We start from the raw sequence: 54,485 nt of genomic DNA on the forward strand, positions 1-54,485 counted from the left end.
GACTGTCAAATCACAGGATAGTGTTTCACAACATGGTAGGGATTGCTATTTGCCCTAACCCATCTTCCTTTTCTTCTTTAGAATGAAGAACTTCCAATAACTAGGCACACAGATACCCAGCAAAATGCCTCTTCCTTTGCATCTAGATGTGGCCATGTGTCTAAATTTTGTCCAAAGACATATAAATGGAAGTATTTTGTGCAACCTCCAGGAAGTCTCCTTATAGGGAACAGTATCCTTTCTATCATCCTGGATTACTGATGTGATGACTGGAATGTCAGCAGCCACATTAAACCTTGAGGATGAGGGCCATACCCTAGGGATGTTGGAACGTTGCAATTGTAGGAGCCCAGGTCCCTTAAAGACTTTGTGGCTCACTTTAACAGCCCTCCACTGCCCACCTTTAGACTTCTTTCACTTGAGATAAAAATTAACTTTCATTCTTGTTTGAACTGTCTTTGCCACACATGTGGACTGGGAACAAAATCAAAGAGTATGAGTCAGAACTCAGTGAGAGACACCAAAATAGCTAAGTAAACACTAGCTTTCCTTTCATCCCTAATACATTATTCCTTCTAAGCACTAAAACCAAACATTAAGTGTTTAGTCCATGGAGGGTGATGTAAGCCCCACACAGTATAATCCCACAATCTGGGGATGTCTATCATCCCATTGTGATGCTTCACTTGATGCACTCACTTGTTTCATTATCGCCACAGCTGAATACACGGTGGGGGCAGGTCATGTGCCCAGCTCACTCACTGCAGAAGCAGAGCCTAGCACGGAACCTGGCCTAGGAGATGTGTTACTGAAGACTTACTAGAACAAGGAAAAATGAATGAATGGGAAAAAATAAACCCAGCATTCTTTGTGAAAGTGTTGCTGCAAGGAGATCCCCAACTCAAGGCTCCTTGATGAAGTTCTAGAACATAGGTGAGGTTTGGTGGGGTGAGGTCCGGAGCCGATGACCAAGAAAGAATTCTTGAGACATCTTTGGTACCAAATGGTGGTTTATTAAAGCACGGGGACAGGACCCGTGGGCAGGAAGAGCTGCTGCCCCGGGGAAGTGAGGAGTGGTCTATTATATACTTGTAAATTGGGGAGGGGATTAGGGATGATGTAAGTCTCTAAGGAATTTTGGAAGCAAGGTTTCTAGGATCTTGAGAGGCTAGCTATTGTCTGGGGAAAAGTTTATTCATTACCAGTAATAAAACCTCGTGAGACCCTTTAGATGTACTTCAGTGGGCCATACGCTTGGGAATGATTGAGGTTTAGAGATAAAGTTTCCAAAGGAATTGTTAAAGTAGACTTACAGGATCCTGGTTGAAGGTAGGGGGTCGGTCAGGCTAGGATTGTCCTTTGCCCTTAGCAAAGCCTTAAGGTGGGGGTAGGTGAGTCCCTAGAGGAGAGTCACTCTGCCTGTTTTAAGGGCTTGTGAGTAGGTAAGGAAATTTAATAATTTTTCTTCTGCCTCTGTTTCCCACATCACTCCTCATGTACCTCTGCTCACATTGGCTTGGGCGGGTCTCAAAATTTTTTTTTTTTTAAGATTTTATTTATTTATTTGACAGACAGAGATTACAAGTAGACAGAGAGGCAGGCAGAGAGAGAGGGAAGCAGGCTCCCTGCTGAGCAGAGAGCCCGATGCGGGACTCAATCCCAGGACCCTGAGATCATGACCCGAGCCGAAGGCAGCGGCTTAACCCACTGAGCCACCCAGGCGCCCAGGTCTCAGATCTGATAGGTAGAAAAGAAGTAGGGAAACAAAGGTTAGGAATTGTTTAATCTGAACTGCTGGAGGGACTTTCTTGGAACGGTGGGAACAAGTAATCCTGTTTCCCAAAGTAAGCTTCACCCAACAGTGGTGCTACAGGGATGATTTCAGTTGGATGGTAGGCAAGCTTTTGTTTTGATGATTGCGTATTTGTAAATTATCTAAAAATTGCAAATGTGGCCGCTGTTGACACTAGCAATGTATATCCCTTCCACATCATGCCAAAACACAGTTTAACAGGCCTACACAGTGATCTCATTCTCTAGGACAAAAGTCAGCAAACTATGGCCAAGGGCCACACCCAGCCTGTGGCCAGTTTTCTTAAGGCCCTTGAGCTAACAACGGTTTTTCCATCTTTACTTTTTATTACTATTTTTTAAAGATTTTATTTATTTATTTGACAAGGAGGGAGAACTCACAAGCACAGAGGCAGGCAGAGAAAGAGGGGGAAGCAGGCTCCCCGCCGAGCAGAGAGCCCGATGCGGGGCTCGATCCCAGGACCCCGAGATCATGACCTGAGCTGAAGGCAGAGGCTTAACCCACTGAGCCACCCATTTTTAAAGGCTTATAGAAAATAAAAATAAAAACAACAAAAGAATATGTGAGAAAGGTGTTACATATCCTACAAAGTCTAACATGTTTATCTTGGCCTTTTACTGAAAAAGCTTGCCACCTCTGCCCTAGGAGATGTTCGTATTTTTTGAACTTGGTCTTTGCTAATTAAGAGCTCACACTGTGAAGTGACCTATAGCATGTAGGTTTATGCGGATGATTTCTAGCTGATAAAAAACAAAATGTTCATGGTTACCTGTCTCTTGCTCTAGAAGACTTTAACCAGCTTTGTGTCTAACCTAGCAATCTTACTCTCACATTCCGGTACTAAAATGCCACGGCCAGTTCCTCAAAGTGATTTTTGAATGTGCCTCATCCTACTGGTTCCTGTTGGGTCCCCAATGTTGGGTCCCCCAATAATGGGTCCGTGATTAAAGGAGCGAGACTGATACAAAGCGAAGGTCAAGCAAAGCTTTATTTCGCACCAAGCATCAAGAATCAAACTGACCGTCAAACAGACTGGTCGGGGCCGCCCTTTACAGAGAGGGCGACCTCCCTCTGTTTCACAGACTAACTTTCATAGAGCAAAGGCCATGTGGTTGGGCCTGGCCACACACAGGTGGCCAGTGAAACTGTAACACACAGAGAAAGCTGCACAGTCATGCTAGGTGACCAATTGAATTACAATTTACCCTAGTAGACATTTGAACCAGCCTATCACCTTGGTCAGAATTGGCACCCAAAGGGCGGGGCCCATACTCCTTGGTAGCTAGGGAGACAGTATGCGCCCCCCCCACTCATCGGATGTCTCCACCTGGCCTGACCCACCCTTGTATTTGGGCTTTGTTACCTGGGACTGGTTTCTGGGACTTGTTTTTAAGTAAGTCCCCTGGGGGGGGGAGGCAGAGTCAATTTAAGTTTTACAACAAAATGGCAGTTCAACTGGGGTGGGGCTGCTCTGGCTGAATAGGCCCTTATAGTTCCCTCATTAATTAATAAGTAAAAGTTTGACCTATCTTATATTTGTTCATGAGTCATGTTTTTAACTTGTGAAAATCAGACTTTTGATGTAGTTTTTGGAGTGTGTGGTTGGGGTCCAGAGCTGATGGCTAAGAAAGAATTCTTAAGAGGTCTTTGGTGCAAAAAGGTAATTTTATTAAAGCACAGGGACAGGACCCTTGGGCAGAAAGAGCTGCCGCCCCAGGATAGTGAAGGGCAACTGATTATATACTTTGGGGTTGGGAAAAGTAAAGCTAAGGAAAATTCCGGAAGGATTTCGTATGCTGAAGAAGACTCACAGCATCCGGGAAGTCTTGCATTGTCAAGCCAAGGTAGCGCTTCCCTAGAGTAAAGCATTGACATTAAGACAGTTGGGAGTTTGCTGGAGGAACATTATACTCCGCCTGCCTCAAGTATTTGTCAGGCAGCATGTTAGAAGGTATTTAATTTTATCTACATTTCCTTCTGCCTTTGTGTCCTACATCACTTTCACATGCCTTTAGTATAGCTTAGAGTAAATATTAAGCAGATAGGAGTGGTACTCCTGCTTACATAAGGGGCACAAGTTATAGGGAAATAACCCAGGCTCAAGCCTTCAGGAACTGAACCTCCGGCAGGAAGCCTGGAAAATTAAAAAAAAAAAAAAAAAAAAAGACAATGTGAGTACCCTCTAGGGAGCTTTCTTCTGAGCCTGAAGTCAGCAGGGGCCCTTCTTGGCCTTCCATGACCACAATACCTGATCACTGTCATTGCACCCGGCACCTGTATTCTGTTACAGTCACCTCTTTTTTTTTCTTTCAAGATTTTATTTATTTATTTGACAGAGAGAGAAGGTGAGCGAGCACAGGCAGGGGAAGCAGCAGAGGGAAAGGGAGAAGCAGGCTCCCCAGTGAGCAGGGAGCGCAACTCGGGGCTCAATCCCAGAACTCCAAGATCATGACCTGAGCTGAAGGCAGATGGTTAACTATAATCATCTCCTTGGAGAGTCTGACTGGGCTCACCCGATTCTGTGTTTCTGGAGGTGTTAAGTGTGGCTGATTCATTCTTGCATCGCCAGTACCTAGCACTCAGTAACCTCCCAAGAAATGTTTACAGTGGATGAAGGTTAAGTGTGAAGGGAGTTTGTGATCTTTCCCTCCAGCTGGCCGGCTTGGGCCAAGCATCTCCCTTTCACACTCTCAGAATACCCTCTTCCTTTTAGGTTCCTACGTGTACTGCCGCTCCCTGCGCTACCCCCCACCCACCGGGGGTGTGTGTGTACCCTGACGGCTGTCCCAGGTTCAGCTGACCACCCCATCCCAGCTACAGTGAGCCACCCTCAGCCTGGGGGCTATTGCAGGATGGGAGAACAGGGGCAGGTTCAAAGCTTTGCTAGCTTCATGTGTCCTGACACTGTTGTTGCTGGTTAGGGTCAAAGCTAAAATACAGAATCATTTTCTTGGCAGTGAACCCCATCTCATCCTGAAGTAAGAAGGGGAATGTTTCTGCCCACTGGTCATCAAATCCTAGACTCCTCATTGTGGCACACTGATTTCAGGTATGGACAACTGTGGAAGGAGTATATTTATTTGTGTGTGTGTGTGTGTGTGTGTGTGTGTATGAATATATACATAATCTAAGTGATTAAGGTTACTTGTATTTTCTTATTTTAAATGTAGTCACATTGTTTTGCTTTCCCCTTTTTTATGATGCCTTCTATTTATGGCAGTTGAATGCAGTTTTTTATGTATGGCAATAAGGTCCTTAATTTTTTATCTAAATAAGAGTCGATTTAAAGAAAAAAGTGATACAGGTATATGCATATGACAAAAATTACAAAGCACTATTCAAATAAGTCAGATTAGTCTTTAGTGGAATAGGGATTGTTGACCAAGATGTGGCTTGGCCTGAGTGAAGCCAGGAGTCAGGCAGCATGCTCCACAATGCCTGGACACTGTCTGCAAAATGATATAGAAGGCAGGTTTTCTTTAGGAGAGATCAGACTTTTCCTCAAATTGTTAATCTGTGACCCACACATGATCACAACCTTGACAAACTACTATAGCTATACCGCTTTTTGCCAGTCCGTTACTCACTAAGGAATCTTCAGATTCCTCGTTTACTAATACAGGTTGTTTACTAATTACAGGTCCCTTAACTAAACTAGGGCAGTGTTCTGGACAGGAGAGTCACAAGGTCTGGTTACAGGAATACAGGCCTCACTTAAGATGAATAAACAGACATCTGGCTTCCAAATTAATCTCATGAACTTCATCAGCATGAACCTATCCCATTTTACTCTGACCCAAGTTTTTCAACTTAAAACAAGGACAACAGACATTGGATGTGAAATGTGTCTTTCCTGGTTGACCGCCCCCTCTCTGAGGGCAGGGCCTGGGAGTCCTGTTTTGGTGATTTCCCTAGGGCCCTAGCACAGGGCCGGCCACTGGTAGACAGGATGGAGAGAGGAAACAAAAGCTATTTCCCCACAGGAGGGGAGGCGCAGTTGCCATATATACGGTGTGACACACACACAGAGGGGACAACATCCCCGTGTGGTGGTATTTCAGTGGGTTACTGAGATGCACAAAGACTTAACCAAAAAGTGAACAGCAGCAATGTTTTTAATGAATTTTAGTCCAGAATACAGAGGAAGGTACTAGCTGTTGCCCAACTTGTTAGTACAAATATAAACAATGGCTTTTTGTTCCCCATTAATGCAAGTTACAGAGAAGTCTATCAGATGGACAGGATAAGACACTTGAATCTAGTTTTGAAAAACCAGCCTGAAAACTAGCAGTACTGCTGGCAGGTAAAAAGCTTTCCCGTACTCTTTGCCCCACACCCACTCCCATCTAGCAATTCAAGTTCTGAGACTTTCTTGATCAAGAGATTTTGTGAGAAAATTTCTCTTTCGAGACTTTTGCTGTGCCAGGGTCATTTTTCTTGATTTTGCTGCTGACGTCCTTGACCTCCACTGCTGGATGACGGAGTCGGCACAGTTCTTCAGGAGTTCTTCTGAGGCACTTTGACTGTGACCTGTAAGAAGAGTACAGAGCAGCTGCTCAGTCTTCATGCTTCCCTGCGATCTGTGGGCACTCTCAGCTGGCGTGCTGCCTGAGGACGAGCACAACGGCTTCCTTTACTTCTGACAGCTTGACGGGACAGTCGCCAGGACCAATCCCAGGGACATCACCAGGACCCTGTTCTCCGTGAGAACACTCTCTACCTCCCCTTAACCCAGTCATTTTTTTATTGTCAGGGGGTACAAGAGGGGGGGATCACTATGGCATCTAGTAGGTAGAAGTCAGGAATGCTGCTCATGGAATGTCCCACAGTGCACAGCACAAACCCCACAACAAAGAATTATACAACTCCAAATGTCGATAGTGCTGAGCTTGAGTGACCCTGACCTATATCTGTACTTTCCTCCAAAACAATCAAAGGAAAGAAAATATCATACTGACAGTTCACGGATGTCTCAGTGTGTTAAGTGGGAAGAAGATTCCAGACTTAGGTGCAATTGGGGTAAAATCCCAGTTTTACCCTCCATGGGGCAAGGGCTTCACCTCTGTGTGCCTCGCTTCCTCATCTGTAGGACAAAATCTCCTTCCTGAGCCTGTTGTGAGCACTGACCGAGATAACCTGCATAAGGAAGTCTAGCAGATTCTGGACAAATTAAGCTCTCTGTAAGGATGACTTCAAAAGAAGACATCTTCTCATTAGTTCCCCCTTGCAAACTGGATTTCTCTTCTGAAAAGGTTTTAATCCCATTTTTTTAAAAAGATTTTATTTATTTATTTGACAGAGAACATGGCGAGAGAGGGAACACAAGCAGGGGAGTGAGTGAGGGAGAAGCAGGCTTCCCGCCAAGCAGGGAGCCTGAGGCAGGGCTCAATCCCATAACCTGAGCCGGAGGCAGACACGTAACGACTGAGCCACCCAGGCACCACTTTAATCGTATTTTTGTCAGGATTATCACTCAAGTTCCCCAAACTCAAAATACAGGAATCTTTAGCATCACGCGCACAAAGCACAGTGCCTGGCACAGAGCTGAAGCAGCTGTGCCTCCTTCGCCTGCAGCCTCCACCCTCCAGCCATCAAGTCCTGCCACTTCTTTTCTTCAAAAAGCTTCTTCCCATTCTCCAACATCCCAGTGCCCGAACCCTCCAGCATCAGCAACTTACACTTGGATTCCTGCACAAACCACCTCAACTCAAGCCTCCTCTTTTCGGGCTCTCCCTCCCACTGCTCTCCAAGCAATCCTGCTGCTGTGACTCCTGGGGCTCAGACCTAGCACCGCCCCCCTACACCGGGCCTAAATAATCTTATCACTATTTTGATGAACAGTTACAGGCCAGTGAGTGTCATGGTCAAATCTGGGTCTTGCCTCTTGGATGGGACAATTTTATTTATTTTTTTAAAAGGATTTTATTTATTTGAGAGGGTGAGAGCGCGAGCACATGAGCAGGGGCAGAGGGAGAGAGAGAAACAGACTCGCCTGCTGAGCAGGGAGCCGGACACAGGGCTTGATCGATCCTGGGACCATGACCCAAGCTGAAGGCAGAGGCTTAAACAACTAAGCCACCCAGGCACCCCTGGACAGTTTTAAATAAACAAGCAAACAGGTTTATGTTAATCCAACGAGCTTCTTGAGAACACAGGTTGTGGCTTCTCAGATTACTGAGTGAAGTGCCCGTCTGCCCTTCTCACCCTGCTCTTCCTGGCTGGTTTGCATGCCCTGAGCCTTCTCTTTCCCAATCCTGGGAAAGTCCAACTCCGCCATTACTCTTTTCTTTAAATATCACTTGTGAGTCTGTTGCTTGGTTAAACTGTAATTAGTGTCCCTTGTAGAAAAAACCATTTTCACTTTGGTGCCTTTCTTTGCTATCTTTTCCATAATTTTATTTATTTTTTTTAAGATTTTATTTATTTATTTGACAGAGAGAGATCACAAGTAGGCAGAAAGGCAGGCAGAGAGAGAGAGGAGGAAGCAGGCTCCCTGCCAAGCAGAGAGCCCGATCTGGGGCTCGATCCCAGGACCCTGGGATCTTGACCTGAGCCGAAGGCAGAGGCTCTAACGCACTGAGCCACCCAGGCGCCCCTTTTCCATAGTTTTAAATAAAGGTACCTAAGTATATATTTATGTATATATAGCCTTTAAATTGGGCTTACACTGCCTGTATGGTTTTGTATCCTATCTTTTCACAGCCAGCCCACATGGGGGACGGGAGGGTAGAGGGAGAGAGAGAGAACCCTCAAGCCGACTCTGCACTGAGCACGCAGCCCAACATGGGGCTCGATCTCACGGCCCTGAGATCATGACCTGAGCTGAAACCAAGACTCAGATGGCCCAACCAACTGTGCTACCCCAGTTACCCCCTACAGAAAGGTTTTTAATGGCTACTTGGTAAACCATGATTTGGGTGTTCCATAATTTATTGGGCATTTATGTTACATTTGACTTTTCCATCTTTGAGAGACCATGCTGTGATGAAGAGTTATGGAATATCACTTTCTTTGTACTTCTGATTCATCCTTCAGGCTATATTCCTATCACTGACATTATGAAATCAAAGGATATTGGTATATTTATGGCCCTTGGTCTCTAATGCCTCTTGATTCCTTTTAATTATTATTATTTATTTATTTATTTGACAGAGATCACAAATAGGCAGAGAGGCAGGCAGAGAGAGAGGAGGAAGCAGGCTCCCTGCTGAGCAGAGAGCCCAATGTGGGGCTTGATCCTAGGACCCTGGGATCATGACCCAAGCCAAAGGCAGAGGCTTTAACCCACTGAGCCACCGAGGCGCCCCTCACAGCCTGATTCTTACTAGAAGCTTTTCCCTTACTGCTTTGGCCCACTGGGATCTGTCCTTCCTCTCAAGTCTTACAGAACTTGGTGTGTAACAGCCTAGCAAAGGAGTGTGTAAGCGTAGTGATGGCCAGGTGCCAAGTATTTCTCATGAGACAGAGCAGAGACTGGGTCCTCACCCTTTTCTGTGGCTTAAAATAAGAAATTAGTAATAAGTGCTGATGGGAGTCTAGCACCAGAGAGAGCTGAGAAGGCGCCCATACTCACCGTTTTCACTTCGGTGTATGCCTGCAGCCCGTACTCGCCCAGCTCCCGGCCGCTCCCAGACATCTTGTAGCCACCGAATGGGGACTGGGCCCCAAACACATCATAGCAGTTGACCCTGTAATTTGAAACAAGATTTCAGAAGTAACTTATAGGAGATAGGGTGTCATACCCCTCCAACCTCCTGAATGGCTCTAAAATATTACTGAGGAAAAATGGATGGGTTGGCCTATAGTTATAACCAGCCACGTAGGAGCCAAAAGCAAACCACATGAAAAAAAGCTGTTAAGTCATCACCCCTCATGATGTGGTCACAGATGAATGTTAGTAACAAGGTGTATCACATCAGAGCTTCCCGTTTGAATGAATCGTTTGTGCTAACGAGGTACTTTTTTTTGTGCCATTTTTAAAAATTACTAAATTAAAAAAGAAATTTATTTAAGAGCACTAGAGCACTAGAGAGCCTGATGCGGGACTTGATCATAGGTCCCTGAGATCATGACCTGAGCTGAAGGCAGACACTTCACCCACTGAGCCACCCAGGTGCCCTTAAAAATTATTAAACTCTGAGGCACCTGGGTGGCTCAGTGGGTTAAAGCCTCTGCCTTTGGCTCAGGTCATGATCCCAGAGTCCTGGGATCGAGCCCCGCGTCGGGCTCTCTGCTCAGCAGGGAGCCTGCTTCTCTCCTGGCCTCTCTGCCTGCTTGTGATCTCTGTCTGTCAAATAAATAAATAAATAAAATCTTAAAAAAAATTATTAAACTTTAATTGAATTTGAAATTCACCACTTTCAGGTGCACAGTTGAGTGGATATAGCAGACTCAGTGTGGTGCAATCATCACTTCCATCTAATTCCAGAACATTTCTATCACCCCACAACGAACTCTACCCAATAAGCAGTTTATTCCCCACTCCCCTCCTCTCCTAGCCCCTGGAAGCCTCTAATCTACTTTCTGTCTGTATGGATTTGTCTATTCTGGACATTTCATATAAATGGAATCACACAGCATGTAGCCTTTTGTGTCTGGCCTCTTTGACTTAGTATCATGCTTTCAAGGTTCATCTGTGTTTATAGAATGTATCAGCACTTTATTCCTTTTTATGGCTGAATGATATTCCAGTGACGGACCACGTTTTGTTTATCCATTCATCAACTGATGGACATTTAGGTCATCTCCACCTTTTGGATATTATCAATAACCTGGTATGAACATTCGGGTATATTTTTTTGTGTAGATGTAGGTTTTTATTTCTCTTGGGTATATATGCCTAGGAGAATTGCTGGGTCCTGTGGTAATTCTACATTTAACTTGCTGAGGAGCTGCCAGACTGTTACCCATGATGGCTCCAACATTTTACATTCCCACCAGCAACATGTAAGGGTTCAAATTTCTCCACATCCCTCATCAACACTTGGTATTTTGTTTTGTTTTGTTTTTAAATTACAGCCATCCTAGGGTGTGTGAAGTAGGTGCTAAGCTCATAAGACCAGTATTACACATAGCTGTAGACCCTTAGCTCTGGTCTCCTGCCCTTGTTCACTTGGTAAGGAGCCCCCATCCATAAAGCTCTCCTAGCTTTAGGCTTAGAACCACACAGGCAATGAATGAGACAACTGAGCGACCAGAGAGGCTTAGGAATAAGCAAGGCTCAGAAGAGGCACTCCGAGGGGCCAGTAACATAAGAAAAGGGTTGACCAATCTCGTTAGCCCTCAAAGAAATGCATATCAAACCCATCTGCTTTTCCAAGAACAAAGCTGCATGGGCATATGTACTAGAGGGAAGTTTAATCTCCTACAGGAGAGGGGATGGGAAATCTCTGTCTGCTATACCATACCCTGACCCAGGAGGAACTGAGACCACACAAATTTTGGGGTGTGAGCACCAGATTCCAGAAGACCCTGGCTTGGGGATCCCTGCCTAGGCTGTGAGGGGTTGCCAGGAGGCTCTTACCACACAGTGCCTGCCTGGAGGGCTTGGGACAGATAATTGGCCTTGTCCAAGTCCTTGGTGAAGACAGCTGCAGCCAACCCATACTTGGAATTGTTGGCTCTCCCAATGACTTCCTCTATGGTCTTAAACTTCAGGATCTGCATCACTGGCCCAAAGATCTGCAGTAAGAGAGTGCACAGTTGGGAGGGTGTAGCAGACAAGGAAACCACCTGCCATCTAGCTTTCACAGTGCTGAGCAGATCATTCCAGACATAGCCTAAGAGTTCCACAGGAAGACAACAGCTCCTGAGCTCAATGAAACACAAAGGGAAGGAAGCTAATGGAGATCGGTTACATTCTATATGCCACGTATTTACATAGCTGGTCTTATTTCTGAACAATCCTGCAAGGTAGGGGCTTCTGGCATGTTGTTACACATAGATTTAGTTTCAGAGAATTCATACCAGTTTTTCAGCAAGGCACAAACTGAAAGCTGAAGAAGTAACTGTGAAAGAAACAGGGTCTCTGCTCTCAAGACATCCAAGCTTATTTTGTATTCTTCCTGCCCCATTCTTGGCATGAGCTATTTCTTCAAGGAATCCTGTTCTTTTTAGTGGAGAATGAGATTCAAAAGCAAAGTCACAGGAGCCAGATGTGTGGGCTGCTGTGGGGGTGTGGGAATGCAGTGTGGGTGGTTCTAAGGTAGTCAGGGCCTTAGGAACCGTTACAAGCAGTATAATGAGTGCTGAGAGTTCCTGGATGGGCCAAGTGGAGAGCAAGGGTGAGGCTTTGAAGAACTGACAACCAGCCGGTGACACTGGCCAAACCAGAGTCCAGGTGGGGAACAGTGAGGAGGGAAACAGAGTTCCAAGCATAAACACACCCAGTGCCCATCCTCAGGAAATCCCACTTTTCACTAAAAGGAGGTAGGACTTCTTGAAGAAATGGCTGATTACAGAACTGCCTGGGGAGTGTTGAGGCAGAGGTGGGAGAAGAGTGCCAGGAGCTCATCATGGTTGGAGCAGGACTGTGGGATGGGGCATCATGTGCTTCAGGCACTGGCAGAGGCACCCCCCATCCTTCTGGAGAAGTGGTATTTGAGATTTCAGAAAAAGCATCAAATCGTCATGATGGGGAAAGAGGCAGAACTCTGTTGGACTTTCTTCCCCTGATTTTGCATTTTCATATTATTTTATTTTGAATTATACATGAAGAGGAAATGCTGTCCCCGTATACATGAAGGGGAGCACGTGTGGACCCCAGAAGGGCAGGGAAGATGTCTTGGATACCTCTGGATCTCCAGTGTCTGTTGAGAGCCTGGCACATAGCAGGCACTGAGTATTTGTGAAACGAATGAATGAGTGAGCCAGAGCTGCTCTCCCTCTGGATCTCCAGTGTCTGTTGAGAGCCTGGCACATAGCAGGCACTGAGTATTTGTGAAATGAATGAATGAGTGAGCCAGAGCTGCTCTCCTGTGTTCATAATGAGTGCTGAGAGGAAGAACATCAGGAACCTTGCCATGTGGAAAAATCACAGCCCTTTGGTCAAGTCCAATGTCCTGCTTATATAAAGAGCATAAAAGGGCTGAGCAAAACCACACCTCGACCCATGGCTTGCTGGGACCACAACACAAAGGGCCTGGAAACTGTGCAAGGGAATTTGGAAGTTTCCCCCAACAGTGGGTAGCCATAAAGGGTAGAAGAGGGGGACAAGATCAGAGAGAATTGTAAATCTGTCTTAGAGAGCCAGGATTTAGCCCAAAGCCAGCGGATGGGTCATGGTACAAAGACACCAAACTTAACTGTCCACTTCTCCTAAGAACATTCCCCGGAGTGCTGGCCCCATGCTAACCTCCTCCCTGGCGATGGTCATGCTGTCTTGCACGTCTCCGAACACGGTGGGCTGAATGAAGTAGCCACGGTCAGCAGCCGCCCCTCCACCACACAGGAGCTTCGCCCCCTCCTCCTTCCCAGATTTGATATAACCAAGGACCTTCTTAAACTGAGTTTCGTCCACCTGTGGGAAAAGGAGTCCAAAGTTTCAGAGATGGCTAGAGCCAGACCTCTCCTAGCTTTAGGCTTAGAACCACATAGGCAATGAATGAGACAAATGAGTGACCAGAGAGGCTTAGGAATAAGCAAGGCTCAGAAGAGGCACTCCGAGGGGCCAGTAAACTAAGAAAAGGGTCAACCTATCTCGTTAGCCCTCAAAGAAATGCATATCAAACCCATTGTTTTTATTTTCCAACTATGAAATAATTAAGAATTTAAAATGGTGAAAAAAATAAAAATAAAAAATAAATAAAATAGTGAAAAAATAAATGTGCTTGCTTCGGCAGCACTAAAATTGCAAGCATACAGAGATTGGCATGGCCCCTGCCCAAGGATAACAGATTCATGAAGCATTCCAGATCAAAAAGAAGAAGAAAAAGAAGAAGAAAATACATTGATGGCAAGGGTATGTTACATAATTCTAATATTCATATGCTCTCAGAAGGACTAATACAATGTTGTATGTCAGTTGTATCTCAGCTTAAAAAAAGGCCTATAAAGTGGTACAGCCCTTTTGGCAGGTACTTTATTAATATTGGTCAAAAAATGAAATTCTCAGGGCGCCTGGGTGGCTCAATGGGTTAAAGCCTCTGCCTTTGACTCAGATCATGATCCCAGGGTGCTGGGATCAAGCCCCACATTGGGCTCTCTGCTCAGCAGGGAGCCTGCTTCCTCCTCTCTCTCTGCCTGCCTCTCTGCCTACCTGTGATCTCTGTCTGTCAAATAAATAAATAAAATTTTTTTAAAAAGAAAAAAAAAAAGAAATACTCATTCCCTTTGACCCAGCTATTTAACTTAGGAATTTATTCTACATTGTCACAAAGGGACCTAAACAAGGATATTCACTGAGGAGCACTTTATAAAAGTAAGAAACAGAAACAGTTCTAAGTATATGTCAGTAGAGGGACTGGCTAAAATAATTACTGTATGTGTATGTAATATATATTGTGTCCTTGGTAATAATAGATCTGTGTGAGGTGCCTGGCTGGCTCAATTGGTAGAGCATGGGGGACCCTTGATCTCAGGGTCATGAGTTCAAGCCTCCCACTGGGCATAGAGCCCAGTTAAAAAAAAAAAAAAAAAAACAACACTGATCTGTGGACTGACACAGAAAGATTCCCTAAGGTATTCTGTAAAGGTGAGGGAAGCTTGTAGAATGTTATATAACCCTGTTTTTGTTCAAACAAATATACAAAAACGGAATTCTGCGTGTTTGTGCACCTGCGCGCATGTGTGGTTATCTATGGGGAATAGACATGGAAGGGAGCCAAGGGAGTTTTATTTTTTCCTTTAAGCACTTTTTATCAAAAATTTTATACAACTTTGTATTGCCTTACTAATTAAATAGCCATAAACTACAAAGAAAAACAGGAGAGGAAAAAAAAAGGTGTTAGGATTCATAGTAGCACTATTCACAATAGTCAAAACATGGGAAAAACCCAAGTATCTGTCAGCAGGTAAGTAGGTAAGGAAATGTGGTATGTCCATGCGATGGCATATTCCTCAGCCATAAAAAGGAATCAGCTATCAAGTCACCAAAAAATATGAAGGAAATGTAAATGCACATTGTTAACTGAAAGCCCAATCTGTAAAGGCTACATAGTGTATGATCCCAGCTATAGGACATTCTGGAAAAGGCAAAACTATGCAGATAGTAAACAGATCAGTGGTTGCCTAGCGTTGGGCTGGGGGCGGGGGGTTGAATGGGTGGGGCACAGGGGAATTTCAAGGCAGAGAAACTATTCTGTATGCTACTGCAGTGGTGGATTCGTGTCTTCATACGTTTGTCCACACCCAGAGAAAGCAACACCAAGAGTGAGCCCTGAAGTAAACTATGGACTTCAGTTAATAATAATGCAACACATTGGCTCATCAGTTATAACAAATGTACCATACTAATGCAAGATGTCAGCAGTCGGGGAGGGGTGGGGAGTGAAGGGAACTTCATACTTTCTGCTCATTTTTTTATAAACCTAAACTGCTCTAAAAAGTAAGTCTATTAATTAGAGATGCCTGGGTGGCTCCCTCAGTTGAGTGTCTGCCTTCAGCTCGGGTCATGATCCTGGGGTCCTAGGATCGAGTCCTACATCGGGCTCCTTGCTCAGAGGGGAGCCTGCGTCTGCCTCTGCCTGCCTCTCTCCCCCACGCTCTCTGACAAAAAAAAAGGGGGGGGGCACCTGGGTGGCTCAGTGGGTTGAGCCTCTGCCTTTGACTCAGATCATGATCCCAGGGTGCTGGGATCGAGCCCCATAGTGGGCTCTCTGCTCAGCAGGGGGCCTGCATTTCCCCACTCCGCCGCCTGACTCTCTGCCTACTTGTGATCTTTCTGCCAAATAAATAAATAAAATATTTAAAAAAAAAAAAAAAAAAAGACTGGTCTTGACCAGGCCTGGAGCCTGGGGAGAGGATGGACACTAGCAGAAGACACCCTCAGGAGGATGGAGCCTGTAGACAGGCACCCGTGAGCCCCAGAAGTGGGTGTAGGGACCAGTGGGAGCTGGGAACACCCCTGACCCTATGAATTCCTTGCTACTTGAGGGGGTAACTGGGGAAGGCCAGCACAGAGAGCCCAGGACAGGCAGGGTCTAAGAGCAATGCTGGAGTAAGGCTCAGGATATGAGGAAATGGTGGGCAGAGACGTTGTATTTCTTCCTGTTATAATTACTACTGACTGTAGTTTTGATTGAAATGAGTATGTCCTCATGGTAAAAAAAAAATATATATATATATGATATATGTAAAAATATAAACATATATATATAGACATATATATAATTTTTTTTTAAATTCAAACATTTCAGAATAGTATAAAGTCAAGTCCCTCTGCTACCCAGGTCATGGCTCTCTGGCCCACTTCCCAAAGATAAGCACAGTTAACAGATACCCGTGTGTCATTCTGGAAGATGCATTTTTTTTTCCTAAAGATTTTATTTATTTATTTGACAGGGAGACACAAAGCGAGAGAAGGAACACAAGCAGGGGGAGTGGGAGAAGGAGAGGCAGGCTTCCTGCTGAGCAGGGAGCCTGATGTGGGACTCGATCCCAAGACCCTGGGAGGCAGACGCTTAGCAACTGAGCCACCCAGGCGCTCCATGGAAGATGCATTTTTATGGATGGCCAAGGTCCAGGAAGCATGCATTCATTTTTACACAGATACTCCTGATATTTATTATGTATATGAAATTTATAAGCTGGTTTCCATTATTGATTTCCACTTTAGAGCCAGCCTGTGAGTTACAGAAAGGTGATTATTACAGATGAGAGAACGATGGCTCAGAGAGGGCATGTGGCTTCCCAGGGACACACAGCTGGCACATGGCATAGCTGGGACTTGAAGCCAAGCCTCCCTGCCTTTGAGTCTGAGACCCCTTCTGCTCTTTCACGCTGGCTCTGGACACCCAGACCCATCTGTAGCAGCCGGGCTTACCTGCGGCCCCTGCTCAGTCTGGCTGTCAAAGGGGTTCCCAACTACCCGAGACTTGGCCCGGGCAACGCTCCGCTCCACAAACTCGGCGTACACGTCTTCTTGCACAAAGGTCCGGGAGCCTGCACAGCAGCACTGGCCCTGGTTGAAGAACAGGGCGAAGTGGGCTTGCTCTACGGCCCAGTTCACTGGGGAGGCAGAAAAGCAACCATGAGAAGAAACCAAGGATGAGCCTGGCCCCAGGGTCTGCTTACCCTCTTAACCCGTTCATGCCACCAACAGCGCCAACCAGGACAGACCTGATCTCTCCTTTCTTGGGGTATGGACACCCAGCGAACAGACACACAGAGAGAGGAGGTCACAGCCCTCTGTGGTAACAGACATGAGGCTGGTGGCAGGACCCACCTAGCCAGCCCGCAGCAGTCAGGGAAGGGCAAATCAGAGGGCACCCTGGCAGGACTGGGAAATGGGCTAAGGAGGAGGTGGCACAGTCTGCTCTGAGGGAAAGTATGCGGTATGGCTGGGCGACTGAGCACTGCAGCCCAGCAGCATAGTGGGGAGCAAAGAGGAGAGAAGCCGGGGAGGGACCAGGTCATGCAGGCTGGAGGGCCATGCTGTGGACTCCGACTTTCGTCCTCAGGTCTAGGGGGCAGACACTGAGTCCAAGGGTTGCTGAAGCTCTGTAAAGTGAGTGGAGCCACAGTATGGACAGCTCGTGGCTGCCTTTGTCCCACACCTCCTCTCCGAAAAAACCTTACTGTCTGCATCTGACATGATGATGTTGGGGCTCTTTCCCCCCAGCTCCAGGGTCACTCTCTTGAGGTTACTGCTCCCTGCAGCAACCTGGACTAGGCGGCCAACCTGCGGGGAAGCAGAAATATAGCAAAGCTCTCAGGAGGAGGAAAGAAGAACCAAATGCTCTTCTAGATGCAACATGAGGGAGCGGCTGGATTACAAGAGACCCGGAGAATTTCACCCAGTCTAGCTATTCATGTACCACGCTGCTCCACCCCTCTGAGCTCCCAGGACGCAAGAGTGACCGGAAACCGTGGGAGCAACGTGACTTCTCTATACCGAGCACACCTACATACCAGACACCGTGCCAAGCACTTCATGTTCATTTAGTTCAATCCCTGCAATGACCTCAAAGGTACGCACAACTCTTTGCCTTGCTTCAGAAATGTAGGAGCTGTGGCTCAGAGTGGTCAAGTCACTTGCCCAAAGTGACAAAGCTGGTGGTAAATGTGGAATCGGAATTCACACTTGGGCAGTGTGAGTCCATCACCAGGTCAATCCGCTATCCTGCCCCCTTCCCACAGTGTAGTGAGTGTGGTCCCCCAGCCCATGGCACGCTCTGTCAGGGCAACGATGAGGTGCTCCTCACCTCCTTGTTCGCAGAGCCTGGCACAAAGCCGCCCTGAACCTATCTGAATGAACCAATCTGTCTCTGTCAGGAAACCATCCCCTCTGTGAGATTCTCATCAGCACCTCAAGGCATTCATCTGGGCAGCAGCAAAGCAAGGGAGAAGCCTGGACCATGCTCTCTTGGGCTCTGTCCCTGCCCTCCCGGAGCCGCCATCACTGCACTGCATGGACGGAATGCTTGGCCATATCTATCTCTGGGGAACAGTCTGGGAGCACATTCCTTACAGTATTCAGTATGCCTTCTCTAGAGCCATGTGATGAAGCCTCCCAGAAATTCAAGGACAGGAAAGGCTACTCTTCAGAAGGAATTCCGTCCTTGCTTCAAAGGCGATGATCACCAGACCTCTTACCTGTCCCTGTTTCTCCCAGGCCTGGCACAGAACATCACGACACTCCTCACTCATTCATTCCCTCCCTGAGCACTTACTCTGAGCTAGACCTTTGCTGATCGCGTCATAAGCTTCATCGCCCTCACTCCAATCCTGTGAGCTGGGTGCACTTATCATCCCCGTTTTACAGATGAGACAGGCTTCGGGAGCCTGAGTGACCTGCCCAAGATGGCAGAGCTAGTAAGTGCCACTGAAACAGTAAGACTCCGGAGCCCCTGATCTTCCCCACTACACCACACACATTGTCTCCACTGCCTCCATATTGCCATTCTCATATTAAAGACAACAAATGAAGCCCCGAAGGCATTCAGTGAATCACCCCATGTCATAATGGCGAGGCTGGGATTTAAACTCACGTCTTCCCGAAGTCCACGCTCTGTAATTGTCAGGGCAGTGATGGTCCAGGAGCCTGACACAAGCCAAAGGGCTTTGACCCCGGGCAGGAGGTCAGCTCTGGCCTTCATGAGGTGTAGAAGGCCTCGGCCTCTTTATTCCACGCGGGGTGCTGGCCCCTCAACTCAGCCAGAGTGTCAAGCAACCCACAGAGGGCTCCACCCCGCTACTGGCCACTACTGGCCATGTGGGGCCCTCACTCAGGCTCCTCAGAGGCCGTCTTGGGGGATCTTCCACGCAGTACCCAGAGGCGAATTTTCAACGCATCATCCTTGGAGGACAGTGGGAACTTGGGCCAAATATGCCACAAGCTTGAAGTCCTGGTGATGCCTTACCTCGGTGGAGCCCGTGAAGGCCACTTTGTCCACATCCTCATGGGAGGCGATGGCAGCCCCAGCTGTGGGGCCAAATCCAGGAATAATATTGACTACGCCAGGGGGAAAGCCGGCCTGTGGGCAAACAGACAGGGACACTGGGCATCATTCTCCTGCTCCAAAGGGCTTGGACAGAAGAGCACACACCCCTCCCAAAGAGGCTAAACCAGCCTGCCCAGTACCCAGACAAGCAGATACCAGTCTGTGGGGCACTGCTCAGGAATTCCAAATGGCACAGCAGAGAACCTACTTTTCAGGGTTCCTTGGGGCTACCGCCCCTCCCCAGTGGCATTCACCTAGAACAATTTTCATTCTTCAAAGGGGTCTGGCAGTGAAACTCAGTATAGAAAACAGGTAAGGGAGGGCCATTTCGGCTGGCCTGTATCAGGTACAGAGGGTAGGGGGGAGGCTCAGTCCCTGGGCTATGAACACCTGCCCCACTTTGGGGCCCCCAAAGCCCCTCCTAATAACCCCCAAAGAGCAAGCCTGTATAACGGCGTTCAGAGGTCAAGACTAACACAAACCACACACCTCCTTAATCAGGTTGGCCACATAGAGGGCGGTGAGCGGAGTCTGCTCAGCTACCTTCATCACGACCACGTTCCCAGTTGCCAGAGCTGGACCCAGTTTCCAGGCTTGCATCAGGAGTGGGAAGTTCCACTGCAATAAAGAGTAACTCCTCTTGGAACTGAAGCTGAGAGCTGCGCCGGCCAGGGCAGGGGGCAGCCCAGGGAGGAGACGCTGCACCGACTTCTCTGGGCCCCTTGCGGTACCCCCACAACTCGGCTATGAGTCGAAGACAGATGGACAAGGCAGGAGGATGGGAGCAAGAGCGACTCAAGCTCATTAGAGCTTTTTCCGTACTAGGCTCCGTGCTGTGCTGTTGCATTTTATCCCCCTTCCTGCCCTGAGACAGTGCTGTGTTTCCTTCCACTTTTCAGATAAGAAAACCGAGTCTTAGGAAGATCAGTGATTTGCCCAAAGTCAGAGTCCACGCACGGTAGCACCAGTTGGCTTTGTTAAAGCCTGTGTTCTCACCCACCACCCAGGCCACCTTCCGACAGCATCCACAGACCCCACCACCTGTACAATCAGCCTGTCCGAGATCGCTGCATCTCAAGGCACTCCTGATAAGCCTTCCTGTGTTTATTAGGAGCCTAACACTCACCGGAATGATCTGCCCACACACCCCGACGGGTTCATGGCGGGTATAGCTGAAGAAGTCCCCATCGATGGGAATGGTTTTCCCGTGGTACTTATCAGCCCAGCCAGCGTAATAACTTAAAAAAAAAAAAAATCCAAGCTTAATCAATGACTGGCAGGGACCCCTGTACACCCTGGCAGGAAGAGAAGACTCGAACAGGCCCAGTTAAGTCCTTCTGATCATTGCCCTTGTTCTTGGCTTAATCCAAGAAAGACTTCCTGGGTAACTGCTAGGGTCACAGTAATCCACTCCAGACAACTAACATCTAAGCCTCAGAATCACCTGGGATGCTTGTAAAAAACACCACGTTTCAGGTGCCCACTTCCAACCTACTTAACCTGGAGCTCGGAGGCTGATCCCCAGGAATCAGTATTTTTCATAAACGTTCAGATTTATGAAAAACTGTGACTGCTGAACCAGCCCAGCACCACAGATTAGCATTTGAGAACCATGGGTCGGATCTGGTAAGGAGGTGAAAACCTCTCTAACAGCCAGCACCTCCTGTATGCAGACAAGGAAAGACTGAGGGAACGGCCACCAGAAACAAATCTTCAGTTGGCCTCACCCCTCGTAAACCCTTCTGTCTAGACACATGGACGGAGGGGACAGTAAAGCCTGGCACCCTGGAGAGAGGGAGAAAAGAGCAGCGTGGGTTTCCAGCACGTAAAGGTGATGTCTTCAGGGAAGTGGGAAAAACGAGAGAAGGGGAAAGATGAAACGTGGGGTAAAAGGAAGCATTCTGAAATGAGCGGGATGGCCACGGGAGTCTGAGCCCCACACTGACCAGGCTTCGAACTCAGGTCTGTGAACCTGGGGAGAAAAACAGCCAGGGAGTTGCCAATCTCTACAAGGGAAAGCAGTACCGCTCCCTTCCTCCCAGTCTGTACGATGTGTGTCTTGTGAGCCCCAGAATGGTTACCTAATCAGCACAAAGGCATATTCCTAAAACTCAAGAGGGCACAGAACTTAGCCCGAGCTTCCCCAGGCTGCTCTCTCTGGGGCGTCCTCCTGTGATCCTGTTAAATTTATCTATTTCTGGCCCCTGCAAAACCTGCTCCCCTGGGGCACAGCCAAAATAAAGAGCAGGAAGCCTGAACCCATACCGGATGCATTTGAGGACCATGTCCAGATCCACCAGGTAGGAGATGACATAGGGCTTGCCGTTATCCAGGGTCTCCAAGGCCTGAGAAAAGAAAATGGTCAGCACGGACGTGCAGGCATAGGACTGAATCGTAGCTGTCAGTGGCGACCAGTGCTGAACCTCAGCACTGACCAAGAAGGGCTGTGTGTGTGAGGGCCACAGTCCAGCATGAGCTGGGAGATGGAGTCAGATGAGACAGGGCCTCGTAGACCATGTCGAGGGAACAGGACTTTATCCTAAGGATATACAGGATACGGTGGAAGGCTTCAGAGTGGAGCACCATGGTATAATTTGCCTTCTAGAAGATTCACTCTGGCTGCTATTTGGAGATTGGACTGGGGAGAGGAGAGGGTATTGCCTCTTGGTTTCCTCAGCCTCTAGCAGCCAGAGAGAAAGCCCCCCCCCCCCCCACAGAGGGGCTCCAAGGGAGGTGTCCGTCCCTGGGGGTCTCAGTGACGGCTCTCCACTGTGGCTCCCCTCCCCATCCCCAGTCTCCTCCTTTTTTAGCCATCGTAGGAGACAATGAGAAGTTCCTCTGGTTGGTACAGGAGCATACCCCCAAAACGCCCAGCCTATGCTATTCTGACCAGTGACATGTTAGCAAAGCAGCCCCCTCCTGGCTGGCTGTGGGATGCTCTGAGCCTACTCACCAGGTGGCATGAGAGGGGAGAGGGGTGAGAACTCACTGCTAGGTAGGTCCGGTCCCGCTCAATCAGATCGGCCAGGCGGTTCAGCAGGCGGCCCCTGTCGGACGCATTCATGCGGCGCCAGGGTGAGCCCAGCTGGAAGGCAGCCCGGGCAGCCTTTACTGCCCTGTCCACGTCTTCCTGGAAAACACCCACAGGCCTTCTCAGCACTGTCTCCAATTACCACCCACCCCGCTGCAAAACACACCTATGGGACTTCAGTCAATGCCTTTGTGGAAACCTGACCCAAACAGCCCTTCCCCACCAGGAAGGGCTCTCCTGTGGAGTTTCAGACTCTCCTTTCCAGGACTCACCGAGGGAGTGAGGATCCTGACTGTTAACGTTTTTGTATTCTCATCTCAGAATCCCCCAAAGAGTTCTGGAGGGAAACATTCAGGGCTCTGTGTTTAGAGTGTGACCATTTTCCCCCCTTCCTAAGAAAGCAAGCCCAGAGCACTTAGGCATTCCTTCTCCGATGACTGGTAGTCTCCACCAAATACAGGTTTAACCAGATTCTCTCTCCTTGGAGAAGCAGTAAAATCGACACAGCTAGCATTTTTCATATAGGGAGATGTGTATCAGGAGGTTGAAAGCATGGTTTCCATTAATATTAAACATATTTACCGTCAGACTACCGTAAAAGTAGACTACCAGGAAAGTACTATATTCACATTTGCTTTTAGCAGAGGGAGCAGGGCTTTATACATGAATATAGAAAATTGTCTTAAAGCAGAGGGCAAGAGGCCTTCTTAAAATATTTTCAATGCCTTTTCTTTTTTAAGATATCTTTATTTTTGAGAGCAAGCGAGCATGAGTGGGGGAGGGGTAGAGAGAGAAAGAGAAAATCCCCCACTGAGCATAGACCCCGCTGTGGCACTCACTCTCACAACCCTGAGGGGCATCTGGGTGGCTCAGTCGTTACACGTCTGCCTTCAGCTCAGGTCATGATCCCAGGGTCCTGGGATCCAGCCCCACATTGGGCTTCCTGCTTGGCGGAAAGCCTGCTTCTCCCTCTCCCACTCCCTCTGCTTTTGTTCCCTCTCTCTCTGCCTCTCTCTGTCAAATAAAAAAATAAAATCTTAAAAAACAAAACAAAAGCAAAAAACCTCACAACCCTGAGATCATGACCTGAGCCAAAACCAAGAGTCAGATGCTCAACTGACTGAGCCACCCAGGCACCTCTCAATGTTTTTTTGAAAGAAAGTAAGAAAGGAAGATAGATTTTTACTGGAAGTCTAATTTTTTTTTAAAAGATTTATTTATTTATTTATTTGACAGAAAGAGAGATCACAAGTAGGCAGATAGGCAGACAAAGAGAGAGAGAGAGGGAAGCAGGCTCCCTGCTGAGCAGAGAGCCTGATGCGGGACTCGATCCCAGGACCCTGAGATCATGACCTGGGCCGAAGACAGCGGCTTAACCCACTGAGGCACCCAGGCGCCCTGGAAGTCTAATTTTTAAGTTGTAAAGTTATTACTACTATTTTTTATTGCAAGTATATATAATTTCAACAAAATACACTACCAACACTAGACTAGATCTCAGGAGACCCAAATTCTAGTCCATAAGATGCCTCTATCTAGATGTGTACCTCCCTTCTCTGACCTTCAACTTTCAGGTCTAGAAAAGAGAGACTGGATTAGATGTTCCCAAATTCAGTTCCAAGTCTACAATTCTACTGCTGTGTGAATTATTGAACCCGGGTATAATCTAGCACCTTTGTCTGAAGGAAGAGTTTCTGTTGATTCATTTACTCAAAAGATACTCATTGGGATTTTTGAGTTATGAAAATAATACACTCCTGGTAAAGTTTCAACCCCATAAAAACATATAAAGTAAACAATGAAACCATCCTTGCCTGCTTCCGGCCCAAGGTAGGTCACTCACCTTGTCTCCTTCAGCTACCTGACATATGACTTCTCCGGTGGATGGATTGACGGTGGGGAATGTCTTCTTGCTTACAGCATCATGCCACTCATTGTTTATGAAGATCTACGAGAAGGAAGAAAGTTCTCAGGACTGGCTCTCAACCCAACACCGACAACCAGCAATGTGGTAGGAAAAAAAAACCAGAACACATATGAATTAGCCTTAGAGTGATGTGGCAGGAGGAGACAACCAAGTCGGAATGCCCCCTCTGCCAAGCAACCTTGGGTAAGTCATGTGTCTACTGTATCAGTTGTCCAGACTGTTGTGCAACATGTCAAAACTCAGTAGCTTAAATGATCCATCCTTCTCTCACAATCGTGTCCACTGATTGAGCTCAGCTGCACAGGGTTTCCCTGGGCTGGTTCATGGGGTTGTAGACAAGAGTGCGTGGGGCTGGATGTGCGCGAGGAGTTCTGCACCACAAACATGTCTGCTTAGGCCTCCTCACTGTATGGCAGACTCAGGCGCGTTAGCCTTCTCCCGTGACAGCTGGCTTCCCCAGAGAGTGTTCTGAGAGACCCACGCAGAAGCTGAAAGGCTTCCTAAGATCCAGCTTCTGAAGACACACAGCCTCATTTCTGCCACCAAACTCCACAGGTTGTTGTGAGTCACAGGTCCAGTCCAGATCTCAGGGAGGGGAGAGACCCTCCACTTACTCCTTAGAAGGAGCGGCGAAGAATTTGGAGCCATCTCTCCTCTAGCACACTACACCCCAGGGTTGTCATGAGAATGGGGTCAGAATATTCTTTAATGATTCAGTAAACATGTAGTGAACACCTGCAATGGGCCGGGCACTGTTCTAAGGCTGAGGACACAGTGGAAACCAAACCCAATAAGGACCCTTCTCTCTCATGGAGCTGGTGCTCTGATGTGTACAGACAGTAGAGAAGCAAGTAGAGAAGAAATACACAAGACAACCTCAGATTGCAGGGGTAGATACAGAGGAGGAAAACAGGATCCACAAAGAATACTAAAGTGGGGGAAGACAGACAGCTTTACATGGGATGGTTGGTGGGGTCTCTGTGACAAGCAGATACTTCACTCAAGCCCTGACTGGTAAAAAGGAGCCAGCCACAGGAAGAGTAGGAGGATAAGCAGTCCAGGCAGCGGGAATAGCCAAGTGCAAAGGCCCTGAAGTGGGAATAAGTCTGAGGCATTTGGGAAAAAAGGAAAGTGGCCAGAGTTAACCGGCTAACCAGGAAGGAAGTGCTAGGAGATGGGATCAGAGAGGAGGGTGGGCCCTGTGAAGCCCTCAGTTCAGCACCTGTCAGCAGTCATTGCTGTTGCTGTTGTGAGGTTTAACAGCAATCGAGTCTGGAAAGGGACTGTATGCTGGTTTAATGAGGTGGTGGTGGTGACGGGGACGGGAATGGACAGAAGCCTCTTCATTCAGAGAAAAGGTCCTTATCCAAAGCTGCTTAGTCAAGTGCCAAAATTCACTCTCTGCTTCTAAGAGCCAGGCAATGGCCTCAAGGGAGAACAGGGAAGAACTCTCCCAGCAAGCTGTTCCCCTTCAGGATGGGGAAGCTGGTCTGGGGGTCAGGGACACTTGGTCATTTCAGCAGGGCTGCGCAAACGTCAAAGTCAGGGTGAACATCAGTTCAAGGCTACCCCCCTTCCTTCCTCAAGGGTACTCCTTGGCCCCATCATCCCAACATGGCCTGGCTCTGGCTTAGGACCCTGGGGAGTCATCCCCAGTTACTCTGGGCCAGAGTTTAGGACCACAAACAAGACCAAGCCACAAAGCCAAGTCTGGAGCTTGGCCAGGGCCAAAGATTTCGGGGCCAGCAGGGCCCAAGGGAGGGCTCCATGGTCAAGAGCAGCGTCAGGAAGAACACCTGGATAAACCCGGGCTCCTCTGATCCTAGTTGTTTCACACGGGGCAAGGAACTTCACCTCACTCTGTAGTAAGAATCATCACAGTACCCCTCTTGACGTGGCATGTGAGGGCCCCAGGTGTATGCGCAAAGTTCGGGAGGAGCAAGGCTGTGTCGGGGCCCATGGGACCAGGTGGCGCACAAAGGAGCTCATTAGGAAAGGGTCTACCAGGGGTCACTTTCCCAGGCTCAAATTTGGTATTTTGGCACCATCCCCACCCACCATCAGGGCAGAATCCGCAGCTACGCACCTACAGTGAAAGGCTCTCGGCATCTAGCCGGAGCACATAGATAAACATCATCTGGAGTCTTTGGAAGTGTGCGGTGTGGATTCACATTAGCTGGCTGATCATGAATCTTGAGGGACACAGACACCTTTGTTGCTGAGAAGCAGGCAGTCAGTAGTTTCCAGTGGGGGTATGGGGCGTGGCAGAAAGAGGTCTGGCTCGGGGCCCAGTGGCCCTGAGTTCCTCCAGTGGGCCCAGCCCTGTGCACGTGCTCCCCTGAGAATCGGCTTCCCCCTCCTGGTGAGCTCTTTACCTGGTCCTCCTCCAGCTCCAGCCTGCAGTCAGAGCCCAGGTGTGCCTTCAAGGAGGTCAGAACTCTTGTTTCCTAATCTCCATCTCCATGGTTTATGTACTGCCCAAGTGCAGGTCTGATTTTGGGGTTTTATTCTGGGAGGTGTAAAAAGCACCAACCTCTAAGCCACACAGACCTGGGATGGAAGCTCACCTCTACCCCTCACCAGCTGTGGCCAATCCCTGCACTTCCAGATGCTTCACCAGTCCCTGGGGAGAATCTGTCTAGGGCTGATGTAAGGATTAAATGTAACAAGGGGTATAAAGCTCCCGAGCCAGGACTCTGCACACAGTGGCTCTTACCACAGCAGTCACTACAGGTACAACAAAACTCTGGACCCTGTGGCTCTCTCAGGCCAAAGATTTTTCAGAGCAAAAGCCAGGTAGATCCGTATACCCCTGCCTGTGTTATTCCCTGTACCACAGCATACGGAAATAGTTTGTCCTGAAAAAGTTTTGATTGTTATTTTGCAAAGATCAGAAGTATGAAGCAGGCAAGTAGGCCAGTCAGCCGAACCCCCAGGCCTCACCCCTTCCTCCCTGGGCCGGGCCCACACCATTGCCCTGATCTTACACTAGGACTGTGGGAAGACGGGTTCCCTGGCACCTATTTGCCTTTCAAAGCCTTGAACTTGCTGGGTCATCTCCATTGTTGAATTTTCAACAATCCACCCTTCTTTCTTGCTGATAAAATAAGCCTGAATGTGCCTGGTAGGAACCTAGAATCTTCCTTGTTTTGAGTTCCCATTTCCCTGCTCCTAGAGCCAGCGTTCAGTGGTCTCCCCGACCCGCCCTCAGTCAGGGATGGGGAGCAGTGTAGGAACTGTTCTCACTCTGAACCTCGGCCAAAGTTCTCCTTCAAGCGAGGAGAGTTTCACTGCATTCACTTAAGTAAACACAACTGCTGGTATCAAGTCAAATGCTTCGTAACCTCTTGGCCCGAAACCCAAAGCTTCACTTCCTAAACAGGCTTAAGTCAGTCACTGTGGGCGGTAGTTTCCCAGCTCCCACTTCCAAACTCAAGTTTCTAGAGGTAGAGCAACATGCAGAGGGCTATCCTAGAGACATCCTAGCAACATCAGGAGCTAACGCTCAGAACCTGGACTGCGGGCAAAACTCCTAGAGCTTTTCCATCGATATGCTGTATTTTCTCCATGTTTTAATAAACATGTCTCCCTTCATTTTGGACAAGTTGGACTCACTCATCCACGCAGTCCATCGGTTTTAACAGAGTGCCATGTCCATGCTGGGCACTGAGTGAAAAAGCAAAGTCCTGGCTCCCTGAGCTCAAGTCCTGAGAAGGAGAGAGGCAGTCAGTAAGCAGACCGACAAAGTGAGAGGCACAAAGAGGCAACAGTGAGGAACAGGCCAGGGAATCAGATGACACCCGACAGGGGACCTGAAGGAAGAGCTTGGGGACAGGAGGAACCCAAAGGGCCCCATGGCTGCAGAGTAAGGGTGAGGGACAGGATCCCACACCTGCTGGGTGCGGGGAGCTGTGCTGGTGCTGGGGTACGCAGGGAACGGGACAGAGGCAGGAGCGTCTGTTCTGAGTAGGGATCATCGACTTTCTAATTTCTTCACTTGCTTTTCTCAGTGACTGTTTTTCTTGGACATTATTCCACAAGCAGATCACCTCATTATTTTAAGCAACACAGAAGTCCTCAGTATGAACAGACCACAGTTTATGTTAGCATTTCCCACACGTGTGCTTTCAGGATAAATTTCACTATTCCTGACGGTGCTGCTGCAGCAAACAGCCTTGGACGTGCGTCTTTGCAAACCTGGGACCGATGACCCTATAAAAATTAGAACTGCTGAGTTAGAGGGAAACGAGATCCTTGGGCTGCCTCCAGAAACCTGGGTGGTGTGGTTGGTGCCCAGAAGCTGGGGACCCCTGGGAGGAGGCCTAACCAAGGTGAGGACAGAGTGACATTCCAGTGCCACCCCCAACCCCAAGACACTGGACAGTCGTCATCTGTGCAAGGTCTCCAAGAACAGGTTTGGTGGTGTTCAGCAGCTCCAATGTAAGGGACAGGATGCATTTTGGAAGGTTTTAATTTGGGCTTTGATGCATGAAAGAATTGGGGGTCTGTTACCTAGGAAATATATGTCCCTACAGTATGTTCCTTTCCCCAAGGGTGAGGGAGGAAATGGGGCAGACTTTGCTGGCATTTGCTTTTTCAACAGCAGTTAGATAACTTGTGTCCAATAGAAAAATAGATGTTATCTTTCATATTACTGATTCTGAGGAGCTAAGTTCAAGAAAAACACTGAATGTCACATCGTTCACATTTCTGAAACCTCGGGGTTAGTTTGGTGACAAGGCCAAGGGCAGCCACCTCCCCCAGGCTTGTTGGCAACATTCTGGCACCTGACCCAAGCCCCTGCCTCCTCTCCTCAGCTCCCAGGGCATTTTGTCCTGCATTCCTGGATTTTTTTCACCACATTCACCATGGGACGGTGGTGGGACGGTGGGTTCTACTGCAGACTGTCTGCCAAGCAGTCACGCCTTCAGTCTGTTGATGTTCTCTGGGCTCATGACATGGCAACCTCTATCTTGCTGCAATCACTTCCCTTGGATAATTTTAGCCCTCCCTGCTTGTTTTCACATTCTTACTCACATTCCCCTTCTGAGTGGAAATACTGTGTTCCTATTCCTTGCTACTAGAACAGAAAACTATAAACATAGTTTCCATTTATCACCTTCAATAAATATTTACTGAGCAGCAATCATATTTCTGATCTCGGTGCCTAGGGGCTACGAATACACATGTGAACACAAACACGGCTCCTTCCTTCTGATTGCAAATGTGTAAGTTCAGTAATCCAAATATTCAGTAATCTTGGGGCGCCTGGGTAGCTCAGTTGGTCAAGCGACTGCCTTCGGCTCAGGTCATGATCCCGGACTTCCAGAATCGAGTCCCTCATCGGGCTCCCAGCTCCTTGGGGAGTCTGCTTCTCCCTCTGACCTTCTCCTCTCTCATGCTCTCTCTCACTCATTCTCTCATAAATAAATAAATAAATAAATAATCTCAAATATTCAGTAATCTAAATATTTACATCCTTCGGGTGCCTGGGTTGAGCTCTGACTCTTGACCTCAGTTCAGGTCATGATCTCGGGGTTATTAAGTTGGACTCTGCGCTCAGTGGGGAGTCTGTTAACTCTCTGCCCTTCCCCCACCTCTCTCTCAAGTAAACACATCTTTTTTTTTTTAAAGATTTTTATTTATTTATTTGTCAGAGAGCACATGCACAAGCAGGCAGAGGGAGAAGCAGGCTCCTCTCTTCTGATGTGGGACTCCATCCCAGACCCCGGGATCATAACCTGAGCCGAAGGCAGATGCTTAACTAACTGAGCCACCCAACTGTCCCAATAAATACATCTTTAAAACAAAAAACACTGACATCCTTTTTTGACCATAGGCCCTGGTCATGAGGTACCACAGAATGTGGCTAAGGACATGCACATCAGAGTTGAACCCTGGTTTCAAACTTACTACTTAATGTTAATGTGCCCTCCCTGAGCCTCAGTTCCCCATATCTGTAACAGCTGCAATACCTGCTTCATACAGTTGCTGGAAGGATAAACGGTGAAAATGTAGTTATACATCCTCAGCACGGGGACTGACAGACCTTAAGTGATCAGTAATTACAATTTATTCGATCAGGGGATCTGTACACATGTCCACAGCACACACAACTGTCCTTGCCACCTGACCTCAACACCACAAACCTTAGAGCCCCGTCGCTTGTAACTCTGTGTGTTTCCACAGATGCACAGATTCTGGACAGGCAGGAGGTAATGAAAGGCATTTGTGTTCATTTATAATATAATTATTGTTAGAAGCAGAGGTACCGGGGCGCCTGGGTGGCTCAGTGGGTTAAGCCTCTGCCTTCGGCTCAGGTCAAGATCTCAGGGTCCTGGGATCGAGCCCCCACGTCAGGCTCTCTGTTCAGCAGGGAGCCTGCTTCCCCCTCTTTTTCTGCCTGCCTCTCTGCCTCCTTGTGATCTCTCTCTCTGTGTCAAATAAAAAAATAAAATCTTAAATTAAAAAAAAGAGGAAGAAGAAGAAGCAGAGGTACCAAGGAAGGCCTGGTGAACTCCTCTGATTTTCTGGGTTACCTGAATCTATTCTTTCACAAGCCATAAAACCAGTATGGTCAGTGTGGAGGGAGATATTTCACTTGACTCATTCAACCCAAACACTTCAAACCACTGCTTAACCCAACATAAGTTGTGGCTCATTATGTAAGAATCTCCCAAGGAAAGCAAGAAAAATCAGATTTCTCTTCTGTATCTACTAACTGTTAGCAGTGATTATCTGCAGGTGTGGCATATCAGAGGCCTGTCACTTTCTTTTTTCTTTTTATATCTGCTTACAGGTTACTTACCTTTAATGAGGTAAAACATTTTAACTAAAGCCAAAGTTCCCTTTAACCACTACCTGCAAACAGATTCTCCATGCAGCACCCCTCCCCCAACCCTCACACCAATGTGAATATCCCTGACAAGTCTACTCACAGGCAGTGTAAAAGTCTGTTTGGATAGTCCAGTTAAGTTTTATATCTGCAGAATCCCAGACCCTTTCCTGCCTTGACACATTGTTTTTTGAGACCCACGACTCATACAGCTCCAGCTAATTCCTGTAACTACTGCTCGCACTGAATTATTCCTTCCTATAACCACAGCACCCGTTCTATTTCCCTATGGACGGCAAGCTGGTTTCCTGGGGTTTTGCTAATGTAAACTACTCGGCAATGAACATCTGTGCATGCCTACATATATTTCCAGTGAGTTTCCACCTCACAGACTTCCATAATACTTGTCTTTTCGTACTGAGGACCTATTAATATTGTAACCACAAAATTCTATACAGGGAGATCCTTTCCTAATTTCCTCTTTGTCAGTTCTATCTTTAGTTCCTGAGTGCTGTGGTCAAAAAACTAAGAACAGACACACAAATTTAACTCACCCCAAATTCAATTTCACCAGAACCTAGCTCACCCCCTTCAGGAAACAAATTACAACTGTACTATCTGTGGAATGAATGAACCTGCCCAAGTCAACTCCAATGAGTGGCAGGCAGTCTGAGTCCAGAGGGCAACATAGTATCTAACAATATTCCAGTCTTCATAATTATTATCAACCAACATGGGGAGTCTGGAAGATGGCAGAGTGGGAGGATCCTGAGCTCACCCTGTCCCACAGACATTCCAAGATAACAGCTACATCTATGCAACTGCCTCTGAAAACACCTGAGGACTGGTAGAACAGACCTTCCACAGTTCATCTTAAACAGGAGGCCACACTGGAAGGGTAGGAGGGATAGAGACATAGTTGGAAACCAAACCCCTGGCAACACAAAGGCGAGGGACACCATAAACACAGAGAAGCATACCAGAGATCAGACCCTACACGAGGCACACCAGGCACTGGCAATCACATCGGGAAGACAGTCCCCATAATACCTGGCTTTGAAAACCCAGTGGGGCTTAACTTCAGGAGCTTCTAAAATCAGCAGGGCTTAACTTGGGGTACTTATTATCAACCAACATGAATTGGTGATGTCAAAGATGAAAGTAACTGTCATACTCCATCCAGGGAGGTTATTTGCCGAAGCCACCGTCCCTTGGGTTTTCCTTTTAGTTGTCTTTCCAGATCTTGATTACTCTCCAAATCAGGAAAGAGAAACAGAATGAAAAATGAAAATCAGTTTGTTGACAGAGGTGTGTCTCTGAAATCGCCAAGGATAAGAAATGTTGATCTTCAAGAAGCTTGGCCCTCCCGCTACAGGTCCATGTTTGTGAGTGGGGGAAGGAGAATGTGTTCTGAAATCTTCCTAAGCCAACCAGTAAGTTTACCCTACCCTGCAGCCTCACCCAAGACAAGTAGAGGCAAGAGGACCCCAGGAAGGTGGACCAAACCACCCCCCTCAACCTCTTTTGGATTGAGAGGAGGTAGGAAGGAGAACTGTTGCCTGCACCCCTCCCACCCATCCAGGTGAGAGACCCAACAAGCCTGAAGTGAGACCTTCCCTCCAAAGCCCACACACCCCTGCAAAGGCCCTTGGCAAGAAAACCTAGCCTGCAGAAGCAACTTCAAAGCCCTTTTTGGGAAGCTTAACTCCAGACCAGTTCACTGAAATTCAAAGACTCAGTAACACCCTGGGAAATGTGCAGGAATATGATCTGATTTGTACTGGAGCCCCTGGCTCTTAGGGACTCAAAATACTCAGATTAGACTTTGTCATGCTTGCCAGCAGGGTTAGCAACAATGCAACACTGAAAACAGCCCAAGGAACTTTAAGAGCCAGTTCCAACATGGTGGGATGCACTGCATCCTTGGGAAGAATAAAAAAGATATGAATGTGCTGAGGAGGATAACTCAGATACATTGTTCAATGAGACAGGGCTTTGGAACAGTAAGTGCTAGTATCTCATTTATGCAAAAAAAAAAAAAAATCTGGTGCATGCCTGCTCACATGCACACAAAGAAAATGCAAGATCACAGACCTCCCTGTTAACAGTGCTCTTTGGAGGTGTGCAGTGAGGGATGGGGAAATGTTATTGTACTCTGTAATTTTACAGTGAACAACTGTTACTTTTATGATCTCAAATGTGATAAAGGAAAGAAGCTGCAGGGAGATTGCACTCCTTTCCAACTTACATCCCCAGACTAAGTCTGGAGAGCATGACTCACACTATCTACAAGACCCATGTGCATGTGCATTTGGATGACATTTCCTCACCTCCATGTGACCACAAAGGAGGAAGATATTAATTAGATCTTGTGTCCACAAAGGCCTGGGGTGCCGGCACCTTTCCCTTAAGGATATTTCTGTGTGATCTTTCTGATGTTCAATCTTCCCACCATGAACTCCTCATTAAGCAGCCTACCAAAAGAACAAGAGCTGCTGCCTTTGGGGCTTGTGTTAAGCAAAGGGCATTTTATCTTGTTTTTATTCCCTCGCAAGTGACCATTTGTAAAACTCCTTACAATCACAGAGATGTGCCTTTCCCCACCACCTGTGTGCAGATTTGCAGCCCAGCTCTGGGCCAGAGAAGCAGGTCCACTGCTGAAAGTAGTCGGCCAGGGATCAGCTCTATGGCGTCCTAAATCAGCAGTGACCCCTCTGTTCCAACCCCGAGTTGCATCAATAGTAGCACGGAACGTTCTAGTTAGAGGCTTTCCCTTGGGAGTCTAGATGTGAACCCCAACTTTGCCTGTGGCTTCAATCTTCTGGCAACTCACGAAATCTCTCTGTAACTCAGGCTGTTCATCTATAAAATGGAGATGAGCACAGTGCCCACCTCACTGGGCTGTTGTAAGGATGAAACTGACAAAACAGAATGGTGGCAGGTGCACAGAGGATAGCTGTTACTGCTCTCAGAGTTCACCAAGAGTAAGAGGCCCCGTGCTCACCCTCTCACACACTTCCCTCTTTACAGAAGGAGAAATCTGAAGCTCACGGAACGGCGGTTTGTTGCACATACAAAACGAACCCTTTTCACAACGACTTCCTGCTCTGGGAATTCCAACACTTTACCCAAACTCAAAGATCTAAAGAGAGAGTATTCCGAGCAAGAAATTGGCCTCTGAGAATCGGTATTATCCTGGAAAGCCCCTTCTTGGTTTGCTGGAAGAAAACCAGCTCCTTGGACACCATTTGGATGACACCCGGAGGCGAAGGTCCCGTAACCCTTTCCCCATTCCCCGGAGTGGATGTGAGCGCTTCGGGCCGGGGGACCTTGCCTTTTCCTTAGCGAATGGGTGAACTTCAGAGAAGGCCCCCTCCTTTTCTCGTTTTTCCTTCTGGACTTGCTTGGACGTGGGCAAGAATGAAGGGATAAGAAATGGCCAAGAGGGGCGCCTGGGTGGCTCAGTGGGTTAAGCCACTGCCTTTGGCTCGGGTCGTGATCTCAGGGTCCTGGGATCGAGTCCCGCATCGGGCTCTCTGCTCAGCAGGGAGCCTGCCCCCCCCTCTCTCTCTGCCTGCCCCTCTGTCTACTGTGATCTCTCTCTGTCAAATAAATAAATAAAATCTTTAAAAAAAAAAAAAAAAAAGAAATGGCCAAGAAAAAGACAGGAAAGCTTCCGCTAAGACGGACTTTGATGGAAACGTCTGGGTGGGCGATGAGGAAAGCCCTGTGCAGACACTGCAGCGACTAAGAGGCCGAGGGGCGGAGATTGGAACCCCGAGAGTTGGCGCTAGAAAACGGACAGCGGGGGGACGAGAACAAATAAGCGGCCAAAGTCACAGCCGGAGAATGGAACAGGGGCGGTCAGCGTTGGTGAAGGGGCCAAAATGCTCGCTGGAAGGAAGGCTAAGGTGTGGGTAAAGCCCAAACGCAGCAACCTCTCAAGCCCCAGCTGGGTAAAATGGGGCCCAAAAAACCCCAGGGCCTTCCACTCGGCGGGCTCCTTCTCCCCGAGAGAACAAAGCCCCGGGGCCGGCGGCCTCACCTGGTTGTAGAAGACTTCAGGCTGCTGATTGGGGGCCGGCACAGCCTCGGTGGCGGCGGCCGACAGGAGACGGCAGCCCAGGCGGGGCCGGAGGCCCGCGGCGGCGAGCGCAGCGGCGCGCAACATGCTGCAGAGGGAGCGGGCGCGCAGGACTGTGTGTGCCCTGCGCGGGGCAGGCGCAGCTGGGGCAGGAGTACCGGGCGGGGGTCACAGCGCCCGCGACCTCTCCCCGCCCCTGGCGCGGCCGCCAATGGGGGAGCGCGGGTCGGGGCACGGGGGCGTGCCTGCCACCTCCCCCGCCCCGCCCCGGGTCCGCGGCTAGGCTGCCCCGCGGCGCCCCCTCGGGCCTCCGGCCCTGGGCTGATTCCCCTCCGCTTCCTTTTGTGCCTCGCTATCGCCCCCCCGCGCGGCGCACCGGTTATAAGCAATAACCCGACCTCGCGGATTCAGCGTGCATCGAACCCCTAATGTGTGCCTGAACCCTAACGTGGACAGGCCTGACCCGGAGCAACCCTGGCCTTGACTTACGCAGGCTTACACTCTCGTGAGAGAGGCTGACCTTAAACTAAACGCGAGGTAATTTCGGAAAGTGGTAAGGAATGTGACGATACCGAATAGAGTGAAGACAGGGTTGGAGCAGAGCACTGCTTTTTAAATTCTTTGGTCGGGAAGTGACAGGTGAGACCTGAATTGTCTGCAGAAGATGTTACAGTGGTGAGGAGTTCGCAGAAGGATGACGTGCTTGATTTGCATCTTAAACTCACTGGTTTCTCATTCTGTGCAGAATGCACTAAAGAGAGCAGGGGTGGGGGCAAGGATCTTGCAGATCATTTGATGCCAGGAACATCCTGGAGCCGGGCACTGGGGAGCCGGGGAGGAATCAGAGCAGCTTAGCTAGGAAGGGGGATGGATACAAGGTAAGCCGTGTACATTGCAAACAGAGGATCAGCAAAAGTCCGAGAGGAGGTGAAGAAAGCTGGCAGGAAGACCTGAGCTGTGTTTTGCCAGCAGAGAAGCAGAGGAAAGGGGCGGATGTAGGCAGCAAGGGTATGGGTTGCTACTGAGGCTCCAGCTACTGGAGCGAAGGCTGAAGAGGCTGACCAATGCCAGGTATTAAGTGCCAAGCAAAGGTGTTCTAGGGTCTGATGGAGATTCACACGGTCTGTGTGGTGTGTGCATGTGTGTTTTGTTTTGGGTTAAAGAGCTAATGTAATATCAAAAGGATAACACATTAATTAACAGAGCTTCTGTAACAGATATGCCAGGAAATTCCAGTGACCACCTAAAGTCCCTGCTCAAGCTGTGACGCACAGATGTTCCCCTCCAGGCAGGCGCCCAGGGACCCAGTCTCTTTTCTTTGTATGACTCTGAGGTTAATAGCTGATTGCCAAAGTTACCGTGGAGCTTGGCATCATTTCAGACAACCAGAGGCGAAAAGAGCATTAAAGATGGCACAGGGGAAGTTTTTATGACTGAGCCTGTTTCACTGGATCTTCAGTCACTTGGCCATTCCTCCGTATAAGGGAGTGTGGAAAATGAGCAGTGTGCCCAGGAGGATGGGGCAATAGGTTTGGAGATCAGCTTTATCAGCAGAGACAAACTGAAAAGTGAACCTCCCTCTTTTCAGCATGCGGCTCTCAGCCCTCACTTACCCTTCCCCAGACATTGCTTTGTTCACTTAATCATGTGTTAGGAGACGGTTCTGCACCAGCACACAGTAAATGTCCCCATTCTCTTTAACAGTTACGTAGAATCCCAATGGATTCATGTATCATTTTTATTTAATCAATTTCCTGCAGATGGGCTTTTAGATCGCTTCCAACCTTTTGTCATTATAAATAATGCCAAAATGTATATATCCTTGACTGACTTGGGAAATTCATGGAAGCAGAGCTACTAAATCAAAGGATATTTACAACTTTAATTTTGTGTTGGATCTTGAACAATATGGGTTTGAGCTGTCCAGGTCCACTTCCATGCAAATTTTTTCAGTACAGTAAATATGTTTTCTTTTCCTTATTTTCTTAACATTTTCATTTGTCTAGCCTACTTTATTGTACAAATGCAGTACATAATACATAGAACATACAAAATGTGTGCTAATTGCCTGTTTATGCAATCAGTAAGTCTTCTTGTTAACAATAGGCTATTAGTTAAGGTTTGGGGAGTCAAAAGTTGCATATGGATTTTCGACCGCATGGGGGGTGTGGGGGGTCAGTGCTCCTAACCCCTGCGTAGTTCAAAAGTTAACTGTAGGGTGCCTGGGTGGCTCAGTTGGTTGAGTGACTGCCTTTGGCTCAGGTCATGATCCTGCAGTCCCAGGATCCAGTCACGCATCGCATCGGGCTCCCTGCTCGGCAGGGAGTCTGCTTCTCCCTCTGACCCTCCCCTTTCTCATGCTCTCTCTCTCACTCTTTCTCAAATAAATAAATAAAAAAATCTTTAAAAAAAAAGTTAACTGTAGATATTGCTGAATTAGCCTCCATTGAGGTTTGATTAATATTACAACGCCTTCCTCCCTGCCACTGTCACAGGTGTGAGTTTCCTCACACCCTCACCAATACAATTTATCAAGTTTTTTTAAGCCTTGTTAATCAGATAGATGAAAAATAGCATTTCACTATCACATTAATCTACATTTCCCTTTTCAGGAGTGAGCTGGAACATCTTTGCCTACATGAAGTCATGTGTCCTTCCTCTGCTACAAACTGTACCTTGCTCATTTTTGCATTGAATTGTTGCTGGTTTCTTTAAAATTGATTTGTAGGTGCTTTACATATATCAATGCAATTAACAGTTGGTCATTTCATATATGGTACAAATATTTTCTGCCAGTCATCGCTGATCTTTTCACTTAGTTGATGCCTTTTCTGATTTTGTTTTTGTCTTAAGGGTTTGGGTTTTTTTGTTGTTGGTGATGGTGGTGTTGTTTTGGGAGGGAGGTGTCCAGTGTTTTCTTTTCTCTAATTTATTTATATATTTAAGTAATCTCCACACCCATCACGGGGCTGGAACCCGTGACACAAGTTCAAGAGTCATGTGGTCTTCTGACTGAGCCAGCTAGGCACCCCTGTCCAGTGTTACATGTCGCTGGCTTTTATGCTATGCCTAGAAAGCCTCTTCCACTCAGATTATTTTTTATTTTCTGCCATATATATATATATATATATATTTTTTTTTTAAAGATTTTATTTATTTATTTGACAGACAGAGATCACAAGTAGGCAGAGAGGCAGGCAGAGAGGAAGGGGAAGCAGGCTCCCTGCTGAGCAGAGAGCCTGATGCGGGCTCGGTCCCAGGACCCTGGGATCATGACCTGAGCCAAAGGCAGAGGCTTTAACCCACTGAGCCACCCAGGCACCCCCTGTGACACGTTTCATGCTAACTTACTACCCCACACATGCAGCCAGGTGCACAGAGCAGAACCCATTCGCTCTGTGCCAGCTGCCCTTGAAAGGCGATGAGGAGGTAGTCCCAAGATTACCAGCTTTGAAAGTAGAATCAATGGGAAAAATTCATATACTTTCTTTATGGCAGAACATGCTACCCTTGACTCAATGGGGCTTCCTTTTCTTCCTTCTCCTTTTCCAGGTGAGGCAGCCAGCACCTCTCAGGAAGCCCCACAGAGACCATAAAAATCCATGCCTCAGGGTGGAAAGAACTCTGCAGTCCCTGAATCTAGGTTCAAATTCATTGACCTTAAACAAGTCTCTTTGAACCTCAGTCTCCTCACCTCCAAAATGGGCAGAGAAAAAGTAGTGACCAAGTATTATAAGGGTTTAAATAATATATAGATGGTTCTTGCACCTAGTGTACAGTAAATACCCAGTAACTGTTATTCTAGCCACGTGGTGCAGCCTCACTCCCAGGGATCAGGTGAGGGGAGTCTAGCCACATGCCTCATCCTTGCTTTTCCAGATGGGGTCCCCAAACAAGCAGCCTTGTCAGATTTGCTGAATTACACTCTGCATTTTAACCAGATCCCCCAATACCTTTGGACATTATGGTCTGAGAAACGTTGCTGTCTTAGCTGGTCTCAGGTGGGGGTCGACCCTGAAGCCCCCGCAGGCCTAAATCTCAGCTGAAGCACAGCCTGCTCTTTAACCCCCTGGGGAGCCCCCTCGGACTCCAGCCACATACCAGCACACACGCTCACTGCATGCACTGCGGGCTTACAAACCATGCCTCATGTCATCTAATCCCCAAACAGTCCTAGAGGGGCAGTGCTGTTCCCCCTATTTCTCAGATGAGGAAACCAACTCTACCAGATGAAAAATGGCTTTCCAACATTGCCCTGCTTGTCTGTCACGGAGGCAGGTTCAAACCCAGGGCCGTTTGAATTCAGATCCGTAGCTGACAAAGATCCTCTCGGTAACCAAACTCCACTCTGCTTCTCGGGGCTTTCTTCTTGAGTAGCCCTCAAACTAGGCCTGTTAAAAAAAAACTGCAGACTCTCAGCACAAAAGATTTATGAATCTGCCCTCCACCCCCACATTACCACATCAAAAGATTTGAACGAATAGCAACAAAGTTTCTTGCAACTCAAAGCTGCTTCTCTATCCTGACCTCAGCCCCCAGGAAAGTGCTGCCTAAGACAGTTCAAGGCTGCCCAAAAAAAGGTATTCTGTTCCAGCCAACACTCCAAGAAAGGGCTCTTGTCTCCCAGTCTCGGATACGCTCCGAGCCCAGCTTCAATAAGCGAGTGCCAGTTAGCAAACCCAGGTGGGTTTCACATGGACCAGCCCCCCACTTCCCGGTTTCTGTAGATCAGCAGGAAATTCCCTGTACAACCTCTTTCCCCCCTCCTTCCCTTGAAAATGCTCATTCTAAAAAATGGAGGTTGGGAGTGCCTGGGTGGTTCAGTGAGTTAAGCCTCTGCCTTTGGCTCAGGTCTTGATCTCAGGGTCCTGGGATCCAGCCCCGCATCGGGCTCTCTGCTTAGCAGGGAGCCTGCTTCCCCCCCTCTCTCTGCCTGCCTCTCTGCCTACTTGTGATCTCTCTCTCTCTCTCTCTGTCAAATAAATAAAATCCTTTAAAAAAGTTAAAACTTAAAAAAAATGGAGGTTGAGGGCAGTTTTTGTGCTGCACCCTCTTCCCTATTGCAGTAATACATTATTGATTAATATCTCTCCTTCCCACTGTAATTAGCATCTGCCTTTCTCTTTGACAGCTCTTTGCCCTGTGTTACCTATCTACTGCTGGTATGATAACAGAATTCCCAGAAGCTGTTCCTCTACTCAGCCATCTTGGTTAGAACAAACGGCTCCCAGAGTCCTTGTCCAACAGATTGCTGATTTGGACCCCTGCTTGCTGGAGTCTGAGATGCCTCCATCCGTGTGCTCTGATGCTCACACACATTAGCAAGGTTGACGGAGGGTACAAGTCTGTAGCCGTGTGCTAACGCAGAGGACGGTATAAATACCAACTCTCATGTCTCAGAGATGTTCAAGCACTGTTTCAACCCTGGGCTGGCACAGTTTCACAATGACCCAGAGGGGCAAGCTGCAGCACAGCCTGGCCCGCCCACGTTATCCCTGGGGAGCTCTGCAGCCCTGGGTGCTGACAGACAATGGGCATCTTTGGGCATCTCCAGGCGGCCGGTGGAGACTTGGCAGGGGGTGGGGGGGATGTGGTGGAGCATACAGGGAGCCTGTTCTCCGAGATCATTTCCAGCTGCTGTCTTTGGGGGCCCCAGTCAGGCGAGGCGTCTGGGATTCAGTCTTTCTTCCAGCCTCTATAGGGTTATTATGGAATTATCTGATAGTATCTGAAATCAGGGCTTAGGGGAGCGTGGGCGGCTTGTGGGTGTCATGCCCACAATTTGCTGCAGAGAGAATGAGGAGCTGAGAGAACAGGAGGGGCTGAACGCCCCCCACCCCAGAGTCCTTACTCCTGATGGAACCCAGTGAACGTTTGACTGTCACAGCATCACTGGGGAGGGTTCAGCCCTACAGAAATCTGGCTCCTAACACTGGTCAGGAGAGGAATGGAGGAATGTGCATTGTTGCTTTGGGATAGAATATTGCTATGATAAGGGAAAAATCTTTAGCGTGTTGTGATCACATGTTCCCTTTCCCACGGCTAAGAAGAAGACAGGTCTAGCCACGTAAAGATGGTGGCAAGATGATTAGTGTTTCACAAATAGAACTGGTCAGGCACGATCATTACCACACCAAGTTTGTTCACATCCAAGTGTGCACCAACAACCACAACACACTTGCATTCTAGAGAAGCATAATGCTGACATCATCATCCCATTTTTACCACGTTTGGCTTATCAGAAATGGTAACTGTTGGAGGTGGGAAAGACACCAGGTTAGCACCAGGTTAGATTTCCTATGTCCTCTGGATCCTTTGCTCTGTATCTTCTTAAGGCCCTGCCCCCACTTCCTTTTTTTTTTTTTTTTCTCTCTCTCTCTCTTTTTTTTTTAACTTTCGCAAGTGGTTCTTTTAGAGCCCTGTGCAGTGTTAGGGACCTTTAAGCCAGCTGTAATCTTCCCTTATTCCTTCTTCATTCGGTAAAGTTTGGAGAACAGAAAGATCTTTTCTTTTCTTTTTTTTTTTTTAATATCTAGACTTTTTTTAAATTTTTTTTTAAAGATTTTATTTACTTATTTGACACAGAGATCACAAGTAGGCAGAGAGGCAGGCAGAGAGAGAAGGGGAAGTAGGCTCCCTGCTGAGCAGAGAGCCCCATGCGGGGCTCAATCCCAGGACCCTGAGATCATGACCCAAGCCGAAGGCAGAGGCTCAACCCACTGAGCCACCCAGGCGCCCCCAGAAAGATCTTTTCAAAACTCAAGTCATATCACACCACTTTCGAAATTCACCACTTTGTTATGTTTATTATTTTTTTAAGATTTTACTTATTTATTTGACAGAGAGCACACGTGCACACAAGCCGGAGGAGCAGCAGAGGGAGAGGGAGAAACAGGTTTCCCATGGAGCAGGGAGCCCAACGTGGGGCTCGATCCTGGGACCCTGGGATCATGACCTGAGCCGAAGGCAGATGCTTAACCGATGACGCCACCCAGGTGCCCCTGTTACCTTTAGAATCAGCACCAACTCCTGACCAAGGCCGCTGAGGCCCGGCATGACCTGGCATCTCTAGTCTCTGCTTCTCACCCCAGACCTACTGAGTTGCTCACCAGGGCCTTCTGGACCACCCTTGCCTGTTCTTGTCATGCACCAATGGCTCAAAGGCATCTTCTGGAAAGAGTCCCCTAAGCTCCCAAGCGCCCAACCCCCCACCTGCCCAGCAGTGCCTGCCACATACCCCACCACTGTCTGGGGATACTCTCCGCCATCCCCTGGTGAGATGTGCGTTCCCGTTTTGTTTACCTGAACATTCCCCAATGCCTAGACCGTGCCAGGCCCGCCTGACCTTGAGGAGTAGGATTTTTAACAGAACTGGAAACGCTGAGTGAGGGGCTGCTGGAGGTTGCATCCCAGAGACTTCTGTGACTCGTCGTTCTTTGCACAGCATGCGAGGGCCCAGAGCTTTTGCAGCCAAGGATCTGAGGGAGCGGTGAGGCCATCCCCCAGCACAGCTTCTATTTTTATCCCTGCAGCTGCCATACCTAACGAGCAAGGTTAGCCTCAGTGGCCATGAGAGCCAGCGTGATGTGGCAGGCCACCACCCCAGGCACTTCCTTATTTTAGAAAGCCTGCCTCTTCCTCTCTCCTGTGGCCAGAGGCAAGAACGGGGGGCTGTACTCAGACCCTGCCAGAGTTTGCAAAAGGCTGTTTGTTTGCCAGGGCGGCTGGTGTTGAAATAGCCATTCGTTTGGGGGTCCGAATCGAACTTGATCTTTCCAGAGCAGCCAGCAGTATAGTTGGGGAAGGCTTGCGTCCCCAGACTGCTGGGGTGCGAGTCTCTTGTGAGCCCTTTCCCAAGGCACCCAAGCCTCTCCCGTTCCCTGATGGCAGAGCCCTGGCTGTGGCTGGTGGCCACTCTCCTGGGTAAAGCTCTGCCCTTGAGGAGGGCGAGTCTGCAAAGCATAAGATTTGGGCAGTCCCTGCCCATCTGGGCTAACCCGGGAAGGGCAGGGGGCTTTTGGCTACATCCTCACAAATTATGAGATCAGCAGACTGGGTCCCGATAGCCGGTGGCTTCTCTTTGCATGCCACCCGGGCCCATGGGTCACCTATTTCTTAAAGAACTCAGACCTCAGGCAGTGAGCATTTCTGCCTTCCCCAGAGAGGGGAATGTTGCTCTTCACATTGTGATGCTGTATGGTCTACCATCTCTCCTCCCCAAAAATATGACTATGAAGCAGATAGAAGGGTGTGGAAGTCGTAGGGGCCCTCACACACAGCGAGCATGGTCCTTTGGTAACACTTACGTGAGTGTCAGTGAGGGGCTGATTCAGGACGTACCAGGGCTCACAGCATCCGCACCCCCCACACGTATAGGCCAGTGTACTTTGTAAGATCCTCTGTAAACCCAAGGATGGGGAAGGAGCAGACGCACTGAGACTGAGAGGCTCTAGTGCGAACCTTTATTCTCAATTCCTTTTGAGAACGTTTACTAAGTCTCTCTGATGTATTATCTTACTCCTTTGTGTCCCCAAACACCGTTTCCAAAATAATATCTTAATTAGCATTCTGGGCTGTGGACCTTCAAATGAAGAACATCAGAAACCAGTGGCTTCACGATTTGGGCTCATTTCATTTTCCCAGGAGCGCTCTGGCCCTGAGTCCTTGGGCTCTGGCCAGTCGTGCCTGTCCCTCTGCTGGCTGGGGAGGGCCCGAAGGAGTAGGAAGTCTGTGGGTTTGGGCGCAAGCACAGGGCTCCTAATATGGGGCCACATTGCCAGAGCCTTTACACCCCACAGCCAGGGAGGAAGGAGGCACAGCTTTGGAGATTGGAGATTGGAGACCAGCTTTCCAGGCTCTGTACACAACCCATTCAGCTCTCAGCGCACCCCCTTCCTCCTTGCCTGAAACAGCAAACTCACAGAAAAGCCTTCTGTGGGGACATAAGAAGGTTGAGTTGGCAATGACCATCCCAGGATAGAAATGCCAGGCAGGGTGCAAAAATGACACATCCCACCCCCTGCAGAGCACATCACTTACCACTTGGGGCACTGAAGGCCCAGTGGGGACATTCCGGCTGCCGCCATCCTCCAGCTCCCTCTCAGCCACTGCTGCCCGGCGCACCTGGTCAAGGCTGCTGGCAAAATGCAGGTAGGGGCCCAGGCAAAGAACAGAGCCGAGAGGTAGTTGCTGCTCAGCCCTGTTGCTCTGAAGGCCTGGAAGACACAAGGTGGAAAGGAAGGAAGCCCTGGGTGAGCCCCTAGCCCCGAGGGCCCCAGGAACAGGTGCCTGACACAGAGTGGCTCAGAACAGCTCTCTTCCTGGGGATGTCCCCTGACAGCTATGTGATAACGAAGGTTCTGGAAGACTTCATGTGGGACCATACCTGCTGTCCACTCTGCTAAGTGAGTTCTGCCACCAGGGGATCCCTAGGTTAAGATTTGGGAAGGAGGCATGACTGAATGGTTAGGAGGCCATGCGCTGGTGTAGTCAGGACCTAGAATTCCTAAAACTCCAAGATCAGATAGGCTGAGTGACCTTAAACAAGTCACTTCACTTTTCTGGGCCCCTGTTTCCTCATACTCAAAATGGGGTAGGATTGGGGACCCCTTATAGGGTTGATTCGAGGAGGAAACAGAAAATTACATCGTGGTAATCAGGCAACAATAGACAGCTGCTGGAGTTTACAGGCGGTCGGGCAGCCGAAGGCAAAGGAAATTCGAAGGAGCCAGCAATCCACAGTCTGTGCTCACCAAATTAACACCATTGGTCGCCTGGGAGGCCATGGACAGGGCCACAGTTTTCATCATGGCAGTATCTAAAGCTGCAGCCTGCAAGGACGAGGAGGAGACCTGGGTAGAAGGGCACACCCGAGAGCAGACTGCTTGGAAGAATCTTGAGTTTCACAAGGAGGAGTGGAAACAGCAGCTCAGAACAGACCCGAGGTCCGGCCAGACCATAGGCTCCGTGTAAGCAGCCCCTGTCTGGTGCGTGGGCTGTGCCTGGCAGCTAGTGAGATGGCGTGGAGGACTCGGTGGTGGTGACTACAAGGGTGACCCAGGACGTTGTGTGAGCAAGTACCGGGCCAAGGACAGACTCAGGAATGTGGGGACAAGGACATCTTCCCAGATGGCGGGGAACATCACCAGCACACACAGCACAGAACGGTACTCCACTCAGGGTCACAGCCAGCCCTGTCTCCAACGTAACAAGGGACCAAGGCCAGCCAGGACTCTGGGGAATCAAGCTGCAAGGATTTGCCCTGGGTCAGGCATTCGAGGGAGGCCCCTGCCAGCCTCCCCTGTATCTGGCATTCGAGTGCCAGTGAACCGGGACCTTGAGATTCTCAGCTGAGAGGTGGTGGCTGCCCTGTGAAGAGTTGGAGAAGACAGGGGTCACTGTAGGCATCGTGCCTGCCCACGAGGGGTACTCAGACAGAGCCGCTTAAGGAATCATATCACACTTGAAAATCAATCTCTTTTGGTTAGTTCTTTTGCTTCCTCTGTTTGCCTGATACCTGCACCCCACTGGACAGAGCTAAGGCCTGGCAACCGTGTGGCCCCCTGGTGCTGCTGCCTTAGAGACAGAAGTTCACCAGGCCAACAGACAGAAAGTTCAGAACGCTTTTATCGTCCCTTTTTCATTTTTGAAAAGCTGCCCAAATACATCCAAGCAGAAGTAAAGCAAAGTTAATTAATGTCGAGGAGCCAAGCTCTTTCTCCACGATTTGCTGCATGGGGAAGGAAGTGTCAGTGTCTGTAGATGCCCAGGCTGGATTTCCTCACTTCGACCTCAGAACCTGTCATCCTTGGGGGCCCTTTGGCCTCCCATCTCATTTCCTGCCACGTCCACAAAGCTGCACCAGCAGCCGGGACTGATCCATCTCCACAGCCACCGGGCGATGGATGTCTGCCAAGAGCTTCCCGGAGGCCCCACGGGACCTCACCTCTGGACGCAGGAGACACGGCCAGAGGGGTGATGCTGGTGCCCTGCAGAGGCGGTGGGTGGGAGCACACATGGGAGGAGACAGGACAGGGAAGGGAGAAAAGCAGGAACCTGTCAGCCCTGCAGCCACAGGCAATTTCCAGGGAGAAGAGCCAGACACAGAAGGCAGTAATGTGCTCTGCGGGAGCTAGTCACCATGGTGATTGAACAAATTACTTCCAGGAATCCCTTTCCTCCCACAATTCAGCCCGCTCTGGGCAGGGCTGGCTGCCCGACAGAGAGCTGAGCTGGCCACTGGCCCAGAGCTTCTGGAAATGAGGCAGTGACTGTGGGGTCCTCCCAGGCTGGTCCGGCTTTGCATCCTCTGGGCGCCAGGGAGCCAGGTTGGAGCAAGGTGCCGGAGCCCCCTTGTGGGCAATGGTTATTGCAGTGGGGATTCTAAGTCTTTGAAACTCACAAGCAATTAGAAAAGGTTATAAGGGATTCTTTTATTTTTTCCATTTTTTAAAAACTAAAATATACAAAGAATGTATCTCATGGCAGAAAAGGTACACATTTTCACATTTAAAAAAGGGAGAACTTAGGGGTGCCTGGCTGGTTCATTTGAAAGAGCCTGTGACTCTTGATCTTGGGGAGGTGAGTTTGAACCCCAAAGTGGGATAGAGATCACTTAAATGAATAAATAAATAAAAACTTTTTTTTTTTTTTTTTAAGGAAGATAGGGACTCCTGGGTGTCTCCATATGTTGAGTGTCCGACTCTTGGTTTCAGCTCAGGTCATGATCTCAGGGTTGTGACGTGGGAGTCAGCTAGAGATTCTCTCTTCTTCTGCCTCTGCTCCTACTCTCCCCCCTTCAAATAAATAAATAAATAAAATCTAAAAAACGAAAGAGTATATGGTGAACATCTATGTTAAGGAATAGATTTCTCAGGGCGCCTAGGTGGTTCAGTTATTAGGCGTCTCCCTTTGGCTCAGATCTAGCCCCACATCGGGCTCCCTGCTGGGTGGGAAGTACTTCTCCCTCTCCCACTCCCCGTGCCTGTATTCCTGCTCTCGATGTGTCTCTCTCTGTCAACTAAATAAAATCTTAAAAAAAAAAAAAAAGTAAATTAAAAAAAAAAAAAGAAATAGATTTCTCCAGCATCATTTTGGAATTTCACTGTAGCTCACACCTGGATATTTTATAGGTTATCCTTACAAGTTGTTCCCAGCATTTTGGTGTTACAATCAGTGTTCCAGTGAACCGCCTAGGATCAGACCTTTTGTCGGCTCCCATTTACTCCCGTCCTACCAAGTCCCATGAGTGGAACTTCCACGTCAGTGCTGTGTACCTTCTGAAGACTTTTGACCATGATGGTCAAACAGCTCCCCAGGAGGGCTGCTCCGAGCTTCAGCACAGGATGGGGCTAACCTACCATATCTGAACCCTTAGACAGGAGCACTTTCTTTTTGTTTTTTAACTTTATTAAGTTTTTAATTTTAGTTGCAGTGTATAGTTAGCATACAGTGTTCTATTAGTTTCAGGCGTACTATATAGTGACTCAACATTTCCATACATTACTCAGTGCTCATTGTGATGCGTGTACTTTTTTTTTTTTAAGTGGCCTCCATGTTTAACATGGGGCTTGAACTCATGACCTCCGAGGTTGAGAGTCTCGTGCTCTACTGGCTGAGCCAACCAGATACCCCTTGAAAGTGTACTCTTTATTTTTTTTAAGATTTTATTTTTGGGGGGTGCCTGGGTGGCTCATTCATTGGGTGTCTGCCTTTGGCTCCGGTCACGATCCCAGCATTCTGGTATTGAGCCCCACATCGGGCACCCTGCTTGGTGGGAAGCCTGCTTCTCCCTCTCCCGCTTCCCCCGCATGTATTCACTCTCTCACTGTCTTTCTCTCTGTCAAATAAATAAATAAAATCTTAAAAAGAAAAGATTTTATTTTTTTATTTATTTGACAGAGAGAGGGAGATCACAAGTAGGCAGAGAGGCAGGCAGAGAGAGAGGGGGAAGCAGGCTCCCCGCTGAGCAGAGAGCTTGATGTGGGGCTCGATCCCAGGACCCTGGGATCATGACCTGAGCTGAAGGCAGAGGATTAACCCACTGAGCCACTCAGGCGCCCCGAAAATGTACTCTTTAATCCCCATCACCTAGTTCACCCATCTGCCTAGTTACCCCTCTGGTAACCATCAGTGTGTTCTCTATGTTTTAGAGTCTGTTTCCTGGTTTGCTTCTCTCTTTTTTTCCCCCTCTTTGTTCATTTGTTTTGTTTCTCAAATTCTAAGTATGAGTAAAATCATACATTTGTCTTTCCCTAAATTATTTCACTCTAGCTCCATCCATGTCATTGCATACAGCAAGATTTCATTCTTTTTTTATGGCTGGATTATATTCCATTTTATGTATATATCACATCATCTTTTTCCATTCATCTATCGATGTACATTTGGGTTGCTTCCATATCTTGGCTATTGTAAATAGTGCTGCAGTAAACATAGGGGTGTGTGTGTCCCTTAGAATTAGTGTTTTGTATTCTTTGGGTATTTAGTAATGCGATTACTAGATCATAGGGTAGTTACATATCTTTCTTAAGATTTTATTTATTTATTTGACAGACAGAGATCACAAGTAGGCAGAGGCAGACGGGGGGGCGGGGAGGAGGCTCCCCACTGAGCGGAGACCCCGATGCGGGGCTCGATCCCAGGACCCTGGGATCATGACCTGAGTTGAAAACAGAGGCTTTAAACCACTGAGCCACCCAGGCGCCCCTAGTAGTTCTATTTTTAATTTTTTGAAGAACCTCCATGCTGTTTTCCAGAGTGGCTGCACTCTGCATTCCCACCAACAGTGTAAGGGGGTTCCCTTTTCTCCACAACCTCACCAGCACCTGCTGTTTCTTGTGTTGTTGACTTTATCCTTTCTGACAGGTGTGAGGTTGTATCTCATTGTGCTTTTGATTTGCATTTCCTTGGTGCTGAGTGATGTTGAGCATCTTCGTGTGTCCGTTGGCCATCTGGATGTCTTCTTTGGAGAATTCATCCAGTTCATGTCTTCTGCCCATTTTTAATTGGATTATTTGTGAGTTTTTTGGTGTTGAATTGTGAGGAGCACTTTCTTTTTAAAGGAATAAGAACTAGTCAGTCTCAGCTCAAACGGGTGTGAATCGTAGAAGCTTTGCTCAGTCATCCAAACACACAGGACCACCTTTGTTCTATCTGTACAGAGGTACATGTGAGACATTGTTTGGTCTCAAGGGTTGGCTTCATTTTTGTGAAATTGACGCCATTGATTTGAATTACCGTTCCCAGGGATAGCTCTCTTTTGCAGGGCTTCCAACCTTTGAGGGGATCAAGGAATAAAGTTTTCTGTAGACATGTTGGGATACTAGGGTAGGATAGGGCTAGACACAAGAACCCCAGGGACAAAAGCCACCAATGTGGGCTCTCTCTGGTATCTGATGTTTAAAAATGAACTAGTAGCAGAAGTGATCCTCAGCAGCCCCATGACCTTTTGGACCTTGGAACTTTGCCCCCTCCTGACGTAGAGGCTGGCCTTTTCCTTCTGATCACCTTGACAGAGGGAGACTCATTGTGTTCTGAATTTCACCAAAGTAACAGATGCAAAGCAAAGACAGGGACACAGCTTCTTGGCAAGAACATCATCTTGCTTCACCTGCTAAGTGCTCTCCGAAAACGATTAGGATTTGAGGTCCCAAAGCAAAACAGACAGATGGCTGTTTTGGGTCAGATCTGGCACAAGGAGAAGCACTCAGTGGGCATTCCCGAGCACTGGGACCCTCTGTGACGACCCAGTCCGCTGCATGCCTTGGTGGATCCTGCTGGGCTCCAGTCTGCCCTGGGTGATCTCGCAGCCTTGGTCAGGGGCCCAGACCATGTTCTCCTTGAGCATGCCCACCTGTTCAAACGGGACTTCACCAGGGCCTCTGAAACACCCAGAAGATTTCCACCGAGCAGCCTGTCTGCCTGTTTCCCTTGGATGTGTTTATCCCTTGCAACAGTTCAGGTCACTGGCTGGCAATATTCCTGCCCCTTCCTCAGCCTTCTAACTGGGGCATGGTTGATGGGGAAGGGAGGGCAGGAGGGAGCCTATTGAAAACGGAAAATAAATCACTGATTTGCAGTGTTAAATGAATGACTCTACCTTGAACTGAAACTCCTTGGTGGGATGCGACTCTAACAGTATAGTGATCCTTTGGAAACACTGAAAATAAAAATGCAAATGCTGTCAGCAGAGAGAAAGAGCCCCTGTGGGAGGGGCTCCAAGCCTGGAGGTCAGCTGTCTGCTGGGATCTAGAAGAGACATTTTACAGTGCGTGTCCCACCTACTGCTTCTGTCTTGTGTGCCCTCCTCATATCACAGATTCTTGGCTTATCTTCTACATTCAGAAGAGGAAAAAAAAAAGTATAAAAATACCCGTCTGAAATTTGCCTTGGGGCCTTCCAAATGTCATCATATTCTTGGAGGTTTTGTGTCCTGAGCTTGAGCAAGGGCTTCCCAGAGCCACACACAGAGGTGAGCTGCTCCTGGGATCCTAACCTGGACCTTCCTCCAGCCCACATGCTGTCACAGCCTGGGTGGTTTCCGTCCCCGAGTATCCATGGGGACGTGACTGCTGCCGGGGGCTCGGGGCCTGTGGGTCTGTTTTTCCCCTAAACACACCAAGGTGGCAGCGAGGATCCAGGATGGAGAGGGAAGGAGAGAGGCAGACCCTGTCATCTGCCGCCGGAGCCATCAGCCGCAGCCGGCAAGCAGAGCGAGCTCAGGAAGACCTCACATCATCAGACTAGAAATGAGAGCCATCGGTTTTTGTCCCAGTGAGGAATGAATCCAACATCACAAGAGCATTTTTTAAAAATAATCAGTACATAGAGTTGAAGATATAATTTAGAGACAAGAGGCTGACAACTGCTACGTTGTCACTAGCAGCAGGTTCTGCTGTTCCCACAGGTGCTGTCAACGTCATGGGCACAGGCTTCAGAATCAGGCCAACCCTGCCCTCTCGGTTCCCTATATGCGGGGCAGGGGGCTAGTACCATAGGCAAGTGACTCAAGTCGCTTCTTGGTCCTAGTTTTCTCCTCTGTCCAATGGGGGTGATAATTCGTACCTTCTGCGGAAGTGAGGTCCACACAGCCCTTAGAGTGAAGGTGTGATAAAGGGCGGGATGATCACGGGCCCCTGTGATGTTGCACACCTTGATCTGTCAGGAGGGAGAAGCCACTGACAGGTGACCCTCTGCCTTTCCAGTGGAGATGCCCAAGACACACCGAAGACGGTGGGGGAGTGAAGGAGAGATTCCCGGCGCCTCACATGTGTGATGCCTCTGTTGACCCGTGTGATCTGGTGACCATGTCAGCAAAGAGCTGGCCATGGCCCCTCACTCCAGGCTCCCTGCCCAGCAGAGCTCAGAGGGGCCCCGCAAGGGTCTGGCCTGATGAGAAGGAGCCCCGGTGGGTGGTGTCCCAAGCGAGGTGCCTGAGGCTGGGTCCTAGCAGAAGGGGAGCCGGTCTCTCCTCCTGGGAACAGAATCAGCCAATGGGCCTTTTGCTCCACGTTCCCTGAATCTGGAACGGAACAATTAAAGAACTAAAAAGGCGAGAAGGCATTACAGTGGCTCCCATGTCCATATTCAAAATTTCAAATCCCCTGGAAGTGTGAGCCAGCGCTCCTTCCAAGTCATATTCTCTGACACCTTCACGAAGGTTCTTCCGGAAGCCCAGCCATAAACCTCCTTTGATGAAAGACAACTGACTGGAACTGGGGAGCCGAAGACTCTCAGAAGCAAGCCAGGCCCAAGCCTCGCATGGCTCTTATCTTTTCTGGAAGACTCCCATCCTGAGTGGCTTTCTTGCTCTGGCTCCAACCAGCTGCTGGAAGCCATCCTCCCTCATGAGAAGTTTGAGTTCGGATCAGTGTTCCTGCAGCCCATGAAGCCAGAGGGAAGCCTGCGACGCCAGAGGGGGACTGGCATTCTTGCAGAAGACTAGAATATCCTTGCACGCTCAAGAAAATTGTAAAGGAGGAAACTCAGGCGCATACAGAATGCCCAGGAGTTCACACAAATGTGCACACTCAACATTGGTCAGTCCTGCTCCATACTGTTTTCTTGGGATCCGTCTCCAAGGGGAGGAAAAGCTCCAAAGTCTTTCAGCCTTGGCTTTCTCCTAGCCCAGGAAAAATAAGTCTGGGAAATACAGTGGATTTTGGCCTATGGAAAATCGTGAAAGGGATTGGAAGGAGGAAAGTAGACAGCCAGAAATGAAGTGTGTGCCAAAAATAATGTGAGTCAGCATCATCGGGCTGGAGAGAAAGCCTGCAGATTTGTGGGTGCGGTTATGCTCATTATAACAGCCACCCTGGGGTGCGGGGTCCTAGCTGCGATGGTGGCTGTCCATTCACTCCCTGCAGGCTCCATATCCCAGACACCGCATGTACCCGACCCTCCACCGTTGTTAGCATTCCTAGGGTTATAATGAATCTTCCAGAACATGCTCCGCGAACACAGGACACTGAAGGATCTATTAGTGTGCCTGGTAGGAAGCAGGCCCAGTACCTGTGCCTGCGGCCTCAGCGGCTCTGATATGGTGCATAGGCAGACCCCCGAACCAGCTTTCTTGATGAGGGGCAACTATGTTCCTTGGACAAGGAACCCCAGATTTCTAAACAGAGCTCCCGGCTAGGTAACTAGGAAATCTAGCATGAGGGGCAGGAACTCGGGCTTCAGTCAGATTACCTACTTTAGCACCACTCCTGCCGGGCAAGGTATTTGATCATTTTCTTCATCTGTGCAACAGGACATGACAACCCACCAATCAGTCAGGAATCAGTCAGGACTACTGAGTTATAGCAGTAGACACCAAATGTCACTAACTAAAGGGAAAAAAGGAACTGAACGGAAAGGTTCTCAGGAGCTCAGATTAGAGAAGGAGGCTCCAAAACAGACACCCTAGAGGATCACAGGGGACGGGACGGTCAGCAGTCCTGCTGGGGAATGAGTGAGTGTCGGTGTTTCTTCTCAAAAATACCATTCAGTCTCCCAATTCCAGACAGTCTGACTGGCCTCATTTGGCTCATGTGGCCATTTCTTGGCCAGGAAGGCTGGGTTGTCACCCTGACAATGTGGCCACTGTGTCCGAAGGGGGAAAGGAGTGCCCCCAGTTGAAACTAGGTGCTGCCATTGAGAAAGGGGACTGACCCCTAGGCAGCCCAAACCCAAGCAGGGTCCAGAACACTCACCTGACTGGGCTGCTATAAGGGTAGATAAGATGACACAGGGAATATAAAGTGTCCGGCACAGAAGCCGACAGGCTGCGCTAAATGTTAGTGAAATATAATCGCCATCACTTCTTCTCATGGGGAGGGGACCAGCTGGCCTGACTTTTACATTGATATTGGGCCATACTTCCAAAGTCAGTACATGCACTGGTCTCACTGTTGGTATTGAAGGTATTGAACTGTTGGTATTGAACAGGTCAGAGTGCAATGACCAAGGAGCAAAAGGGAAGATTAACTGGAACAAATAAAGGAGGCTGGGGGTGTATAGTAAGAAGCAAGGGAGTTCTAAACAGGCAGAATAAGGAAATGGATCTAATCATGTCCTTGTGTATGTCTGGGGGACCCACAGAATTTGAACCCAGGAGCTCTGGACAGGAATCCATACGCTAGTCTTCCTAGCTGTGTCCCTGGACTAATCTGTTTCCTACCTTTAAATCAAGGTTAACAATGTGTACCTCACAGGATTTGTGAAATGCACCACAAATGGCCGAATGCATCCTCCTATTTTGGGGAATAATGACACTTGGGAGGAACGCCATGAGCTACAGTTTCACCTCCTTACCCACAAATCTTACCATCATGTTCCCATGCAGGTATAACTGGAAGTCGAATGATCCCTAATCTAGGTTTTGCCTCGGCATTTCTTTTAGAGTCTGGATGTGTTTGATGAGTGTTTTCTTTCCAATGTTTCTGTGCCCTTGATGGGCTTACATCACATGCACGAGGATGAAGTGTGTTGGCGGGAAGCTGTGGAGGGAAGGGCAGTTCATGCATTAATGATGGGGGCATAAGTTAGTGAGCAGCTTCTTGATCAAAACTTGGCAATATTTGGGTGCCTGACTGGCTCAGTGGTTGGAGCATGTGACTTTTGATCTCGGGGTTGTGAGTTCGAGCCCCATGTTGAATTTAGGGATTACTTAAAAATTTTAAAATCTTTATTTATTTATTTTTAAAGATTTTAT

The 54,485-nt window shown here is 48.4% G+C and overlaps 1 protein-coding gene across 1 annotated transcript; it reads right to left on the reverse strand.

Moving 5' to 3' along the window:
* Nucleotides 1–5,910: 5,910 nt before the first annotated feature.
* Nucleotides 5,911–35,488, reverse strand: ALDH2 (aldehyde dehydrogenase 2 family member). The gene is made up of 13 exons (XM_080822102.1): nt 35,252–35,488; nt 24,288–24,392; nt 22,403–22,543; nt 21,679–21,758; nt 20,540–20,651; nt 19,903–20,031; nt 19,333–19,446; nt 17,549–17,651; nt 16,794–16,978; nt 13,167–13,331; nt 11,337–11,494; nt 9,387–9,501; nt 5,911–6,343 (listed from the first exon to the last, which is right to left on the reverse strand). Exons 1-13 carry the CDS (start codon nt 35,375–35,377, stop codon nt 6,311–6,313), a joined length of 1,566 nt encoding a protein of 521 aa, XP_080678228.1. The 5' UTR covers nt 35,378–35,488; the 3' UTR covers nt 5,911–6,310.
* Between the last annotated feature and the right edge of the window lie 18,997 nt (nt 35,489–54,485).

This window comes from Martes martes, assembly GCF_963455335.1.
Source record: "Martes martes genome assembly, chromosome: 13".
Lineage (NCBI taxonomy): Eukaryota > Metazoa > Chordata > Mammalia > Carnivora > Mustelidae > Martes > Martes martes.

Bases quoted from the DNA above. Each gene is read 5' to 3' on its own strand.
- ALDH2 (XM_080822102.1), bottom strand. From the start codon at position 35,377: ATGTTGCGCGCCGCTGCGCTCGCCGCCGCGGGCCTCCGGCCCCGCCTG. The intron at 21,759-22,402 runs GTGAGTTCTCAC...TTCTTTTCTCAG, and splicing joins GGGACCGGACCTACCTAGCA to GCCTTGGAGACCCTGGATAA. The intron at 9,502-11,336 runs GTAAGAGCCTCC...TTCAAATTACAG, and splicing joins CTCCAGGCAGGCACTGTGTG to GGTCAACTGCTATGATGTGT.